We start from the raw sequence: 63,572 nt of genomic DNA on the forward strand, positions 1-63,572 counted from the left end.
TTCCAGCAATTCGAATTTTTCTGACTTCTTAAAATTTCGATTAATATAATGTTAAAATATTGTCAATGGAAGACGAATTTATTTTATTTCAAGATTATAAATAATTTAAATTTCAGAGTTTTTACTAATTACAGCCATATTCTGTTCAGTGATCATAAATAACTATTTTAAGGTGCTTAACTCCCTTCTGCATTTCATTATTATTTAATAAATTCAAAAGAAATCTGAATTTCTGATTATTTAAAAACAATTTAGTTTATTATGATATTATAAATTATGGATAAATATAATTTCATTATTTTTTGAATTTCATAGTTCATTTATTCAGCAAGTAATTCAATCATATTTATTATATTCCTAACCAATTTTAACTTACTGCTTTCTTTTGTTGCATTTTTTGAAGTTTTTCTTAATTCCATGTTTTGAATAAACAGTTCTTGTAGGAGCAGTTTTGATAGTCTGAAAGTTGTAATTTTCTTTTCTATTGAGTCATTAAAATAATGATGAAAAATTTTTAATTTAAATCTGGAAATTATTTGTATTACTAACGTTTTTGATATACATTACTCCACTTTCTAATGTACTTCGTAAAAGAATTCTCATTGGATGTATTTAATGAAATGTCTTTGTAATGGAATTTTTCTCTCACTTCTTGACGTGGTAGTTTTGTGTGCATTTGCATATTCTATAACTATGCACAGTTTTTTTTTTCAGAATTTGTTTACGAATTGACTATCAGTTTATTTAAATTTTAATTACAAGCGCGCGTTACCTGCTAATGAATTTCAGGTGGAAAACGCATTTTTAGATTCTATCTTGGTATAAACAAGTCATTGTATGTGTGTATTCGTTCGGCGTCTTCTCCTAAACGACTAATCCGATTGCAATCAAACGTTTCGTACTTAATCGGTAAAACAAGAGAAGGAATACTGAAAACTTTGCAAAATGCAAAATTGAATTAAATACTCAATTAAAAATTAAATTTCCTTTTTCCCTACATCAATTTCGGGACAATTATTCTTGCGAGAAATGCTTTAATTTCACCTTAAAATTCAGATTTTACCATTTCATTGATATCAATTGCATTGTTGCATAATATTTATTTTAGTTAATATTTTTAAATTTAAAAAAATAATAAGAAGATTAATAACTTTGAATTCTTTTGATACTTTTTTTAAAAAAAATTCTATTCTTTTTTTGCTAGGTTTCCGTTTATATTAACTGTATCCCTAATCTCCGAAAGGTGAATCGATACCAATTGATTCAAGCTGCGAATAATTCATTAATATTTTGCCTTTCTTCCACTGTTCTTCATGGAAATTAAGCCAAAGAAATTTACCTTATTATGAAATTAAAAATTTTAATTTTTCAACAATATACCAATTTTATTTTTCAGCTTTTTTTTTACTAATTCATTAGAAAATATAACGCAGGTAATTTTGAAATAAATTTGTAGGTCGATACTTCTTTACCGGATAACGTTAAGACTTTGAACGAAACTGCCACAATTTTTTTTTGAATACATAAGTCTTAAAACGTGTATGTGTATTCAACTTCTGCAGGTTACTGGGCCGCGGTAGACTGGTGGTAAGGTCTCAGCTTCGGAACCGGAAGGTTTCAGGTTCGACACCCTATTTCGCAGAACTGTCGTGTAAGCGGGTATGGTGCACGTTAAATCCATTGGGGCCTAACGTTCTTCCTCTGGAGTGATGTGGAAGTTTTGAGAAGGGGTGCCAACTCAGTTGTCGTCCTTGTCACCTGAGGGCGGTTCAAAATTACGAGGTCCGTCCCAAAATCGCCCTAGTGTTGCTTTAAAACAGGACGTTAATGTAACTAAACAAAAAATAATACTCTGTAGGTTACGATATTGATTGAATGTTCGGAATATGCTGGTCTTCAGGTGGGAAGTTGTTGTGATCTTATGTTGTCATCAAGCCTTTGGTGAGTAGTGTGGACTTAGTACGAATTGCGATTAAAGATATGACTAATTCCTTTGAGGTTTCTATACTTCCAAATTTCCTATGAAGTTAATTTGTACTATTTATAGGCCTTCGGGCCTGTGCTTACGCACAAAGATCGAACTTTTCCTCGGTTAGGTTTAGGTTATGTGATGGAAAGAACGATTGATAAAATGGCACCCGAAGTGGTAAGTGCTTCTCAAAACTTTCCTCTTTTGGAGTGTAGCCTAGGAGATGTTTCTAAATGTGCCAACTACCAAGAGTTATACGTTTTACAAAGTAAATGCAACAGGGTCCAATAGTACTTAGAAAATGAACTTGATACTCTCGATGTTATGCTCAGAATTCATCAAACTGATAAAATTGCTTTAAAAATTGCACTCCGAAAATCGAATTTTTATTAATACGATTAAATTCCCAAATCCAGTTCAAAAACTCAGATAATGATAGCATGATGAAATCCTAGCGGTTTCTCAAATAAAATAAAACAGATTTTAAAGAAAAACGTAATCGCAGGGAAACACCCCGCGGAAAAAGTAACTCAAAAGATCAAAAGTTACGGATTTGATTTAAAAGAACAATAAATTCCTGGCTCTAAATGACAAGGAAGAAATCTGTAACATCTTGCCTATCGACAACGAAGATAATGCTTGCGTGTCTGGAAAAGATTATGAGAACACAATTTTGGACGACGAACCAAAACTGAAACAATTTCGAAATAGCCAGCATCTCCAACTAGGGTTTATACAAAAACCAAATTTTTGAAAAACCGGTTTTCGAATTCGATATTTTGAAGAAAAAAAAAAAAAAAACCCGGTTATAGCCGGTTTTCGGATTTTTGTCAAAAAAAAAAAAGAAATTGAGTAGGGAAAAATAAAATATTTTTCCCTATTCTATTTTTTTTAATTTTATTTCAATTTATATAAAATAATAAAAAACGAAATTAATTTCCAAGTCAAAATATAAAAAACGAAATTGAAGTTTACATATAAATATTACGTACACAAAATAACGAAAACTCAAACAAAAATTTGAAATAATGTTTATATTATTTTCACTAATTTTAATTTATCCTAAGAAAATAAGATTTTAAAAAACATAAAATATCCACTGAACAGTGGCTGAGTTGCGTTCTTATTTTGGACACAATATTGCCTGAAATGAAAATACTCGTTCACTAGTTACTGAGTTTAGCATCAAATTACAAATCTAAATTTTTTGTTCTTTTATTCGTTTGTTCAAATAATGAAAATTCAGCTTTCAGTGTCTTTGGATTTGTAAGTTTTTCTTCAGGGTCTTCAAGAAACTAACAATTATATTATTTCCGACAATTATTTTATGAACTGCTTTCAAATGATTATGTAGATTGCTCGTAGATGATCCTTTGCAGGTCAACATTTTGTTACAATGATTTCAGATTGCCTTGTCTATCGCGAACTTTTTGAAACTATCCCAAACTTCCGACTTAATCATTTTTATCTAAAAATGAAATTAAAGTTATTGAATAAATATTTTTGACGTTTATTTTACAATTTTATTATTTTAACTATTAATATTAGTGTAATTTAAAATCTAATCTACACATTTTCTAGGAAGTTTAAAAAAAACACTTAATCTAATTCCGATGCTTGCTAAAGACATAATTTATGTTAAAACGTTGCGAAACAAAATATGGAATATTTTAACACCCTGTGTTTTATTTAAAATTCCATTAAACAGAAGCCAGAACTTCTTATTTTACACTATTTTTTGGTAGAAGAAATTTGTAAAATAAAATTGAAATTTTAAAATGTAAAATAGAAAATATAAACAAAAATTAAACACACTTAATACTTCCATTATTTTTACCAAATATAACAACTTTTTATTTTTGTTTCCAGTTTTCATCTTCACAATATTAAGCAAACCTGTCGTGACTCGAGACGGATCGGATTCCGAGACCACATTTCGACAATTCCATTTCATTAAGGGGTGAGATGTGGAACGATGAGCACATTTGACCTTGGATTTCTCGCATTAGATACTCTTTTAGTTCTATTTTCTTTCACGTGTATGTGAATGTTATTTCTGACAGCATTTTAACTGAATATTTCGTATTGATATGGCTAGTTCAAGTGGTATAAAAAAGCTTTCAGGAGTGGTACGAAGAAAATTTTATGATATCATTAAATACTATACTATCAAGAAGCAGAAAACGGGGAATTATTTATTCCTTTCACTCGTTCTTCGAAACGAGCAAGTCAAATTGCTGACGTTTCTATTAGCACCGAATTCATACCGATAGACAAAACATCCGATGAGAATCAAGAGATGAACTTTATCAAATTTTTGTTTCACTTAGAAAAAAAAATTGAAAAGAGATGTTCATGAAAAACAAAAATTGACGAATTTGATTCGCAATTGTGCATTGCACAAGCACTGGCCATCGCAACTTGCAACGTTGAAAAAATGTGTTTGCTGCCCGTTGCATAGAAAGAATGGCAAATCAAATAAGTTCAAAATCAATTTTTACATAATATGAATTCTTAAAAACCGGTTTTCTTAATTTAAAAATCGGTTTTCGAATGCCACAAATTTACTTTAAAAAACCGGTTTTGTAAAACCGAGTTTGAAAACCGTCAAACCCCATCTCCAACACAGATAAAGCAAAAATGTGGAATTTAAAAGCAAATACGTCCAAACAATAGTAATAGACGACCCTAATAATGTTCCAAAACTACTCGAAATATTGTGAAATTTAACTAACAATATCATGGGTCGCAATAAACTACGTATTGCTTAATAACTCTCTTAGTTTATTAAGCAATAAACTACGAGAGGTGCTCGTAGAGCTACTACGAGGGATGCTCACTAAATTACAAAAAATGTGCTTGACGGTCTAAAATTGCATACATATGAACTAAACGATAAAAAAAATTCACTATAATCATCAGAGGAATTCTTGCATATTATACTACTAATGAATTCATAGCATAGTTGAACAACGATGGCTTTAGCCCAATCCTCTGCCGCCTCTGCGTCATCGAAAAAAGAATACCAATCTACCACTTTTCTTAGGGTATTTTCGGGAAGGACACAAGTCTGAAGAAATTTATCATCTGCAGACGTCGATCGTATGCGTATTTCAGTATAGGCCCTCTGAAGAAAAAAAACTCCAGGACAATGTTATAAAATGTCAAGAATTTTTCCAACATAGTGCTCTCTGCCACCGTAATCTTAGATGTATGAAATGTGCAGGAAACCACAAACCCAAAGATTGTCCAAACCAAAGGACTCACCACCAAAGTGCGATGGTAATCACAACTACGAAGGTAATCATACAGCAAGCAACTCCGGGTACTCCCAAAATGCTATGAATAAGAAAGCTTTCCCGTCTGCTCCGGATAATCCATGGACTGACCCTGCTACTTTAGAAAAAATAAACTCCATATATTTCTCCTCGAGAAAAACTATCTAGAAGTTACAATCCAGCAGTATAATTCCTTCCACGTCCTGTTCAACTTACAGCTAATACTGCCCTCCAAATCAAGGGGCATGTTTTAAACAGCTGTCTTCCATGATGTCTGCAATAATGAACTCCTCCATCCGAATGGCAAATTTATCAATTGCAAAACGAGCAACATTCAATAGCTTGCGTAATAATCATCTTAACCTCAATAGCTGGAATGCTTGCGGCATCAACCACAAAACTAAACAATTAAAACATTTTTTGGAAAATTTGAGACCAGGTATTTTTGCTCTCACAGAAACTCACTTAAATCAGGGTGATAAGCTTTAAATCCCTAATTTCTGTCTATAGAACCGATAGACAGTAATTAGGATAGAACCGATAGACAGAATAGATTAATACCCACAGATCATTCTATAGATCATTATCCTACATCCATTACCGCCTCTACTTTTGAAAACACAAGCATCATGATACATCTTCCAAAAAGCAAGCCAATCACGATTTCAAGTATTTATAGACCTCAACATGGTAGTATTTCTATCCAAGAATCGGGCAAAATTTTTTATTCGATTAGTAAATATATTGCAATTGGAGACTTTAATGCAAAACATAGAACTTGGAATTCTGACAGACAGATTAGCAATGGAAAAATAATCTATAAGTGCATCTGTGATAATAGTCCAAACTTGTTAGCGCTACCTGAGTTAATGGTCTTCCCCAATAACGTCCCTAGCCCTAGCGGACTGGACTTCGGAATCCTCAAATTTCTCTTCTGGGGATGCCGATTCTATTAACGATTTTAACAGTAATCACAATCCGGTTTCCTTTGAAACTGATATTAATGCTAATATACCAGCAATAACAAAAATCCATGAAATACAATAATCGATTTCATTGCTAAAATTGACGAAAATATTGCAAAGTTCATCAACTCCATTTTATCAGAGATGAATCTAGGCTTCAAGTCTAAACTTCTAAATAGACATCTCGGGAAACTTCCTCCAACATCCTCGAAAAAATTACTCGGAAATAAGTATAGAAAAAGGTGGCATATTACTTCTGATCCTAGGTTCAAACACAGTCTCGGATTACAAATGAAATTAAGAGATTTCAACAATTTCGATCAAGATTCTTGATAAGAATAGTATTTCAGTCTAAACCCCGAGGACAGCTCTATCTACTAAGCAAACCGGATGTTCACAAAAACGTTTATTTAATTACCACTCATTCTATAATCTTATGGGTTTAAAGTATATTCCCTCGGATGAAGCTAATGCATTTAAACACTCTTCAGAAAATGACAATAAACAAATCCTTAGTCCCTTTTAAAGTTGAAAAATATCTAAGCAGTCCTCATCATCCAGGGAAAATTAAACTGACGACTCCTCAAGAAGTTATTGCAGTCATGACGAAAATAAGTCCCAAAATAACTATAGCGCTGAATTGCATTCCTCGGCGTTCTGTGGGGCGATGTTTGGCCAATGATTGGCCGACAATCTAGAGCTGCTTGGAATTTTACAAAAAGATTTTCAAACTCCAAAACTGTGATTTCATTAAGGTACTTCCAAGAAATTTTCTATTCAACTGAAAACTTATGAAAATTCTACAATCAAGGCCCCTGAGGGACTCACCTACTATAGGCGAGTACGGGTGTCCCAATCCCGAAGTACCCAGGGATATCCTTTTACCCAAGGGGTTTACCAACTTTGGTAAGTACGGGTGTCGCACCCCCGTGTTACCCTAGCGATCCATCTCTTATTTTTATTTTCTAATTTCCATTTTTATGAGTTGAATTGATATTTCCTTACAATATGAGTTGGTGTTTTGGTTTCGATTTTGGTTATAAACTAAACTCATGTGTTGGCCGTGCATGGCGATGCGTTAGGGGCAAAATGGAATCCTGGGGTCCCTTGCGTTCCCTTTGGCCCATGTTGCTCCGTAAGTCAGGCAGCAGGAATGAGCCCGTTCATGTCAGTTGGTTGTGAAGCGTTTTCTTTGGGAACGAGAAACCACTGCTTGAGGGTTAGGCCTGCAGTCTCTGTAGGTCTATATCCCGGTACTAACCCTAGGGTAAGTACCGAGGCTGGAGAAAATCAGAGCCGGCGACTACCTTCCCTTGTTGGGCTGCATGGTGGGTGGGGGCGTACCGGAATGAACATTACTTAAAAATTATGGGTTCCCGCAATATTAGTCCGGAAGGAGACATGCGTCCGTCAGCCTCTCCTGTAAAGGAGTATCATGAGAATGTTAATTTTTTCATAGTTAAAAGGAAAGACGGATATTCAGATGCCGTATCAGCAATTTTGATTCAGAAAGCAATAAAAGGGAATTTTGGCGAAATTAACTCGTTAAAAAAGTGTAAAAACGGCAATCTTCTGGTTGAAGTCTCATCCCAAGAACAGGCCATATCTATCGTGAACTTGAAAAACATTGGTAACTATGAGAGCAATTGTTGCTACACATTCTATACTTAACCAATCGAAAGGTGTAATCTCAGAATCAGAACTACAAAATGACAGAGGATGACATACTTGATGAATTGAAGAGTCAAAATGTTACCGAAGTAAAAAGAATCAAAATAAAGATGGGAAACTCAATCCAACAAAACATTTCATTCTTACCTTTCATCTACCAACAATACCTAAATCTGTAAAAATAGAAAAATCCGGCCCTATATTCCAAATCCTTTACGCTGCTTCAAATACCAAAGGTCTGGACATACAATTCAAGCATGTCGTGGTATTCAAATATGTGCGCGATGTTCCGAGACTGGCCATGAGAGTCAATCATGCTCAACTGTCCCTTCCTGTATAAACTGTAAAAATGACCATCCAGCGTATTTAAATCTTGCCCTCGTTGGAAACAGGAAAAAGAAATCAAAACAATCAAAACCAAACAAAACCTTTTTTATAGAAGCCCGAGCATTTGTAATGGATCGAACTCCTAGAATTGGTATCTTCTACACTACTGCAGTGAAAAGAGGGATGATTTCAGCATCCACTGAACCACCAGGAAACTCATTAACAAGACCATTCTCCCTAATCCATTAAATCTAAATTTGTAAATGGAAGTCCCAAAAGCACATATACAATAGGTAGTAATAACAAAGTCAATCAAGCCGTTTGAAATTAAGCCACAAACGAATAGCATCATCTTCTAACAGTTTAAACAAAATTACTTCATCACGCATACTAACTGCCAAAGCTGATAAAAAAGGTACCGGCAAAATAAACTTTAGAAAGAAACGAAAGTTATGAGGAAAACTAGAATACAATTTCAGAAGAAAAAGCTAAACGGTAAAATAAGACTCAATAAAAGAGCGCACAATATCAAAGCAAGAATTATTAAAACAAACGAAATACGATGGAGACCATGATGAAAGATATGATATTAAGATTCATCCATCTGAAGATGATGCAATGTCGATAGGCGGGGAAGAAAATTTAACTTAAAGCAAAAACACGGCAAATAATATTCTTTGTTGGAATTGCCAAAGTTTCCGTTCTCATTAAAGATTTAAAAAATAATTTAAACAAATACCAGCCCATTTGCCTTGGTTTACAAGAAACTTTTCTTACACCAGACCGGTCCACTAAAATCAAATATTATAATATAGTTAGAAGAGATTACACACAGGGTTCTAGAGCGGCGGGTGATATGGCTCTTTTAAATTCCCAAGCCCTCCCGTGTATAGAAATATTTTTTAAATACCCCTATCCAAGCAGTGGCAATTCAGCTTCATATAGTTTCCTTACAAACAATTTGTTCTATTTACTTGCCCCCGAACGATAACATAGCGCCAAATGAACTTAATAATTTAATAAATCAACTCCCTCAACCTTTTATCCTAATGGGAGAATTTAATGGACACAACCCGTTTTGGGGAAGTACAGATTTTAATTTAAAAAGGCAGCAGGTTGAAGCTTTGATGGAAGACCGTGATTTCTGTTTATTGAATTATAAAACTTGCACATATTTTCATATATCAAACCGCACATTCCATACTTTAAACCTAGTTCTATGCTCTCCACCTTTAGCAATTAAGTGGGTTTTTAATGTTTCGGGTGACCTCTATAATAGTGATCACTTTCACATTATTTTATCATATGAAGATAATGATATCGTTTATCCTGAAAAACCAAGAAAATACATTTTTGATAAAGCAAACTGGGCTCTCTTTTCACAAATCGCTATTATTACACAAGGTATGTTGAATATGGAAAATATTGACGATTTTATCCTAATCATTACGGAAAAAAATTTAGCAGCAGCTGATACGGCAATCTTAAAGTCATCTGGGAAGATACCAAAACTTTGGAAGCCATGGAGGAATGACGACCTCAAAATTGCAGAGAAGAAACAAGCCAAAGCCTGGAATAGGTTTCGACGTTATCCTACTACGGACAATTTTATCGTTTTTAAACAAGCTAAAGCATATGCTAGATTAATCGGACGTAGACGTCAGAGAAATACGTAGATGGCATTTGTTAATTCTATAAAGGGACGGAATAGCTACAAGCTATTATGGGACAAAGTCAGAAATATGTCTGGCCTTTTTAAAAATGAATTTCCTTTGATATTTTTAAATTCAAATGGACAACTTATTACAGACATTAAGGCAATAGCTAACACATTGGGTGAGGCATTTTCCAAAGTGTCTAGTGAAGCAGCTTACCCACAGCATTTTATATTTTACAAATTAAATGAAGAAAGAATTTATTTAGATTTTAATACAAACTAACAATGAATATAATTCTGACTTCAGTTTTATCTAACTAAAAAGAGCATTGCAAAAATCTCGAGCTGGTCCTGATAATATTCATTTTTGTATGATCAACAATCTTAATGAACAATCTTTACAAAATATCCTGCAACTATTTAATAGAATCTGGCACAAAAACTGTTTTCCTAATTCGTGAAGAAAATCAATAATAATTCGGATTGCTAAACCAGGGAAAGATACCAAAGATCCAAACAATTACCGGCCCATAGCTCTTACTTGTTGTTTGTGCAAAATTTTGGAGAGAAAGGTAAATGCTCGATTAATATATATTCTAGAAAGAAAGCATTGGTTATCTCCTTTTCAGCGGTTTCCGTCGAGGAAGGAGCACTTTGGACAACATTTTACAATTAGAAACATCAATCAGAGAGGTTTTTGTAGGCAAGAAACATTTAGTTTCGTTAATGTTGATATGGAAAATGCTTCCGATGGAACTTGGAGATATGGTATATTGCGGGACATATATAGAATCGGCCTAAATGGGAGTTTACCCTTTTTTATCGAAATTTTATCCTAATTTAAGAACGAGAAATTTTCAAGTTCGATCTGGCAATATTCTTTCGGCCAGTTTCCATCAAGACGAAGGTGTTCCTCAGAGAAGCGTCCTGAGTGTAATTATATTTATCATAAAAATCAATATTGCCGCATTGAAAAGAGGCAGTGGACTCTCCATGGCCGAATGGTCATGGCACTGGTCTCTTAATCAAGAGATCGTAAGGTGGAATCCCGCTAGAGACAATGCGATTACCAGTCTGTGTAAATATTTAATTCCTTGATTTTATTTTCCTTTATTTCATGTTCCAGAAGATTCTGGACATTTCTTTAGTTTACCAGACAAGTGTTCTGGACTTTTCTTACAGTCTCCAGAAAAGTATTCTGGAACTTTCCCTGCTAGTATAAAAGCAGAAGATCTGTCAGTCACTGTGTTCTGAGTTCAGAGTTGAGTTAATAAATTGGTTTGTCTCTACGTCTTGTATGTGTGTCATTGAGTTCCATACTAAAGTACCTCCGTGACAATATTATAAAAAATCTTCCGGCAGGCGTTAATGGCTCATTGTATGTTGACGACTTCCAGATACATTGTTCAAGTGAAGACATGGGTTTCATAAGGGAAAAGCTACAAGAAGCGATTAATAACATTTGTGAATGGGGAAAAATTAATGGCTTCCCTATCTCTTCTCAAAAATCTGCTGCAATTCATTTTTGTAGAAGACGAGGATTGCACCCAGATCCGAAACTTAATTAAATAACCAACTAATTCCCATTGTTTCTGAAATAAAGATTTAGGTATAGTTCTTGATTCAAAACCTATATTTAAACCACACATTGATTATCTGAGAAGGAAATGTACGCTTTCCATGAATATAATGTAAATACTCTCGAACTTATCGTACGGGGCAGAAAGCGGCTGCTTACTCAAGATCTATAGAGCATTAATACGTTCAAAACTTGATTATGTTAGTGCTATTTATGCATCTCCCTCGAAATCTACGTTACGACCACTTGATACTATACATAATCAGTCTTCGATTGTCAATAGGTACATTTAGAATTTCCCCAGTTGTGAGTTTGTATGTTGTTTGCAACAAGCCTCCTTTAGAACATTGACGGAACAAGTTAGCACTTTATTTGTTTTTAAAAATAAAAAGTGATGATTTTCATCCATTACATTATAAAGTCATAAATCCTATATATAGTTCATTATTCGCATTGAGATCATCATTCATTCCCACTTTTGGTTTCAGGATCGGGTAAATTCTCAGAGATCTAGGAATAGAAGACTTCCCAGTCCTTAATATATCGGACGAAATTCTTCCTTGGAAAAATACAATTATAAATTTTATTGATGGGTTTGAAAAATGACGTAAGCCGACAACATTAAATTTGGTTTATCAGTCCTTGTTAAACGCTCACAGACAACTATTTTCTAATTAAGAAGCTGTTTTTACAGATGGATTCATAGGTGGTAACAATGTGGGTGCAGCTGTAATGCTAAGGCATGAGATGTTCCAGAAAGATTGCACAGATTTTGCTCCGTTTTTACATCTGAAATTTACGCTATATACAGGGCTTTGATAAAAATATTAGAAAAGGATTATAAAAGAAATATTTTATACACAGACTCCAAAAGCGCAATCGAAGCTCTCAAAAATGTTTCTCCTTCAAGTCATCCAATAGTGGTGAAATGTGTAGAATATTATCTTAATCTATCAGAGAAATGTATACAGATAATATTTTATTGGATTCCTGGGCACTCAGGAATTCAGGGAAATGAAAGAGTAAATAATTGAAAATTTTGTTCCTTTAAATGATGCTTAGCAAGCTATAAAAAATTAGCTTGAGAAAAAATGGCAAAATGTTTGGGACCAGCAAGATAAAAATAAGCTATACGAAGTTCAGCCCTTCGTAAGATCTACAAAAAATAATAATTTAAGCCGAAGACAATCAATTTATTAAATCGTTTTAAAATCGGACACACCAGACTAACACACAAACATCTTCTCAATTCAGAACCAGCTCTTATATGCTCCACCTGTCATTGTCTTTTAACCATTGATCATATTTTGGTGCAATGCCCTAGTTTTAGTACATTTAGATGAAACCATTTTGGTAAAAATAATATTGAAGTAAAAGACTTGCTGGGAGATTATTCAAACCCAAATTGGTTTTTACACGACATTGGAATAGATTTGGAATTGATAAGCTCCTTTGAGTTTGTTCTTAATTTTTTTTGTGTGTGTGTGTGTGTGTCTTGGAACAGTGTATATCAAGATTAGACATGCGTTTGGCGCAGAATGGCCAAATATGGCTTTTGCGCCACTAAAATAAACCAAATCCACAATGAAGGAAGAAATTATGCCCACTGCAATGGAAAATATGCCTTTCCTTAATCTACTGCTAACTGGATTTGCCACTTAAACCTCCATAGCTTCTTCCAAAATTTAAATTGCATCTAAAGAATTGCTTCACTTTTCACCTTAACACTTTCAACGCTACCGACGAGATACCTCGTCGTTCAGATATTTCCAATTACAGGTTTCTGTGGGCTAAAATTTCTCTTATGCTAGTTTAGATAGGTTGAGCTTTCTAATACTCAAGAACTTCTTTACTTTTTTTTTTTTTTTCTTTTTGGCATAAGAAATGTCCATCAGCAGGAAGAATTGATATTTGTCTTCTCATGGAGTCTTTATCTAATTCATCCTTAGCGATGAATGAATTAAGCGCTTTTAAGGAATATTTTTTCTACTCAGCTGACGCACCAATGGTACATCACTTCTGTTTTTTCCTCTGCTACAAATTACCTCAAACTGAGCAGAAGTGGCTATGCATTAAGGCTCTTCATGCATTTAATTCAAGCAAGCAATCTCCTTTGTTATGATTTGATTATCAATAGTATATTCAGTCGGAGTCTCCAAGTTGAAAAATACCGTCATCACCATATCAAACACGACTAACCTCTTTGGTCCGCCTCTTATTCAAATATTAAGGAGTTTGATGAGCGATCTCAGTTCCACAGTCACTAATTTTTAAAAACTGCTACATGTTGAAAATAATATTTCTGATGGGTATTTTCCATATCATTTATTTCAACCAGGAATTGCCTGCCTATTTTTCTATTTATATATACATTGAATAAACTTCTGCCCCCAACTAAATAAGAACAATAGAAAGCCTGACATCGGAAAATTAATATGAACTGAAATGCCATAAAACAGTTTTAATAATCGTTTTAAATTGTAATATTACAAGTAATCATTCATAGATATATTTAAGAAGTTACTATATTGAATACAATTGAGAATTTTGAAGACACATATACTAAATACAATTTCGTTAATTCTATTTAATAATGGAATAATTCTTTCTTATATTAAATATCAATCGTGTAGCATAATTCCTTCTTATATCAAATATCTATCGTGTATATCAAAAATAATGAAATTATTTTTGATACAATTATTTTAGAAACACAGAATACAGTATCATCCTTAGCATTCATGTGAATATTTAAGACAAATCATTTCTTTTTTTAAGCAATATTTTCCGAAATATAATACTCGGAATTTTATGCATTTTTTACAAAAATTGATGACTAATTTTCAAATGTCGCTGGATGAAAACTTTAACATTAAAAAAAAATGCATAAAAGAAATGTTTTTCAAAAAAGGCAAAAGAAAATTATGGCAAACAATTTCTCCTTTTAAAGATAATATAAAAATAAATATTATTAACTATAAACAATATTTTTAACTAAAAAAAAGTCAGACTGATTTAAAAATTTACGATCTTTGAAAAGAACAAATTAATCGATAAACGAATCTACAGTGTGGATGATACCGCATACCAACGCTGTATAAAGCTAAGAAAGTATTCGAGCAAAAAGAAAGAAGAAAAATTCTGCGCCTTAAGAGTGTAAATAACTACAAAGTGGTTTTTTGGCTTTCAATGCTGCTGGAATCAAAGCTTTGAAAATTACAAAGATGGGACTCATGAAGATGACTAAAAGTTAAAAAGCTATGTAAACTTTGATTCTCTCATCTTAAATTCATTTAATAACGCTGGCTATATTAATAATTTATTCCTTCAGTAAAATATGCGAATATTAAATTAAATTGGATTAATGTTTATATTTCTTTATAATTTCTAAAGAACAATGTTTTTATCTTAATTTACAAAATTTCACTCCAAAGTCACATCTAAGATATATATTTAATCCGTGAAATTTGCCTCCATAGAGAATAATATGAAATTTTCAGAAAATAATTTAAAAATGATAAACTAGTTGTACCCCCCCCCCCCCCAAAAAAAAATGTACGTTATGCGACATGTAATGATTATACTTATTGGGGATTGAAAAATGGTCAGTGAAAATTCATTTTAACAGGATTTTTATCCGCAAAGTAATGAGACTGCCTGCTGTGCAGCGCTGCAATCGTCAGTAGAGCGCTTCTTGAAGGAAGGATTTGAGATGCGAGTTGCAAGCCAAGGAGGAGAATCGCTGGTTTCTTTCCGAAATTTGGAAACGATTGTTGCGGCGTCGCAATGGTTTTGTTTGTACAGGAACTAAACAAAAGTCAGAAATATTCTAAAATATCCGAATCTTAGTTTTATATAATGTGGCGTTTGGTGGTACGTATTCTTGTAGAAGGCTAAAATCGTTCTTTGATTCATATTGTGAAGAAATATGCTTTTTGGAAATGAGTGGCTTTGCATGCCACCACGTTCGTATAACTGTGACTTTTATTATGTACATTTAGAATCATTATGTACATACACTCACGAGTGTATGGTCGGCGGGTGTTCTGAATAAATATTATTTAATTTACTGGTTGCAGACTGAATTATTTCCAATAACGCCCGGCATCTGGTAGATGCAACTTGAAGAATTTAGATTGGCTTTTGCTATGTTCAAATATTTTACTTTTGGAATTATTATTTTGATTAGATTTATTTTCTGCACATTCTCTTTTTTTATATTTTTCTTTACATTTGTGTACTCTTTCTTTATAGATTTTTAGAATGGATGAGAATGTCGAAAGCTTCGCAATTCCAGAAAAGTCAATAGATAAATTGAGATTCTGTGTTCCAGAAGCCATTATGAAACATTTGGATTGATATTATTCAAGATTGCTTCGGACGACAGTGGGTTTGATTATTATGTGTTTTGAAATTTTCATGAAGTTAAGTCTGATAGAAAAAATAATGCCTTACGCATTGCTTTGTATCACGGATCCTGCAACCAGAAATTCGTTGTTTATATCGACCACTTTTAAAGACTGATAAAGAATCAATCATGAAACGAATAATAAAAAAAATAATAATAACGCTTTTCACGAAGATTCACGAGCAATATAAAAATTACTTTGAAATTTGATCAATCTCCTTACATGATTATGCAAAGCTCTTCAGCTATCAATTCATAAAGATAAAAATTGAATATTGGAAATTAATTACCTTTATAATTACTAAAGGAAAGCTAATAAAAACTTGAAAGTGTTTTAAATTTGTAAGTTTATTTTAACGGAATAAAACCAATTCATATTAACCCCTGCAGATGGAGCTGCTGTTATTAAATGTAAAGAGGGTTGCTGTTAGCGCCATCTAAGCACTTACATTTAGTCACTCAAGATCTTCCGAATCGTCCCCGAAAGAACGAAAAATGGGATATCTTATGAATTCTTATCACTTTCGTAAGCTCTTTCGAAAAGAAGGTGAGAAATTTTTTAATTTCTTATTTGCAGTATGCAAAATTATTACTTTTTATTCACCTTCCATAAAATACTTAAAGTTTATTTAATCTTTTCTATAGAAAAATATGGATTTAATACCAGTTAAAAAAATAGATGAAAAATTTTCATTTCGATTTTGGCTAAAATAACGATATTAAAATGTGCTACAATTTTGTTATTAAATTTCTTTGCTAAAAAAATAATTAAATATTTTCATCTTCCATAAAATGCTAATTGACTAAATATTTATATGTAATAGAAAAAGTGAAGTAATGTGAATTAAAGTTATTAGTTGTGCTTATAGGTAAACTAACTGCAGTAGAACATTTAAAATAGTGTTGTTCAATATCTTTATTTACATACAATGTAAAACATTAGCATTTATAACAAATTTTAACATAATATATATATATTCGGATCTTTCCTGATTTCTTACATTTAAAAAATTTTTTCACAGTGAAAAAACTGGACACAGATCAAGTGGAAATGCCACCAAAGACGAGTAAAAAGGATTCCACCAGGTATTCTTTTGTATTCCCGTTTGTACTGTTATTTTAAATTGATATTTTTCATGTGCAGTAAAGCACCATATATAATTTTCTTCAAGAGATTGATGCAAAATAACATATAAATTAAGACATGGCTGCAATCAAAATTTTAATATTTTTTTGTTTATTATAAAATTAATATTAATAATGTAATTAATTCATCTGAAAGTAATAACTTCAAAGTTTTTTTAGATAGTACTAGCATGTTACTACATAGAAATGAGAGAAATTATTAAACATTAACATATTTATTGTGTAACTTGTTTACAAATTACACATTTCTTTTTTATATGAATTTATGCACATATAGCTACACATTTAATTACAAAAATCTTTACTTGTCTCGAATATGTTGACTGTAAGCAAGTATTCAATACAGTATAATGAATTGAATCAGGTTCATGAGATATTTTGACAAGCTAACAAGCTTGAAGTTTCTCAAAGGAGTCTATCATGTCTTTACAGGGAGGTATTAAAATTTCTTATTCACTTTTCATCATCACTAAAATTAACTCCAAAAAAGTTGTCTTCAATTAATTCTTTGATTGTGAAAAATTCCAAAGTCACGAATTATTTTTTTAATGAAATCCTAGAAATGGTAGAAATAATGGCCGAGACAGAAAAATTTACCAATTTTAGAAAACAAGAAAACTAAAGGCAATCAAACTTTTGCATCCTAATAACAAAGTACTTTTTCCTTCCACTGATTGCAAATGCATCTGCACTGTGAGGAAGCATCATAAATAAGACATGTATAACTGTTTTTACTTTATGTAATTTTAGCATCAACATCCTGTCAAAAATCAAAAAGGCCATAAACCAAAAGGATGCAAATTAGCTCTTTACCCTCACTTGTATTTTTTTTCCCTTTTCTTTTATTGACTTTTTGTTGAGATCCATGTTGTCTGCTTGCCCTGGTGCATGTGAGTGCAATAATTGACACACACACACAAAAAAAAAAACAATAAACTATATGAACGAAATTTCACATTCAAGTTTATCATCAGAATTATACATCTACTCAAGAGCAAATCAAATAGTGATGAATGATCTCACAATTTTGAAGGAGGTACGGGCTCATAGGTTTTTGGAACTTTATTTTCGTGGTATTTTCAGTATTTAATTTTCAGTTTTCATTTATTTTACAGCGATCATGGTCTGATGTTTAATCAAATATAAAAATAAAGTGTTAGTTAAATTTTACTATATTGTTCTAAAAACACTCCCAACTAGTTATCTTTTGAAAGTTTTTTAAGTCTAAAAAAATTAAATATGGTATTTTGATTCTATAATTAAATAGTATTTGAATTATGTTAAAAAGATCTTGTTATTTTGTTCCATCAACAATCTTGGACAAATTGCTTTAAATTTTTATTTGCTTTATATACAAGATAATGAAACTAATTGTTTTGGAAATAATCTGCATTAAAATATTTTGTTATTTTAGTTTGTCAAAATATTTTTCAATTTAAAATGTTAATAAGGGTGTTAAAATAAAGATATACAAACACATGTTTTGGATGTTGGTAAGGGAAAAGTGTCTAAGAGTCATGCTTAATCTGCCCCTGTATCTGCTTGAAATTTTGTATTAAACTTGTCCACTGGTTGAAAGTCTGTTGATCTGGAACACGATAATTCAAACAAAAGCCAGATAAATGAAATTTAATATTTAATCTTCGTATCAAAACTGTAAATCCGTATCAAATTTTGTACTTAATTAATTAACAGAAAGAATGCACACCTTATTCTCTTCACTATATGATAAAGTTCAACATCAAACACACTATACTGTAAAAGTATACAAGTGAGGAAAAGAACTAAAGTATTCCTGTTAGTTTAATTTTATAACATTCTAAATATTGATGGTTGATAAAAAGAACATTTGAAAGTCTGTGGATTGAAATTCAATATAAAATATCAAAATTTAAAAGTTTCAGTTTTAAGTTTTAGGAGAAATAAAAAGAGTAAACAAAAAAATGCTGTTAATCAAAATAATTAATCCAACATTTCATGCCAAAATAGTGCTAATTAAAGAAACTTAATATATATACTCATACCAAAAATATTAACCAATGCAATAACAATATTGCAGTTAATGCAATATCTTTTTAAAATTGCTACCCGACAGATGGCAGTGGAAAAATTTCATGTACTGTTTAGATAAATTTTATCATGCAAACTTTTAAAATGGCCATCTATCGATCCAGATTAATTCAGCGATCCCGATTATTCTATGGAGAACAACATTGAGATTTCACTGGCAGAGTATTAAGTACATTATGAATATATATACCATCTGTTGAGGTGCTTGTCATTATCTGGTCAAAAATGGGAAGCAGTAGCAGCATGGGTCTGAAAATAGTGGTGGCCACGAGACAATAGTGAACCATTTACATTTAAAATGTTATCATTTAATTTTTATAATGAAAAGATAGAATTTTCAAAAATGCATGAATTGAAGCCAAAAGATGAAAATAAAATTTCTGCAACATTAAATGTTATTTAGTACATCAGTATTTTTCATATACATTTATTTGTATTCTGAATTGGGATTTGATCATCTGCTATTATATAATGTATTTTTATTTTCTATAAATGATTATAAGATACACTCAATAATAGCTAATCTGAAGTGAAAACTAGCTTTTCTCAAGCTATTTTTTCATAAAGATTTGGTTACTAATGTAGAATAATAATAAAAGTTTAACTGTAACTTGAAATTACTCCTATCTATTCCTAATCTAATATATATATATATATATATATATAATCGGAAGCAAAAAAAACTAAAAGCATAATATTTATGATTGAAAATGTAATAAGTTTTTGATAGTTGTATAGCATAATACTATTTTGAGAATTTTTATTTAAAACTCTGTATGAATTTTAAAAATACTTTTAAAAAAGATTGCTTAGACATATATTAACAATTAAAAAATACAGAAGTATGAAGCACACACTTCACTACATGAAGAATTCAAACAAAAACTAAGCTTAGAATGCTATATTATAATATAATGTATAAACCAAAAACAAAATCTAAATTGAATAGTTGTTGAATTTTGGTATATGGTCTTTAGTGTAAATTTATAGATTTGTATCAAGTTTTGAGCAAAATCCAATAATAGGATGTCTGTTTGTCTGAATATAATTAAACTCAAAAACTACAAAATAGAGAAAGTTAGATGAATAAAATTTTGTAAAAATATTTTACCTCTATTAGATAATTATATGCCTATCAAATTTAGAACCAAATTCATCCATCTCTTGGTCTGTATTTCTACAAGCATGTACATGCAATACTCTATATCGAATGACTTAAATATATGGAATTCGGTATGTGATTTTGTGACAACACTTGTAATTCTGTATTAATTTTTTTTAATCAATTGAAAAATATATATATATCTAAAGCAAAAATTCAACCTTCTCGTACTATTAATTGCATTCTAGGGATTAATCATTAAAAAAATTTCCAAGGATCCCACAACAGATTAAGTAGAAATATTAGATTGATGAAAAAGATCTATATTTCTTAACTATTGTTCAACAATGTCGTGCATCAGATTTATGTCCTTTGCCTAAGGTTGACAATGTTATGCACAGATGGGGAAAGAGATAACATCTTCATTAGAGAGTATTCAAAAAAAAAAATTAAAAAAAATGTCAGGTGATCATTCCTACTGGTTTATTTTGACACTCACAACTGACCCAAGTCTCATAAGAAAATAGAAAATTAAAAATTCTGAGTTGGTAAACAAAAGCACACATAGTTTTTGATATTAAAGAGAAAGTATCACAAACATAACTAGGACTATTAGCTAAATCAAATGTTAATAAATATGAAATGGTACTTAATAAATTATCAGGATACTTAAAAGATTATTAGTTGTTAACTGTCATTAACGATCTAATATAATCACTGAATTTATAATTTCTCATACATATGGGAAAAAATTATTCTAAATTTCTATTAATTCCTGACTAATACAATATTAGAAATCTTTAAAATATTAGAATAGGGGACAGAAATTTTTAATACTTGGTCACATTTCAGTACCAGTCTCATTAAAAATGATCTGTTAACTCATTCTCTAAGATTTCAGAAAGTAATCCTATGGAATTGAGACTCGCAAGGTTTTGAATTCAAACCTTTAATATGTGACTTGCACATCCAATACAAATTTAGACCTTATTGCAATACTTTCTAAAAGTCATGTAGAAGGTAACAGGTGCATAGATTAATTTTATCTTTAAAAAATAAACACTTAATAAGTACCTTTCAAGCACCTACAGAGAAAGAAAATAAAAGAAATAATTTTAATCTAGAATTTTTTTATTATAGAACTATGAGTTCAATGAAAAAAATTAAGTTGAATATTAACTCTATCAGTATCCAATTTTATGCAAATATAAACATAAAATACCACCAATAATTACTGAATATTTTTTTATCAACATGAAACTAATTAAGATGTTTTTTATGTAAGTTTTGTTTAAAAAATCTTATTAAAAGACTTCCACTACATATCTTAAATTAATTACTCTACAATTAGTCCCACAAGAAAAAAAAAAGGTTTTACTTCTATTTCATTAACATTCTAATTGCTCAAAAAAGGTAAAGAACATAAATAAACATATCTAGAATATAAAAATCATGCTAATTTTATTACACATGTAAAGAAAAGGCTGTTTCTTTTTATAGGTATTTTCAAACACTTCAATTTGTTCAATTTTCTCACTAATAACTTTCCAAACTCATTAAATTTTGTTAATAGTAAAAAGTGTCTGGCTTGTCAAACATTAGCTTTATATTCAATTTCAGAAATTTCCTTTTCAAAGAGAAATTTCTTTTTTCTTAAAGAGATCTACAAAGCAGAGTCTAACTTTTTTCATATCATTGACAACTTTTCTTGAGCCATCTGTTACCCACAAAATAGGCAGTATTTTGAATGGATCAATGTTGTTAGCATTCTCAATTCTTTAGTAATGTTTACTGAGTGGATTCTGCCAGACTGTTTTATGTAATCATAGACTACATGTTGTGAAACATGTATTTTTCAGTCAACTTTCCCACTTCAATATTTTATTTAATGCTGAATCCTCTTTTAATAGATGCTTGTTCGAGAAGGAATGAAATAATTTTTAAAACTCTCCACAGTTTAAATTTAGGTTCTTTAAATAAAAGATAAAAAGAAAAAACCTCATCCAATTTCATTTTCCTGACAGGCAAATTTTTGAAATCGAGTAAAGATGATTTGACATGGAAATTCATAAACTTCATGAGAATAGCATCTCCATTACATCATTTTATCCTTTTTAATGAGAGTATACCTGAGAACATGTTTCTTTTCTCTCTCTTATTTCTTCTCTGCTAAAACAACATTTCTTATTGATGCAACATTTATTGAAGATCCAATCATTATTCATTTCGAAATTTTTAAAACAAGTTATTGACAGTCATGCTTGAAAAACATATCATTGGATATTGCTCCTGCAGAATGTAAGTCTTTCAATGATTTGTTCTTTCTTATGCACATACCCACTTTATCAACTGCAGAACAAGATATATTGTTAGAAAAATCATACTCTCATTAGCAATTTACTGAAAAAAAAATTTCAATTCAGAAATTTTCTTTCAAAACTTTAAAAAATGCAATCATTGTTTTATTATCTTGTGTATATCAGATGCAGAGAAAGGCAAAAGCAGGTCATTACTCTGATACTTTTGAAGAAATGTCTTAATATACTTCACTATGCATGTGAAACCAACTAAAAATGTATCTCCAATACTTCATTGCATCCTCTCTAATAAAGGCTCTATCACTCCTCTCTTGTGTAAGGTCATAAATTTTCTGAGCACACAAATTTTTACTTTTGGAATCCCAGGATAGGAATGGATTTTGCTCAAAAATTGGTAGGAATCTGCAAATTTAATTTCAAGATATTCCAGCTCAAAGCATTTTTCAGTTATGTTCACAGACAGATATAATTCCAAAATCATGTTATTCAGAAGTTTGAATTACAGAGGTTTGGCAAGGTTGCAATTATTTCTCTTTCAATAGTTTGTATATGAAAAAGTAAAATGGGATTTTTATTGGTATTAGTTAATTTATTTTTAGATTTTTTGATAAGAGTAACATATATTTAAAAGTAATATTGAAGCATCATAAATATTTTATTTTACTTTTATTTTTGAAAGCCTTGAATCATTCTGTGTATTCTCTTATGGAAGTACACAATAAATGAAATACACATTTTCAGACTTACTGTTTTAAACTTTTGCAAAAAAATTAATTCAAGTAAAAATATTTAAATAAATTACTAATAGAGAGTAACTAGATGAAACTTGAAATAAAATGAACAAGTAATCATGTGTGGAAAAACAATGGTGAAATGAAGTTACTGTCAAAAACCAATACTCGTGATTTACATGAATACATAAAACTATTTCTGAAATGAAAGGATTTCCCCCCTATCTAAAGAAGCAAGAGCTAAAAGAAGAGTTACACACATGTAAAGTTTAGATTTCCCCCTATTTGAAAGAAGTGAAAAAAGAGTCCAGTAAATGGAAATGTTTTATTTTCCCATTTCTATTAGTATTTCCTTTAACTGAAATGAAACCCTTCCTACTTACTTTCAGATTCATTAAATATTGAATGATCTGACATCGCATAGAAAATACAGCCTATAATTGAGCAAATCAAGAATGGATTTTTTTTTTACATCACAAGGAAAATATAAGCAAATAAAAAAAATTAAGCAATTTTAAGGACTATAAAATATAAGCAGTTTTTAAAGACTTTTAATGATGTTACACACCGTAGATAAACTTGTGTGAAAATTTTTATTTTATTCCTGTTCACCAAAGTTTATTCTGCCATAATATTAATAGAAGGAAGAGATGAGAAAATTTTGAAGCACTTATATGTTATAACTGTAATTTTTGCTATGAGATCAGCTATTAATAGTTATATAATATAAATATCATACTACTAAAGTGTAAATGTAGAATTGAAATATATATTTAATATCAGCACTTGACAGAATGCCAACATGTATGAAAACAAATGCATTTATTAAATTTTTTAACATTTTAAATGTAAATATACTTTTGTATAAAATATATACAATATCCTTTTAATATCAGCAACTATTTGCAGAAAACAATTTTTAAACCTTGCATTCTTGAAAAATTACAGACTTAATCCAAAGAATTTTCATGTCAATTTTTTTTTTCTCTCCAGATAATAACTTTTACAGAATGGTATAAAATTCAACAAAACATTAGGAGTAGCAACTCAAAAATAAATAGAGAAATTAATTTGAAAAAAATTAAAAATGAAAAAGTAATGAACTGTCCAAAATTCTTCAATATCCTTTAGAGCATTTGTGAGCAAATTCTGATGAAAATCTTTTCAGTATCTTGGATTTCAATGAGATACAAGCTATTTATAAACTTCACTTTTATTTATACATAAGTTAAATACAATATTTTGCTTTAAAATTTACTATGAGTTATTAAAGTCAAAGAAATATGAATGAACAAAAAGAGACTCATGTAAGTACTGAGTTTATTGTTGAAAATCACATTTTTTATGAACAGTTGTTCTTTTGAAAACTTTTAAAGTCTATTAAATTGCAAAAATAACAGTTCAATATCTAGCTATGCTTTGTTACATAGGGGCATTGAACTAATATAGTTAAACATGTTTAATTAAAATAGCCATATTCTTATTTTTACAAAAGGGGGCATTAAGACACAGAAAGGCATAAAATTTGAAAAATGTCTAATGTTTCTAATATCTTAAATATTGTTTACAAATTTTATGATTTACAATTTAATATTATTTTTGTAGTAATACTGAAGAATAATTATGAAAAGTAATTTTGTAAAATCATCATTATTGTACTTTATTTAATCTTTCATTCATATTCTGTTCAAAACTTAACATGAAATAAAAGAAAAATTTTGATTAAGTCATTCTAGATAAAATCCTGTGAACAGATACTGAAAATTCGTAAAACACATTACAAATCATACATGTTTATTATTCTTACTGAAAATTCTAGTGATGATTTATAAAGATTGATATTCATATAAAGGCCTTTAAAAACTTATTTTTAAAATTGATTCTTAAAATCAAATATAAAAGTGTTATGTAGAAGGAAAAAAAATTGCATATTATACGTGTAAAATTAAGCATAAAAATACTATTCTTGAAAATAATACATATGGCCATGACTTCTTTATTTATGAATTAAAATGCAGTTTTCAAAGATTTTGAGGAATTGGGAAGAACCTTTTCTCTCCAATAAAAATGAAGAAGGCTGTTGAACTACAAGCTAGAAATTCCCTCAAGAGCTTGAGGAAATTTTCTTTTTAAACACAATAATGTAAGGTCATACAAAATTCAGAAGACATCATATTCTGATTAAAGAGGATATGTGCTATTGAATATGACTGGCAATGATAACAAACCGAAATTACCTAAAAACCCTTTCCTTAAACCGTGCCAGAATCCAAAATCTTAGCTCTGTCATAAGAATGATATTTTTTACCATAAAATATGACAAGTAACTTCATTTTCAGCATGCAGCAGTAATGTTTATATAGTTAATATAATATATAATGTTTATATAGTAATGTTATAGGTTGCTTCTTTCAGCATTAGTTGGATGCATCCAAAACTAAACCCATAATATTTCAACTGTGTTAGTTGTTACTTGTATCTAATAAGATTCTACTTATGCTTATTTTGTAATCTTAATATTAGCTGCATCACTGTATTAGGCATATGAGTGTAGTATTTCACTGACAAATTATAGCTTAAAATCATGATTCCTCACTTTACCCATAATTTTATTTATAAATACAAATGAATTTTTTTTAATTGATAAAGACTACAAAAAGATGAGAATGGGTTAAAAGACTTCCTGTTCAGTTGTATATTTAAACATCAATTTCTTAAATACAATTACTGAGTAAAAATCAGATTATTACATATTTGTTATGGTCTTGATTTTTCTTTTTTTACCATGATTTTAAGAGATGCAAGGTTAATATCTAATAGCATGGATCTATTCATTAGATTGTTGCTCTTCAAAGATATTCATGACTTGAAATAGTTATGATGAACATCAATATATGAAATTAGGCATGTTTGTCATAGCTGCATATGAACTTGGTTAGTGTACCAATATTAAATATTATATCATTATAATAACATATTTTTTTTTTTCAAAATTACTTAAAAGTAATCATATCTATAATTACATGTGCAGTCACTCGCCTTAATACATAATATTTTAGTTTATTAAATTATGTTTTAGAATTTAAACCTAATATTTAGCCTAAACATAATATTTCACTTAAATTTGTCTGTTAGCACTATATTTATTACTGATGATGCATTTTTAACACTGAAATTTAAATATAATATATTCAAAACCAAATTATAGAATATTTAACATTAATCTTTTATAATGATAACATAGTTGATTTTTTAATAAATACTGAATAAAAGCTTTTTTCAAAATATTCACTAATTATAACATGTTCTGTTAACAGTATTATCAATGGCAACAGCAAATATTTTATAATGATTGCTTGAATATAGAACAACAAGTAAAAGGGCAATTTTTCACTCATAACAGCAATGACTGATATAAAACACATATATCCATTAAAAAACTATAATGCTTGGTTTTTAAATGACTTTTAAAAAATAACATGCCATAAAAATCAATTTATAAAAGTGAAACATAAACAATAAATGCCATTTTTTTTTGAAAATGTAAAATTATAAAAGTCAAATTTTCAATTTTTTTTTAAATAATTTTTTACAGTATTCTATCATTCATTCAAATGGATATTTTCAATTTAAAGAAATTTCTAGATGACCAATTAGAGCTATATATGTAATAATATGATAATGTGCATTTTATAGGAAAATGGCAAAAAGCAGCAAGGGCAAGACTGCAAAACCAAAAGGAAAATTACATTTAGAAGCAACAACTTCAAGTAAGTTCACGTTTTTTTTAACAGAAAAATTTCTGATTTTCACCTAAATAGCAACAATTTGTTTAGAAGTAATAAATCTAATGTAACCAATCCTATTTTAAAAATATTTTTTTTCATTCATAATCAAGAGTAAATTAACCAATATACTGGAAATGGTATAGGAAACTGTCATTTAAAATAATGTGATTAAGGAATTATTAAACATAAAAAAAACATTCAGAACATTAATCAATAAATATTTAAAAATTTCTAGAATTACACTTTATATCAGAATACCTGTTTCTATTAACCTGTGAAACTTAAAACCAATAAAACAAGAACTTGTTATAATTTGTTTTATTACATGCAATATTTCTTCAGTATGGGAATTATTTAAAGGGGTACTGTGGTAAAGTATAACCATACTATTTTATCTAAATATAAGTTTGTTTATTTAGATAAAATAGTTTGCATATATATATATATATATATATATATATATATATATATATATATATATATATATATATATATATATATATATATATATATATATATATGCATATGCCATACTTGTTTGTCTTAAAAATAAGTTTAAGTTGAATACAATAATTCTTTTTAACTTTTCAATAATAAAACCTTTCAATCCCAACGAATTTTCTATAGCAGAAAAGGCTAGATATGGTGTGTAGATAACAAAAATAAAATGGTGAAATGAAGGGGCAATTTGATGTTCTCCATAATCATTAAAATACATTTAATTTGTTTACTGAATAATCAAAACACTATTCAAATTCTGATTTCTTTTTTAAACTTTTTAGAAAAAAAAATATTTCAATATTGAGATGTTACTTGAATAATGAAAAGTTCTCAAGCCTGATTATAGTTAATTTTTTAACAAATGTAACTTACGATTTAACTTAAAATCTAGAGGGTGGTATAGCTGAAACTTTGTGGTTCCATTATTCATACTACATTTTGAAAATATTTTTGCTAACCTATTCCACTTTAAAAATTAGAAATTTTTCTTTCATTTCAGATTTTTTAAAATAATACATACATATTCTATAACCCTTCTTTTTTATAATATTTTTATATAAGATTAAAAAGGAAATTAAACCCATAAACTTAAAAGAATAAAACCTCTCTAAAACGAAACCAAAACCTTTTAAACAGTTAAAATAACAGTTACCATTCAAAATTTAGTTTTACATTCTAGCAGGGCCAATGAACTATAATCTTTAAAATATCAGCTTGTGTATTTTTAGATTTAAATCGTGCTTCTATTATTTTAACAATTTTTCTGAATTTTAAGAATTTTCTTTTGTAGAAAATCGGGAATACCCATATATCATTTTTTTAAAGCTTATTTCAGGAAAGCAAGAGATATATTTACTTTAATCCTGGAAGAAGCTATAAAAGATTTAAATTTATATTTAAAAGCTTTTAACATGAAAAAAAGGTCAAATTTTGCCTTTTTTTTAGGTTACAAATTAGGTTTCATTGCTAAAGTATATCTATTTTTTTTATGATGTTTAAGGGAAATACATCATAAAATGAATAGAACGACGTTAAGCCCTCAAGTATGAATCATATATTTATAAAAAGTTATTTCCATTTTTTTGCATTTAGGTATATGCTTAGTGTTTTTACTTTTTAAATAAAGTTTCTTTTATCATTTTCAGAATTTTCGAAACCAAGGATTACAAAGAAGGTAAGCTAGAAACATGCGCAGTTCAGAAATATTTCTTTTATATTTTAAATGTTTTTTTGAAATAATAAGTTGCAAAAATTTAACAATTAAATAATTGATTTTATTGTAAGGTAAATTACGAAATTTATTTCAGACGACAGTGCATAGTTTTTTTTTTGTAATAATCGACTTTTAAGCTAATAAAGAACTTAAAATGTTCTCAAATTATTGATGTTTGATATGCTAATAGAATTAAAGAAGTATGTTAATATCATAAAGAAAACATTGCTTATTATCTAAAATTTTATCCAAGAGCCAAAATATCAAGAGAAGTTCTATCAAAGTCTCAATGTGCTTAAGATCTGAAAATTTCATCGCAAATCTTGTTGTACGTGTTAAATAGGAAGTTGGAAAGCATAATTTTAAAAGAGTTTTCATTTTCTTTTTAGAATTGTTGTTCGGTATATCTAACAGAGTACCTTTACGTATTTAGAGAAATATTTGAAATTGGATAGATGCTGACAGTCACAATTTTGACGACTCTCGAATATATTTAATTTAAAAATCATATGCAGCAAATAAAAATATATTTCTATTTACTATGAAGTACGACGATTAGCTTCATCTTGAAATTTATGTATTTGCAGCTTCTAAACTAATATTGGATATAAATTTAATGAAAGAATATGTAAATTTATTTCAAAAATGCAATAAACGTAAAGTATGTTATTTTCTGGTATTAAGATATGAATAGTGTCTATATATATAAAACAGGAAAATTAAGAAACCAGTAATTTAGCCAAAACTGCTGAACCGATTTCGATAATTTTGGTTTCATATAAAAGATCCTGAACCGAGATATGCTATCAAAGGTTGCTTGTACTCTTTCTCCTTCAATTTTCGAAACAAATCGAAAAATTAAAACTGCGTTATGTATTCTCTTTGTAGAAATCATACGATAGAGCTCAGCAACCGAAACCACCGAACCGTTTAAATAAAATTTATTTCATATGAAAGCGTATGGCCCCTAGATATAAAAAATTGGTTAAATCGGTCCGTTATATATTTTATTTAGTGATTCACAGACGAACTCTGTCAAGTTTTCCTCTTCGGAGAAAGGACAGAGAAATAACGTTTTGAAATATCTCTCGGAATCGGAAATTGGTTTGAGAAGAGTACTATTGATTTGATATGAAAGTCATTTGATTTTCCTGTAGATATTGATGACATTAATTTCATGTGAAATAAAATTTGGTAAAATCAGTAGAGTATTGGGTCAGGATTGTTCTTTGGTTTTGCCGATTATTTTGGATACGGGTGAACTGCTGATCGCCGAAGCAGCTAGTATATTTTTCTGTATGAAAATTTGTTGTACTGATCTTAATAGAAAATAAAACAACAACTGGATTAGATAAAGAACTATTTGCACTTTCTTGCATTCGAAAGTTAATCCTAGTTATATGTATTTAAACAACAGATGAAAAATCTAAATAACGAAATGAATCTGTTATGAAAGCTGCCAGTTACAGTTATCCTCTATAACTACTTAAATATGATAACTATTTTTCTGTTTGTTGTTATTATTTTCCTCTTCTCTTCCCTTTGAATTTTTCCGATTTCAGAAATCCAAATTTATGTTCATTACGTTTTTAGATGGAAGAAAAAAAGTTAATCAAAAACCCTAACACATATTCCTAATTTATTAAATTTTTTAAAAATTTGATGAGAAAGATAGTATAAAGCTAATAAATCACTTAGCACACAACAATATGTAAAACAAATATATCGTTAATTTAGCGCTTATTTCATATTGGTCTCTTTTGTGTATTTAGAAATATAAGGTCAGATCAATGAAAATGGAACAGTGGTTAAAATTTGATGCGTAAATGTGACGATAATAGTTTGTAACAGTAGAGTGGGAGATGTGAATGACAACTCTTATTTGAAATGAACTTCCTTACGTCATCGAAAGGAGCTACATTATATGCAGTGATGGTCGGGCAAAAATGCAGTTTGCTATTTCCTCCGCATCACATTTATGGTTAAAGAGCAATCATTGACATATCGGTCTGCTTGCCTGATGACAGACAGATCCCTTACATTTTAGGCAAAAATATTGATATACAAAATAATGACAATTTAATGCTGCAGAAATTTTATTTTCATCTTTGGCTGGGATTCATGCATTTTATGCAATTCTGTCTGTTCGTTTTAAAAATTTAGTTACCACTGTAAGTATAATTGGGCCACTATAGTCTCTTGGCAATCAATATTTTCAGATTCAGTTTGCCAATAGGATCAAAGCGATGGACGCCATGTTGGATTTCGAAAATTGCATTGATGAATGAAGAAATGCACAAAGAACATTTACTGCCATCGACTCGAGTGAAGGACTGGCACAAGCGATTTTGTATCTTCTAAAGTGTCTTTTTCCCTTGGTAATGCATGATCACTCGCATACTAAACAAGTTGACGAAGGTTTAGTTGACAGAGATAAAAACCCACGATATAGCCCTGATCTTTCATCGTGTGATTTTGAAATGTTGCTGAGTTGAAAAAAAATGTTGGCACTTTTTTTTGTTGTTGTGTTCTTCACTCAGACAGAAAAGTCATGCACTCTATTCGAAACTAGTTTCAGTTTCAATTATATGCAAGGTATTGGCCACTTGGTGAATCAGAGGGAAAAGTGCTTGTAATTTTTCTGATTATTTTTTTAAATGAACTATGCCATTTCATTCTTTGGTTCCTGCTTTGTTTTCCTTGATCCGCCCATAAAATTTCAGTTGTTTTCTGTCATTCATTACATAGCTGCCTTTTCAACTATGCTAGAACTGCTTATACTCCCGCCGGATAGAAAAACATGTAGTTGATTCCGTTTTCGGATCTAAAGCAGGTTACTTAACCCATTTGTCGAGATTTGTGTGCTTTTCCTTTTCACCAAATGGGATAACGTGCAAGAATTAAGGAACCTGTGCAAATTGAGATTTGAATTCACAAATTAGGGTTCATAGCCAAATAACAAGACCACTAGACAAAAGTGTACACACTTGTCCAAAAGTTGTTATCTGGTTTATGATGTTATCACCACAAACCATAAAAAGCTGTAATAATTTCCGTTTCTCTAAATAGGTCTTGACATAGTTTAGCAACTTACTTAAAATATTCTTTAGAATCTTAAAAAAAATGGATTTTGAACCCAATTATCTTTTGTTTATCGCTAATGCATGGTTAATTTCCTTATTTTATTCTTCTTTTGACTTGAACGTTCAGTATATGTGAAACATTTTGACGTTCAAAGAACGACAAAGTTTGACGTTCAAAGAACGACAAAGTTTGACGTTCATTTGCACTCCAAGAAAAAACTCTTAGAGTATGTAGTTAATCTTCATGACAAAAAACGATATAAACAAATAGCAGATAAAATAGATTTCCTTTCTTCTCGAAACAAAAGACTGTTAAATCTTTCTTTTTATTATTTCTATTTTTAGACGATTATTGCAATATCTGGGCCAGACTTTTAACCAAAATGCTCTATTTCATTATTTATGAGCTGCTACTATGAAACTTATACGATTTTTTTCCCATTAATTAAGCATATAAAAGTATTGAAAAAAGTTTCTTACGAAGTTTTCATTCTATAATAATTATCCATTGTACGCTTTTTATATTTTAATGTTTGCATTTTGAGAAAATTTATAGAATGAAAAGTTCGTTTTTTGCTAGAATATAGACAAATGTTTGTTAAAGTAAAATTTTAGCTCTTTTATTTTTTAAATTTTATCTAACTTATTTTATGTTTGTGTGTGTTTTTTGGGTCAAATAATAATTGCAATTTTATTTCCGTAGGGAGCCCCATCTGAAGCAAAGCATTCACTTTCACGGTACTGTGTGACACATTTTATGATATCATTTTATTTATTTGCTGATTTAAATTAAATTGACTAGTACTCTTCTTATATTTATTTAGAGATAAAATCGTCTTATTTGTATGCTTTAAAAATATTTGTATGCTCATATTTGTATGATTTGAAAATATTTCCGTTTTTATTACTGATCTGCTTATGTTTTATTGTATGCTGAAATTTAAAATATTCAAATAACTGAATTATACAATGCTTAATGTCGTTTTTCTCGTGTCAGATTAAAAAGAATAATCCTTTTTTACATTTCTCACATCCAGGTTTTATGAAGTTAGATATTTAATACTAGAAAAGCAAAAATAAATAAATTAAATAAGACAAGCTCTAGAATTCATTAAAGAAAGAATTCTTTAAAATTATTGCCTAACTTTATAAATTACTTTTGAAGAATAATACTTCATATGAAGGATGTTTAGGCTGCATGTTTATTGAATTAAGAATCACAATTCATAATTATCTAAAATATTTTTAATATTGTAACGATATCAAATAACTCAGGACCTATTTAAAAACTCTCTGGTGCCCAAAGAAGTAAATGATGCTAATCTTTTATAAAGAACGCTAGCATAACGATCAAAGCATTTTTCCCAGAAATGTTTTGTATATTATATATTATTGAACTAGCACTATATATTTTCGATTATTTCAGTTTTATCTAAAAATAATTTCTCATTGAATTTCAGAGTAATTTTTTTTATAAAAGTTTTGTACATTTTAAGCACTTTTACTATAATTTGTTGTTTGCCGTTTCTTGACATTTTGATTTAAAACATTGAAATTTAAATATCGCCCTGAAATTAATAATATCATATTCAATATCATTTCCTTTAACGTAACAGAATGCTAGATTTTCAGCAATTCTAAATCCAAGCTTCTTTTAAAAGTTTTCTCTTTTCTGATTTTAATTATGTCCTACAGGGTTAAAATCAGAAACAAAATTTGAATAATGATTCGTTAAATACAAAATAAAAAGGAAAAAAGTAATTTAAAGTGTAGACCAAAAAAGAGACGCATTTTTTTAAAAATACAATCCGTATCTTAATGAAAACCATCTTTTTTATGAATATTCACAAGATTTTTAAATTTATGAATATCAGTTTTTTATTTTCTTGCATATTTAATTCAACTTCTCTTTTAGATGTTTTATTTCATCATACATTTCTTAAAACATCTCATTTTTCCATCTAAAATTAAAGTTAAAATGTATTTTTATAAAATGTATATTTATAAAGACCAGGTAAAGGGACGATACAAATTTTTTCAGGAAAGTGACCAGGCCTTCAGCTCAGGCAATAAAGGAACTTAATTTGCGTAGAAGTAGACGAATTGCGAATAGAACTAAGACCGGTAAGAGATTTTTTTTTTTTTTTTTTGCTTGCTTGTAATTCTATCTTTATTAAAGCAACAACGTTTTATTTGATATAAAGCAATACATACCGTCTTTAGCCTCGTTTTAAATGCCTTTTTCATTCCGTGATATTTTGGAAATATTAGCTGAATGCACATCCTCAGATCACGCAATTAACAAACTTGATGCCGATACAATTAAATAATATTAATTATTTATAGTGATGATAAACCAAAATTTCTTTATTATCAGTTAATACTAATAATATATAAAAGCTATTAAATAACTCAATTAAAATCCTAGAATCGTATTTTACTCCATAAATATAGAAATTGTGTTACCACGAGTAATTTTTTAATAATAATCTACTAAACAGTATTTCACAATAAATGGATTCATTCCACGTAATACTTACTAAATTTGAGAATTTTTCAAATGGGTATAGAGTTAAGGAATCACTGTGTTATATACTTTTGACGTTACACTTCTTTTTGGATTTTCAGAAATATAGTATTCATTTTTTCATCCTCAAAAACATCAAAGGTAACCTTGTATATGTTGTAAGGGCAGTGATGTCTCGTGCATTGTAATCATGGTGGTAAGATAATTTGTTTACTACTTTGTGAAATGCACTTCTATATCATCTAGCTTTTTCTCTTTCAACAATCTGGAATAATTTAAGAATTATTAAAAATATTACAATGAATTATAAGCGATCGAAGAATTTTAAAAAATCATATTTTGTAAGGTTAAAATTGATATAAATCAAATTTTTTTTTCACATTTGTTATCTAGAAAAATGCCGTGAATTATTCTTTACCGTGAATTTTTTTTTTCATCCTGTTGTTTATTTTTAAATTAAGGACTATCGGAAATATTTTGCATAATGGAAAAACGTTCAAAACTCTGTTTCAAACATCTTTGAAACTGCACTTTTCTACAAACCCTTCTTCCCTTCAAACCGTGTGCAATAAAATACGCAATGCTACAAGGCATTCCTTATAGAAGAAAAAGAGAAGTTCTCTGCCTATCATTTTTTCTGCGTTTTTTTCCCCCTTGATAATCGAAAGCCCTCAAAGTAAAAATGTGTTTAAATGATAATGGACTTAAATATTACGTGGAAGATTAAATAAATTTGTGATTGTATTTATATCTGAAAAAGTTGTGAATGCTGCAGTCCATGTATAGAAAATGCAATTGTGGGTGGAAAACACAAAAGAGTTAAGTCATAGAATGATGGGGAAGGTGGTGTCCATTCAGCCCGATACAATAAAACAAAAACTATTTTTTAAATTAAAACTGTTTTAATTTTGTTAATTTTAAAACTGAAGTAATTCATTCCATAATTTTTCAAAATATTCTGTATACAAGTTATAGTAAATTTATTAACAAATGTAACTTACGAATTTAACCTAATAAATAAATGCATTATATGTGAAAACTTAAATTTTGAGGCATCGTAATTCGTATTATATCTGGGAAATATTTTGCTGACTTAGTCTAACTTAAAATTTATATAGCTTTAATGGTTCGTTGATGTAAAATATTTCGAGTGAGTTATCAGTTTATAAAATAGTGATAGAATTTTCTATAAGTAATTAATATTCCCATGATTGCTAAAAAAGTATGTAAGATACAGCACCCAAGAAACATAAGAAAAAATTAAGGTATCCGATTAGGTTGAAAAAAGGATTTTTCCAGAAAATTTGAAATTTTTTTTTATGATCTGAAAATAAAGTCCAAACTTCCAATCCAACTTCGTTACATTCTAAAACAGACTTTGTTTTTAATATATGTGAGATAGAACTGTAGGTACAGTAGTTTCCATAATACGAAACAAATAAAAATGAAATCCTAAACGGTGTTATTTTTAACAGAAAATGAGCGGTTTATTTTATTTTTACCGTAAATTTCTCAAAAATAATATTTGATATGTTTATATTATATCCCTACCTACTCGATCGTGTTTATTTATTTTTGACATTTCAGTTTAAAAAGGGTGAAAACTACATTTGTTTCCAGCGCATTCGGATGAACGAATTTACAAGTACAGTATCTAAGCGCATTTTCTGAGGAGTGAATATTTCACTGTGATTGATTCACAGAAAACATATCTCAAAATCAATTCAATAAAATTTCGTGAAATTTGGTATGCATGTATCCAATACCTTTGAGGGTGTGATAGACCACGGATTTTAAGATAGCTTAATTTACAAACACTTTAAGTTCAAAACATAAACAAATTTTGACAAAGAATCACTAACGGTAACTTCAAATGCTCATAAATTTTTTATTTAATAAAATATTTTTTATGTTGTGGTTGGTCTGTTACATTTTATGTAGTTTGAGCTATATGTAGGTGAGATAAAAATTAAATTTTTTAATTAGTGCGCTGTCTTCCTAACATTTAAAATTTTTCTAAATTTTCATTAAACAAACAATATTTTTCAAAAACTAAAGGTAATGAGTATATCTTTTTCTTCTGATAGGGACCTTCGAAATCTGTATTAGCTATCTGGTACAGTAAAAAATATGTATGCATCATTTTTTAAAAATTCGTCTCCGAATCTAGTCGGATATCTTAACGTAAGAAGTTAAAATTGCTAAAATATTTCTACTGACAGTTTGAAATAAGAGGTAACCTTCAAGCACGAGTTGGGGTTACTATAGTATGGTAGTAAGGTTTGTTCTTCGGGAGCGGAGTTTTTAAAGCTCGACACCTGACTTTATTGAAAAGCTGCCGCCTTAGCGAGTCTGGTACGCAATAAATCCACCGGAGCTAAATGTCCTTCCCTTGGTTTACCGCGGAAAGTTAGAGAGGAATGTGCCAATTCAGGTATAATCCTCGTCATATGACTGAGGTTCAAAATTATGACATCTGTGTCAAAATAACCCAAGTGTTTTTTGTTTGTTTTAAACATAATGTTAATGTAAGTAAACTAAATCAAACTCGAGTTTTATATTCTCAACAACTAGGCTATGGTTATTTTTTTTTTCTCTTCGTCTTCCATCATATTTTACTTAGAAAACAGTTCATATTAAAGTGAGTATATAGGTCAATGCACGATAATTTTAGAAGATTCTAATTTTTCTTCTTCTTTTTTCACCATTTATAGAATCAGCCACCAGGGAACTGCCAAAAAAAGAGATGCGAAAACCCACTCGTAAGAGAGTAGAGTCAGTAAGTTAGATTCATGTGCATTGTTGGAATTTTTTTCTGTTTTTGAATTGATGTTTTTTCAACAGTACTGAACAGATATTTTTCTTTAAATGATTACTATAAAACTAAAAATAAGAATTTAGGTTATAGGATTGGAGCGTAGATCTCTTATTGTTTCGAAAAAGAAAACATTATTCTACTTTTAATAAGTAACATTTAAGCAATAAATAAATTAAACATTCCAAAACATAATGAAGGGTTCCTAGCTTTATTGCAGTCTGTTAGCGTCTACAGAACGCATTATTTTATATGTAAATTCTTGTGACGAAAAAACTTTCATACTAAATATATTATCCTGATTTGTTTGTAAAAATTTTAGAGAGAGAAATTTTGAACTAGTTTTCATTCTCTTCATACAGTGTGGCTAGGGATTATCAGAGTCAAAAATGCACAATTACGCCAAGCCAATGGAGTGGTGACAATCGAAAAATTTGTCATTAATGCAAAGAATCCGTCAGAATTGGCATGACGTGAACTTGAGTATTAAATATAAAACTCGTTCAAATTCCTTTTCAGTCCAGTTGGGCCGAGAGGAAATACAGCACAAGTGGTTCGGGCAACTGCTTGGGCTGTATTTGTGGAGAGTTGCAATATACCAAGGGGCTAGGATAAGCTATTCAACTAGGGGATCAAAGTGAGTGATCGTGAAACAGATAAACGGTAAAATGAAAAGTAATGGTGGATTGTCATTATTCCATGTCGACATTAGAATATAAAAAGCTATAGGTAAAAAATTAATCAATTTTAATTGCTCACATAAGAAAATAATGATTAAAACCTGAAGACATAGAAATGGAATTCAAGTTCATTTTTAAAACATGTTTACTAAAACCGCGGTAATGGTAATACGATGCTCCATTTAGACATATACGCATATATAATTTCAGTTGACTTTCACTGAATTATAAACTCAACTTACTCTGATGTATTAAACTATAGTTTTCCCGAGAAACAGTTAAACTCAAGAGAACGAAATGATAGAGCCGCCCTTTAACTGTATTAAATTTGTAGGAACTGCTACTGTACACCAACGTTTACATCCAGCAAAATCAAAACTTTATGAAATATGATTATTTTATCTTGTAATTTATAATATTTCTATGTTTCTCTCTACATGTGATATTGTCACGATTGTTAACATGTAACAAGATACGTAAAACGTTGTATTGCATTTCAGCGAATTGTTTTCTTGCGATATCGCACAGTTGTAGTTAATTGATATAATTCAGCTATTTTAATAGAATTAATTATGCGCGATAATTGTTATTATAAAAAGTTTCCAATTTAATCATAGGCCAATAGCTAATTTCAGAAGCATTTGGAAATGGCATATAGTTCTAGTAAGCAAAATACCTTAAATTATATGAATATTTATATTTTGTATTGTTTCATTCAATAAACGTATTACTTACAAAAATAGGAAATCTTAATTTTAGACATACCCTCGTCTTTTTTTCATATTTAGAAAAAATCTTTAACACTTTAAATAAATAAATAAATCCTATTTGTTTATGATCAGAAATGAGAAAACAATGAAGCTTTGGTCTCAGAAAAATCAACGGCCACTTCGTGGACTGGATGGTCTACTTTGCAGATTCAACGAAATGGTCTACAATCGTGATATTGAAGGCTTCATAAGTCATTTTATTCTAGTCGCAGAAGTGTGGAACTTTTTGTTTTGGTTTAAAATGTTAGCGTGTCAAAAAATATTAACAAAAATATGACTATAGTCAAAGTCATGAGGAGTGAAATCTGCTATCAAGTGGATTTGAACATTTCATAGTTATGAATCTTTTGTGTGTGTAGATGTTGAAATATAAGGGCTTTTACGATATTTTTGGAAAATAAAACTGATAATAAATAATAATTAAAATATCTCAAAAGGATCAAACTAAATGAACTCGCAATGTTAACATTTCCAGCTGTTTTTTAATTGTATTTTCAGTGCTACTTTATTATTTTTTTTTTACAATTAGCTGTTTTAATGATAATTTGAGAAGTGTTATTTTTCTTGACTAATAGCAATATATATCATTGAAAGCGTTTTGAAAAATGTAGCGTTGATTGATTTAATATTCTATAAATAGCAAATGTGCTCTAGACAACTGTTGCTCTAGAATAAAGATTTCCGACTAGTAGCCGGTGTAGAACTGAATGTGTTTGTGATCCATGATACAACAGATGACAGTTTACGCGTTGATTCTTGTTACGGATACTAGTTATGTTAAAACTTACAAACAGTATGTAGTTTTATTAACTAAATTCTACCGCACAAAATGAAGGAAAAATATAAGAGAATCCTAGAATAATTCTTGAGGTTTGTAAATAAAGAAATAAATTCTACAAAAATTTTGATTTTTACATAGAAAAATATTTCTTGGCTGAACTTATGAACATTGTTGGTTTCTTCTATGTAGTAGCGGGTACTTATTGAAGTAGTTCAACTGTAAGGCAGCACATCCCAAGATAGGAATGAGTGGTCCAATATAAAAGTTTCACCTATATGTTGCCAATATATTTTAATATTTTTATATACTTATTTAGCTTTTTAACATTTTTACACAATTAAGATAATTTATTTAATTTATGTTCTCTCAAAAATATTATTAATGTTTTTTTTTTTTTTTTTTTTTTTTTTTTTTTTGTAAGGAGAAACCTCAAAAACGTCTCGGTCTGCTGCCGCGTCTACCATCAGATTACAGGTATTTGATATTGGTCATATATTTAATTATATTTCATATCACTAGCTTAATCATTTAAAAGCTTTACTTGAAATTACCCATTTTGTCTTTATACTGTATAGAGATAAAAATTATTTTCTCTGCAATGTATAAACATTTGGATAAATTTGTATACTTTAAAAATATTTCCATAATTATTTTCTTTTGAATAATTTGATGATATGTTAATCGCTTCTGAAATTTAACATGTCTGAATAACCACTGTTAGAATGTTTAATGCCATTTCCCTTCCATGCAAATCTAAAGATTAACTTTTTAAGGCTACCACATATTAAATAACTTTTTGCTACTTTTTGAAGTTTTATTAAGCTTTCATGCTTTTGAAATTATAAATTGTTGTATTTCTGTGTTAATATTACTTTGGTTAAAATATAGTAACAAAAATCTGAAACGTTAGAAATAAATTCACTTTTTATAAATTTCTTCCGAAACTTTAGCATTTCAAAATAAAGATTTTGCAAAATGCATAACTGTCTCTAAACTAAAAGCTCAATTTATGATTTTCTGCAATCATAGTAGAATTACGAATGTCTTCAATAGGTGTAATTTGTGAGGTGTGCGATGCAAGTAATTCAGAGAAAAAACCCAAATTTGAATTATAGAAGAATATTTTTATACTCTTTATGCTTCTTGTTGCTAACGAATTTATTTTATTTTTCAAGCCTTACCAAATTCTGAAAACAGATGCATCATGATTATGTAAATATCAGTATTGAATGCATAACTTTGAACAACAAAAAAAAAGTTTTTTCTTTTTTAATTCACTCCATTATTTTTCCTGCAATTCAAACAATCAGAGCAGTGCTTTTTTGAGTGATTTCTTCTGCCGATTTGGTTTTAGATATTTTTTTTTTTTTTTTTTTTTTTGCTGGATTTTTTAAAAAATTTTTTTGATGCCATATGTAACTCCAACTTCAAAATGTCAACTTACTTCCTACTACAAGAAATTCAATTTTTTAACGTGGTTTTATTAACTCGTTTTCGCCTCTGTCTGTCTGTATGAATGCAAATTTTGCAATCGATTTTGAACTAATGTCCTGATGAATTAAGAGAATTGAATTTTTAAATTCAGTTCAGATCCTTGTGACAATGCGATATTAAATCGCTTTCTTGTCAGTTTGCTCTGTGCAAATTTTACAATGATTAAAAACTTCCATTACCGACAGATGGCGTCTCACCAAATCTTTAATTCATCCGAAAGTTATCTTAAAATTGATTGCAATTTCGCAGACACTTGACTAAAAAGCAAAAACTAATTATGTAAATAAAAGAAAATTAATAGATCACGTTTATAAAACGGATTAAAACGTATAAAATAATTTCTTCTAGCTCTATAATGATTGTCCTGAAAATTTCTGACTGTGAATTTAAAATAATTACGACTTTATGCTTTAAACTACAGTCTGTAAGGGGTTAGCAGAAATTATATTATATTTTTAGTCCGTTTAAAAAACATGATATTTTGATTTTTTTTATTTAAATAAATATTTGGATAGATAATGAAAATAAATTGATTTTTTTGTCGATCAAAATTAATTATTCAATCTTACTGATTAGCATAATTAAGATGCATCTCTTTTTTATAATTATGTAAAGAGTAAAAAAAAAAGTTCCTAGTAAAAAATTTGGGTCTAGAGATTTCGCGTGAATGCAATGGAGCCCTAAGCCATAGGCCATAGAATTTAGAAACGTACAGAGTGTATAAAAATTCTGAATTTTTCAGACTGGAATGAGATTGGAACGAGTCTCGCATCTGCGTGTTTTCAGCGAATCTTCAAGAAATCGTAGTGTAAGATAATGATAAATCCTCCACCCTCTAAAAATAAAGACAGGCTTTTAAAAAAGAAAAACATTCCTTTCACGGCAACATCCCTATATTTATTTTTTCAAAAGATCCATTATCAATTTTATTATACTTTGTTGGTGGTTTTTCTTTTTAAAGATCTTCTCTCCAATAAAACGAAAATAAAGTAAATTACTAGCAATTTTATTTACATTACTAAATTTTTTAAAATTATATATTCATTATGATATATAGTTTTTAGCGACCTCCCTCCCCTCAGTTTTCCTTTTAGATTTTTGCACTGAATTTACAATTATAGAGCTACATATAGCATTTCAGAATTAAATATTCTTCTTGACTAATTATTAATGTAATTTTACCTATTTTTACGAACAGAATTATTCAGTTTTTAACAACATCAAATACAATATGTTATTTTTTCAATCGTATTTATTTAAAAAAATATTTGCAACTAGTGCATAAAATCTATAAAACCTGATAATTTAGAATTGCACTTTTATATATATATATAGATTTTCATCAGATGAGTCAGTAAGTAATAGAGTAATTGAAAACCCGTTTCGAAAGATTCCTTCCACTTCGGCACAGGAAATCTTGGTTCCAGAAGCTCCAAATTCGGGTACAGTTCCAGAAAATTCCCCACCTGGTGAGAGTTACAAGTTTTTATCATCCTTATTTGATTCATTGTATGTGTGTGTGTAATGATATCTCTGAATCTAAATTAAATCCTAATTAATATACTAATTTTTTTATCTTAATTTAAACCATATCAACTTAATTCTAAAATGTTCTTTTATTTCCTGATCCAATTCCACCATTTTTATTTAATTAATGCTACACGAGCTCTATAAAAATGCTTAAATCAGAGGTTCCCACACTCTAAGTCAAGGGATAAAAATCTGACAACGTATATAAATTTTTTAAAAGATACCTACGTGCCCTTTACCTAAATCGAAACGTTCAAAAAAATTCCTATCAGAATCTCATAGTATATAATCACAGGGGGAAAATATTTCGCTGTCTCACTTTTTTCGCACTTGTGTAGTGCTGTGGATTGACGTACCTCGTGCCTTCATGCTTGTACATACAGTATGCCTTCCGGGATGAAATAAACAGAAAGTTTAAAAATTCAAAGTGTCTTCTCTCTCTTCGGCTATGAAACTGCCCAAATATATAATCATTCGGTAATGCTTAAGGACTGTCAGTGCAATATTATTTATATTTCTGTTTTGAAAAAAAATTAATATTATTTGTCTAGTCACCTTAAAACGAAAAAAACTTATTTGTAAGTTGGTGCTATTTTTAAAATAACAATAGCTGAAATTACATTTAAAACGGATTTTTTAATTGTTAGACAATATTAGAGCTTTGAAAAAGTGCCCAGAAAACTGTATCAATACTACACATCGATTTCTAGAAAATAAAAAAAACAAAGTATGACGTCATATCCGGTGCAAGAAAAGAACAGTTTATTTGATACATCAACAGCACTATTTGCAAACTACTTAAGCACATGCTCAAAGTGCATCGAGGCAGGCTTGGTTGCGCCGTGGAACGGATGCCAGCGCACGTCGCAGCAGCACGGTGACCACCAAAGTGCCAGTAACACGCAGACGCGCATTTAAGTTTGCTTAGGTTGTCACTACGTATGGATACACCAATGTCTTAAGATAACCCCATAGAAAAAGAAGCAACCTAATAAGGTCGGACGATCGTGGCGGTCACAGCTGGACTCCCACATCCGTTGCAGCGGGCAAGATATTCCATATCCAACCAATTACTTACAGGAGCACAGAAATGCGCCGGAGCCCCATCACATTTGAACCAAAGGCCTTGTATTGCCGCTAAGGATATGTCATAAAAAATATCGGGTAACATATCACGGAGAAAATTCAAGAAGAATGTCCCGAGAACCGTTCAGGCAACCAAACAGGCTGTCCCCAAGTATGCCGGCCCACACATTTGTAAACCAGCGTTCCTGTTATTTCTGCGGGGCTGATTGAATGAGGATTGAAATGGGATCATTTATGGTTGTTGCGATGTTTGAATACCCCATCTAGAGTGAAGCATGACTTCTCAGTCCACAAGATATGAGCAATGAAACCATTATATATGTTGTGTTGCTGAAACAGCCATTCACAAAAGTCCATGCGTTTCTGAAAGTCATCTGGTTTTAGACATTGCACGGTTGTGTACCGAAATTGGTGTAACCTCTTTGACCGTAACAGCCTGTGAACAGTACTTCTAGCAGAATTCAGCTCACTAGCTAGAGTGCTTATTTCGGACGTGTCTTTTATCCATCGCAGTATTGCATCCTCCTGTGATACCGTCAAGGTGGGTTCATACGAGGCCAACTATTGCGGGCAATAGAAGATCATGCTTATTTCAGGAATATCACGTGACCCCAATGGGACAATGGGGAATAATTGTGTCTTCGGGACAACCGTTTGCCATTGTCCCAACAACGTTGTCTGAACTGTTCACACGAGGACTATATAGGGACAGCAACAGAGGGACAATGATTGCTCACAATAGTTCACCTCATGTGAACTCTGCTTCAGGGCACTATGCGGTCTTCCAACATCATGACGGCCGATTGTCGAGCAGACGCTTAGTGTATTTCTCAGTCTGTCGACCAGCCTGCGGATGACATAGACATAGGGAGGAAAACGTGTCGGATATCGACGGGCATACTTCCTAGCAGTTCGTAAGTCATTTCCATTACATTGGCCATAGATCAAATGCATGTCGCTGCAGTCACGGACGGAATACATGATCACTATGCGAAGAATACATGAATTTTATTGGTATTTAGGATTTGAAATGTATTTTATCTGTTGTTTTTTGTCCCTAGCGGTTATCCAAAATAATAACATAGCATTTTTTGTAAATCTAAACATTTAAGAATCAAAATATAACAACCTTTGATAAGTTTTAACCTATGAAATAATCTTGAGAAAAAATAAAAAGGATGTCTGGACAGTTCAAAAGAATGAAATTTTTTATGTTCTAATCTATGATTCTTTGTTTTAAAATATTTTCCTCATTTATCATAAATTAGAAAATATGAAAATAAATTTCAAGTTGTATTATAAACGGACCTTGTTATTTCGTCTATTTCGATTTAACGGTTTTAATACATTCGAAATACACCGTTCTTCATCAAATTACCAATTGTTTTATTTCTTGCAAATCGATTTGCAAATTGTTAATTGCTTTTCCCATTTTCAGTGTCACCTGCTGAGTTAGTGGAAGCAAATGATCCTGAAGCAAGAAGGATTGTTGACGGGAATGCTGATGTCAAGCTTGTTTAATGTTCAACTAATGTTTTCTTCTCGTTTGTAAACTTTAAGCTATGAAATTCTGACATAATTTTTTTCAATATCTTTTTAAAAGTACTTTTCATAAATACTCAAAATTTTAGATTTTATAAGTAAATTTTAAAAATTTTCTGTTTGGCAAAATATTTTTGATTAATAAATGATATTAGAATGAAATATAGTCTGGATTTATTTTTCTCTCTAGAGAAAGACAGCTGAAAAATTATTAAGAATAAATACGTAGTTGATAAAATAAAATGAAACTTTAATGTTGATACCATTACTAGAAATTTTAACGAAGAATCGAAATAAGTCTAAGTCTTGCAAAACATTCAAAAATTTTCAAAGCCCAAAGCAGAAAGATAATAATGAGTTCCTTGAAGTGATTAGGAGGTGAGGAAGTTTCAACACCTTTCATCTCAGCCCGAGTCAAATGAGATCAATTTGTGTTGAAATTCCTACTGATTATGGATATACAATATACGGTTCTGCTAGACTTTCATTGTGTATCTCCTAATTTTAGCTTATTTGCCGTTATCACTAAATAATAAATTATATAGTATCGAACCAATTTTGTCTGTATGGGTTTCTGCCAAGATTTGACAAAAGTCCGTGTTAGTCACACTCGCCTGACCCATAATTGTTTAATGTTTAGAAAAACTAGCGCAATATGCAGTTACAGTTTAAAAGCTTTTCTACCAGTACTTTTTTTGAGCTATTGCTTTTATTGGATGAAAGGTCTCATTTTCACATTTTCCTCAGACATTCGTGTTTTTAAGGAAATTCAAACTTAAGATTTTTAAGTCTTGCATTTCTAGACTGTATTCGTTGTTTTAGATGAAATTCCGTTTGCTATATTTTTATTAATACTTTTTTCTGAAGTTTTAATAAGATTTCGACGCAAACTTTTCTACGAAAGGACTTTGTGCCAAGTTGTGTCTAATAAACCAAACCAATCTGTTTGCTAATAAGGTTCAATCTCTGAGATGTTGGAAAAGTAAAACCCTTTTATTATATATTCCATCCTTCCATACTACAGACCATCATTCCATACTATTCCTCATCACTGTGAGAGAACCCCCTCTCATGCTGTTGAATTTCCAATTTGAAATTTACTTTCTCCAAGAGTATAATAACAGAACAAATATTCTAAATGGATTTTTAATCCTTTGCACTCGGATGGTGCCTCTCAATCACAATTCAAGACGGTGCATCAATTTGACGTTTTATTTATTTATTTTTCAATTTTGATTATTCAAAATACCTAAAGAATGGTAAAAAGATGTAAATTCCTTTTTCGGGGAAATTCAACTTGAAACAATTATATATATTTAAATATCGGAACAATAAACAAGCTCTTGTATTAGGTTAATAATTTTGCATCGAATTACTTCTCCGAATGCAAAGGGTAAATACGCGATATAATATTAAGGCATAGGTGTTTGGGATTCTGAGAATCTCAGGATATCACTAAGTTTGGCTGAGAATCAAACTCACTAACTGGTATATAGTGTCGTAATCCAATTCTACCAAATACCATCCATAAAATGCCGAGAATCGTATGTAACTGTCGTTTGAATAAAAGCAAAACAATGAGATGAGAAAAATGTTATAGGAATAAAATTTCAAAGTGCATTATCAGCTTTTGTGGTAATGCCTAACATAATCAAAATACCACATTTTGGAATAAGAACACAACTTTGGCGTGAACTCGAACCCAAATCGTTCGTCTTTTCATAATATTCCTTCTTCTGGTATTATGTTTCCAGGCCAATATTTATGTGAACTAAAAAAAAAAAAAAAAAAATTACAGCATCATGTATTATTAGTAACAGCGCATCCTCCTCTCTTTCTCCTTCATTCTTTATAGTCTCATAGATTAATTTTTAGGCCTATCGTTAAACCCTGTCAAATATTTCTCATTTATGATATTTTCTTCTGATGAAATGAACCAGTCAAAATCTTTCAATATATTCACTTAGAGTGCTATTATGTTCGAATCCAAATAACTAATATTTAATAATTTTTTTAATTGCAATTATGCTTTGCAGCATGTTTCGAGGAGAAACGATAAATCTGTTAAGATTGTACTTACCAACTAATTAAAGAATACGATTAATTGCTTTTTATTTTATAGATTTTTGTGGTAGATTTGTTTTATAATTATTATAAATTATTCTTTATTCACATCTTCTTTTACTCTATTTTTATGCGGAAGAGTAAACAGTTTGGATATCATGTGAAACATCTGTAGACCTCGACTCTCTGATTCAGAGAAAGATTAAGTTTCTAAGTTTCATTGGTCTTTTGCATTTGATTTATTTATTCATAATTTACAATAACGCTCAAATAACGTTCGCAACATCTTATCCAGCATTCATTCTCCAAATGTTCCTGCTGCACCAAGGTGAGGGAATCTGATACGTGATGGTAAATTTCACGTTTACCAAACTCACATACACGGTGGATCTCAAATATAAACATATCCCGAATCCATGCTCCTTTAATTTCGAAATCCAAACTTTACTGCTATGCTACCGCGGTTCTGGTCTTTTAAAAAATTTGGGTAAAGAATAGTGGCAACATGTTTCTGAAATGAGAGATTTTCAATAGATTGCATTTGCGGCGTCTTCATCTGATAGCACAGATAAATGAAAGAGAGTGAAAATTGTTTCCTTTAGTTTTGCTCAATTTAACTGGAAATGCTACGGAAAAAAAACTGCCTTTGAACATGATTAGAATGTAGTAAACGGTTCGAATGTTACTACGTTATTCTATTTCTCATGGCCTGAAGAAACACGTGGTTATGCTGCGTTACGTTATAGTACACTAACAATGGATGAAATTATTCAATGAAATGTTGTAACAATTTTCAGTAACCTTATTATGACAACAGAAATGAAGTTGTATCTGTTGTAAGGAATTTATTGCTCGACTTCCACAGAAGTGATTTTGATGGTGTGCATAATACATCCATGTAATTTGGATGAAATCTCTTGAAGTGGAAAGAAACTATATGGATGGAGTGTAAATACTTTTTAGCACTAATGTGTATTCAACTTCATGCATTTCGTCCATCTGTTTTCCAGTTTCGATAATGAATTACATGAAACTTTCTAAGCCTTAGGAAATTCTGCCATTGTGTAATGACAGTGCAGTTTCAACAAGTGTTGAATATTAGAATGGTAAGCAGTTTTCGTTGTACATGTCTGCTTAGCTTCGTTAGTAAACATTTTTTAATGGTTCGAAGATTTTTTTTTTTTTTTCATTTGCAGATTTTACCTGCATCAAAATTTCTTTTAAAAGAATTCTATTGAATCCTTTCCAACTAGAAGCTTTTCAAGTTCAAAAATATTTTATTCCTACAATAGATTGGAGTGATATTTCTATTTATCGAAAATGCTTTTCAAGATTTTTGAGAAAATGCTTTTTAAATTTTCTGTTTGATAATTCTCCAAGTTTATTAGGAATAAGATTATGAAGTGAAAATTTATTATATAATTAGCAATGCAACATTTGATTATTTTCTACAGTTTGTTTTTCAGATGATGAATGCTAGTTATTAAATCTAGGTCAACGTTACATTTTTGCGCCAAAATGGCTGCGTATTTAAATTGAAAATATTAAAAATTATGAAATTCATTAGAAGTATTTAATAAACTAAATTAACTTTTTCGGGTGACTCGCAATAACTTTCAGCAGCCTCGTTCTCAAGGGGAAAAAAAATACCCGAACCGAAGCTAATCCGTTGTACTTAAATGGTATCGGATTCGTCCATCGAACTACATTAAAACCTTAATCGTTTAACTTGCAAATGAAGACAAACTACTGTGATATTTCTAACTAATAATTTGGATACCCTTTCTATTGGTATATGGATGGAAAGTCCAAATTAAAATTTCCTATCTAATCAGGAAGTTCAAACTTCTCAGTTTGAGGTTAAATAATTCCTGTATAGTTGCATTATATTCAAAAAATTTTGGAATTTCATGAACAATATGAGACCTATGTTCATTTTCTAGACTTTATATCGTATCAATACATGCAGAGTTCTTGAAAAAACTTAAATTCTCCCAACGAAAACACATACTTTAAATAAAATTTGGTTGCAAAGAAACAGAGTATTAAACCTGAAAATCAAATTTTTTGAAGTACAGTAATTATATAATGAATTGCATGAAATTTGTTTAAAAAATTTCGTTGCCTGATCATGCATTGGATCTGTATGAAAACAAATCTTAAAGATGCATATTTATGTTGCATGTATTCCAGTTACACAAAACTTACGTTGATTCTTCAGAATAACGCATTTTGAACCTTTTTCATTTGCTATATGTTCATAGCTAAAATGTTCAGAGCTTCTAGTACAAATACTTGTAGCTGAAGAATAGAAATTTCAAGTTACTATAATGAAAATCGCTGAAATATTTTAAAGTGATTCTTGAATTGCATATTTCTCTTAGTACTTCTGTTCAGTTTCTTAGTATTGTATCAGAACTGAAGAAACTGAACTGAAATGCTATCGGAGTTCGTTCTTCAACTCGAACAGCATCGACTGATTCAAAAGATGGGCAAATTTACCATCGGTTAACAAGATGAACACAAATTTTCATGCATAACAAATTTTTGTAGTAAACTAGAAATTTTGGTCATTCTCTAAGATTTGCACCAGAAGAAAAAAAAATCGTCTTTTCGAGTCTTTAATGAAAGGAATGTGGAACGTCAAAGAAAATTTTCAAGTAAATCTCAAAGCCTTCTAGTTCAGTTCCTTTTTAGTTTTTTGAATATTTATCAAATTTGTAATTACAAAGATGTGGTATTTCAATATCAATATCAATGTTTTTTGAAATTTCAGTAAGATAATAAACAGAAGTTCCAAGAACGAATTACTTAGGATGCATTTCTAAGCTAACTTTTAAAATGAAGTTTTATTGTCAATGGAACATTATTTTAATAATTAAAAATAAGTTAGTTTCCCAATCTTGCTATAAATTATCAAATAACTAATTTCATTCTAAAAATTAAATTCCTAAAAGTAGGTAATTTTGCTAAGATTTTTTAATGTTTTTACTGTTGCTTCTATATTGAAGGCTGCTGGGATTTTTAGATGCCTATGATTGTGGTAACGACACACTTAGGGTTTTAGAATTTTTATTCCCATCACTATATGGAGGCTACTTGAAAATAGTCAACACAGTTTTGAACCTTTTGTTTTAAATTTACAACACTCAAATAGCAATGACTTTGGGCATCCCCTAATAATCCTAGTTTCAAAGGGGGACGCAAATGAAATAAAATTCTGCTAGTCCAATATACCATCTATTAAATTGGCATTCTTAATTTTTGGACTATGCAAAATCGTAAAAATCCAAAAGCACTTTAATAATTTTTTTGCTGCAATTATCAAATCAAGTTCTATTTTGATAAAATAAATTGGTAGATGATTAAGAAACATTCATACTTTCTTTGGCAATTATTTTTTTTACTGAGCTGTGGAAAAGAACAAGTTACGTGAATTGTTACCAACTCTTAACAATAAAATGAATATCTGATATATTTATGATTTAGGAAGAATTGTATGATAATTGAAATTTAATGTGAAGAATCGATTAATAGGAATTTTCGGTGATGGAAGTAAGATGATGAAAATTATCAAGTGGTAAATTGTATTTATAATGATTATAAAACCCGATAAATGAAAATGTTATAGCTATTCAGGATCTCCATTACTTGCTCCCAAATTAACTATACTGTGTAATTTTAAACATTTTCTATTGAATCATTTGGTTAAGCGTTAATTACTAAATGTACAAAACGCTGTTGTTAACGCTTTTTTTGGATTAAGGAGGGTTTTTTTTCAGCTGCAATATATGCTGAGAAATTTTGCAAGAAAGGACTCAAGTTCTAATGCCGTCATGTGCAAAAGAATAAAAACATTTGTTAGATATCGTCTCGGAATATAGTTTGAATGCAAGTTGACTGAAAAATAGAATAATAAATATTTCCGATTGGGCTCATTCCTCAATGTTTCATGGCGTTTCCTTAACAATGCTCAAATGTACTGGGTAAGACTATAATTTTGTAATGCCCTCCGTTCAAATCTCTTTCTATGCTGTATTCGGATGTGATTTATCAGATTGTTACAGTTTATGATTTTGATGCAATCGGAAATTCTCGGAGCGCAAAATTCAGGTTTGGTGGATGTTTAGGGAGAGAATGAATTGAATGATTTAATTCAGACAAAAGAATGGCCATGGTATTAGAATCGAATTCCCCTTTCAACTGAGTATTAAATATCATTACATGTAACGAAATCGCTCTAGGAAATTCTGGAAAATGAATTATATTCAAAACCAGCCGATTGATAATTTCGATGAATGTGGTTTATTTCTTGAAATAAACCACACTACTAAGCCAATAATGCATATATCCGTTTCCTTCGGAGCTTTCCATCTAGATTATTTTCATTTTGAACTATTAAACGCTTCTCATATTCATTCAGCATAAGCAATTCTTTTATTTTGGTTCTACGTTTGTCAGTTTTAAATCATTAATTCATGTTTCACTTAATATTTGCATGTAATCTGTATTAGCTATAATTCCTTAATTCATGCAAATTAAGAGTCCATTGTATCGTTCCACAAAAAATGGCTTATTGGCGTCTTGAATGAGTTAGAACTGCCCATTTTGAATAAAATACACGATATCGCTTGTTATGTGAATAGAAAGAATAGAATACCAAAATCGCTGGAGTGTGAGTTTATGAAGAATATAAACATACAGAAGTTAACTGAAAGAAATTCTGGACATTTTTTCTAATTACTTTTTTATTCTTTTCAGCTTCAATTTAAATACGAATTAATGAACTTATATTCAATAAAGTTCCGAAAGCTCTTATTTTATTGTTTACCATATTATTGCAAGAAAGTCCTTCGAAGATGTTGCTTCGACGTCCGTCATATTAAAAATTCAGTTTTTTGTAGTGGAGTACCTTCTAAGATTGAGGACAAACTTGCATCGAAATCCGAAATTTACAATTTTACTAAAGTTATTTCCCCACTGGTAAAGTGGAATGTGTTGAACTTTTCTTTTGCACTAACTGCATGCTGCTAAAACGTCCAAAATCATAAATATTTTATCACACTGACTACAGAACCATTGTAGATTATTTGGCTTTTTTCTGTGACATAGCTGCTTCCGGAGTTAATTTGAAAATCCTTCTAGCTACTGCAAAATTTCATCCTTAGGTTGGTTGATATTAATTTTTTTTCAAACCATAATGAAATCTCACATGGAGAGGATTTAAACTTGCTTTGGATCAAAGTCCTGATCAGGTGACATTCACAAAATAACCCTTATGTAGATTCAAAACTGAAAGTTCAATATATCCAACCTAAACGGACGTAGTCAACAATTCCAACTTTCTAGCAGCATGACCTGATGTTGTTAATTTTCAGCGTTCGGTCGTATAGGAATCGAATTCCAAGGAGAAATTCTCGAAATCAATGCTTTGGAGCTTTGGGACTTTTATTTTTTGGAGAGGACAAGTGGAGTTTTATTTGATTTCTTAAAGTTACATAGACGGCATTTCCACCAATAGCTGAATGACTATCAATATCGAAAATGCAACTCTTTAGTCAGCTTTGCATTCAGTTCGAAGTATTAATTGAGTCATTTAAAATTATTTGACGACAAATCGTTTTGATATATTTTTTTCAGAAAAGACAAAGTGAAATTTTTCAGTATAACTTTTTTCTTTGTTCTTGTGAAAATTATCGTAGACCACCTTATGTTTAGACGAATCTGGGAAGCATACAGTTTAATGTTTTGTCTATCAGCCTTGCACTAGCAACTACTTCTTGCATTCGGATGCTTTGTTTTCGTAGTTCCTCTGTACAAAAGTAATTCTTGACTGCCTATGCCAAATTGCTTAAACTGAAATTTCATTTATACAAATCATTGAAATTCTTTTGTATATTTAAATTAGCAAGAAAATAACAGATACATATCGATTACTAGGGGATTAATCACATGCGGAATTGTTTCCGATATCGATTGATTGCACGTGTAAAGGCATAAAGCATATTCTTCTAATGTGCATACTACACAATCATGTAGAAAGGTCTGGAGTAATTGCGAGTGTTTCATGAACGAGGAAGGAAATCTATGGATCATCGTGTACTTTCAGCATGCAGAGAATTGTAGTTTTGATGTGTTTATTGAAGTGTGTGGAATCAGCATTATAGTTCATTGTGATGAATCAAGCAAATCTATGGTGGATGTGAATTTGTTCTGTGTGTGAATAAAATTTTGAAGCAATGCAGTAAGAATAAATTTATTTTGTGAGGCTTGTGTAAATTCTAACCTGTGATGCGATATCTTTGAGTCAAGCTTTCACTACTTGTTCTATAAAGCGAGGAAAATCGACTAATTATTCGCAGTCTGTCCCAAACTCTCTGCAGAGAATTTGAAGAGAAGGGATTCGAATATCATCCTAAAGTTTCTTGCATGTAGCTTCTAAATGAGAAGAATCTAATTAACTTACCAAACTAAAATATTAATCAATGATTTCATTCTGGAACATATATTGATTTGCTTAGTTTTGGACATTTCAAACATATTTTTGTAGTAATCAAAAAATTATGCTAATAAAATCCCGCTTTCTTGTATTTGTGTAAATGCACAATTTTTTAAGCGTTTAATTCCTTGTTTAAAGAAACGTTTACTTGTTGCCTGGATTCGTTTGATAAAAATGTAGTTTACAGCTAACGCTCGTTTTCAATTAAGTTCACATGGAAGTGTTGTTGCAGGATAGGTGCCAGTCTATCATATTTGGAACAGATCTGAAGGACGAAAAAAGAGATTGGATTAAATTTCATTATTTCGCTAAATACAACGGCATGAATGCTAACTGGTGAAGCAATCGCTTGTGCAAAGAATCAACTTTTAAAACGGATATTTTGTGACGATGAATTGAAATTAAATTCTCCATTTTTTCAAAAAAAATTACCTTTTGTGATTTCGTAATCTTATTTAAAATTTCAAAATTATAGTTAAGAATTCAGTATTCAGTTCCCTGAAGATACATTTTGTAAAATAAGTTCACTGTAAGAATATGCCTACAGTGTTAGATGATGCAGTTTGGAATCTAATACCTCATCTTTGACTCCTTGTTTGATTTCATACCGATTCAAAGTATACATATAAGCATTTTTGAGCTTAATCAGACATTTTCATTTCTAATTTCCAGCAATTCGAATTTTTCTGACTTCTTAAAATTTTGATTAATATAATTTTAAAATACTGTCAATGGAAGACGAATTTATTTTATTTCAAGATTATAAATAAGTTAAATTTCAGAGTTTTTACTAATTACAGCCGTATTCTGTTCAGTGATCATAAATAACTATTTTAAGGTGCTTAACTCCCTTCCACATTTCATTATTATTTAATAAATTCAAAAGAAATCTGAATTTCTGATTATTTAAAAACAATTTAGTTTATTATGATATAATAAATTATGGATAAATATAATTTCATTATTTTTTGAATTTCGTAGTTCATTTATTCAGCAAGTAATTCAATCATATTTATTATATTCCTTACCAATTTTAACTCACTGCTTTCTTTTGTTGCATTTTTAGAAGTTTTCTTAATTCCATTTTTTGAATAAACAGTTCTTGTAGCAGCAGTTTTGATAGTCTGAAAGTTGTAATTATCTTTTCTATTGAGTCATTAAAATAATGATGAAAAAATTTTGATTTAAATCTTTAAATTATTTGTATAACTAACGTTTTAGATATACATTACTCCACTTTCTAATGTACTTCGTAAAAGAATTCTCAATGGATTTATTTAATGAAATGCCTTTGTAGTGGAATTTTTCTCTCACTTCTTGACGTGGTAGGTTTGTGTGTATTTGCATATTCTATAACTATGCACAGTTTTTTTTTTTTCAGAATTTGTTTACGAATTGGCAATCACTTTATTTAAATTTTAATTACAAGCGCGTGTTGCTACCTGCAATGAATTTAAGGTGGAAAACACATTTTAAGATTCTATCTTGGTATAAACAAGTCATTATATGTGTGTATTCGTTCGGCGTCTTCTCCTAAACGACTAATCCGATTGCAATCAAACTTTTCGTACTTAATCGGTAAAACAAGAGAAAGAATACTGAAAAGTTTGCAAAATGCAAAATTGAATTAAATATTCAATTAAAAATTAAATTTCCTTTTTCCCCACAGCAACTTCGGGACAATTAATCTTACGACAAATGCTTTAATTTCACCTTAAAATTCAGATGTTACAATTCCATTGATATCAATTGCATTGTTGCATAATATTTATTTTAGTTAATATTTTTAAATTTAAAAAAATAATAAGAAGATTAATAACTTTGAATTCTTTTGCTACTTTTTTAAAAAAAATTCTATTCTTTTTTTGCTAGGTTTCCGTTTATATTAACTGTATCCCTAATCTCCGAAAGGTGGATCGATACCAATTGCTTCAAGCTGCGAATAATTCATTAATATTTTGCCTTTCTTCCACAGATTTTCGTGGAAATTAAGCCAAAGAAATTTACATTATTATGAAATTAAAAATTTTAATTTTTCAACAATATACCAATTTCATTTTTGAGATTTTTTTTTTTTTTTTACTAATTCATTAGAAAATAAAACGCAGGTAATTTTGAAATAAATTTGTAGGTCGATACTCCTTTACCGGACAACGTTAAGACTTTGAACGAAACTGCCACAATTTTTTTTTGAATACATAAGTCTTAAAACGTGTATGTGTATTCAACTTCTGGAAGTTACTGGGCCGCGGTAGACTGTTGGTAAGGTCTCGGCTTCGGAATCGGAAGGTTTCAGGTTCGACACCCTATTCCACAGTACTGTGGTGTAAGCAGGTATGGTGCACGTTAAATCCATTGGGGTCTAACGTTCTTCCTCTGGTGTGATGTGGAAGTTTTGAGAAGGGGTGCCAACTCAGGTGTTGTCCTTGTCACCTGAACGCGGTTCAAAATTACGAGGTCCGTCCCAAAATAGCCCTAGTGTTGCTTTAAAACAGGACGTTAATGTAACTAAACAAAAAAAAAAATACTCTGTAGGTTTCGATATTGATTGAATGTTCGGAATATGCTGGTCTTCAGGTGGGAAGTTGTTGTGAACTTATGTTGTCATCAAGAATTTGGTGAGTAGTGTGGACTTAGTACGAATTGCGATTAAAGATATGACTAATTCCTTTGAGGTTTCTATACTTCCAAATTTCCTATGAAGTTAATTTGTACTACTTATATGCCTTCGGGCCTAGATTTTAAAGAAAAACGTAATCGCAGGGAAACAACAAGCGGAAAAAGTAACTCAAAAGATCAAAAGTTACGGATTTGATTTAAAAGAACAATAAATTTCTAGCTCTAAATGATAAGGAAGAAATTTATAACATTTTGCCTATCGACAACGAAGATCATGCTTGAGTGTCTGGAAAAGATTATGAGAACACAATTTTGGAAGACGAACCACAACTGAAACAATTTCGAAATAGCCAGTCAGCCTCTCCAACTAGGGTGTATACATAAACCGACTTTTTGAAAAACTGGTTTTAGAATTCGATATTTCGAAAAAAACCCGGTTTTAGCCGGTTTTCTAATTTTTGTCAAAAAAAAATTGAGTAGTGAAAAATAAAATATTTTTCTCTATTCAATGTTTTTTATTTTAATTTATATAAAATAATAAAAAACGAAATTAATTTCAAAGTCAAAATATAAAAAACAAAATTATAGTTTACATATACATATTACAGAAAATAACGAAAACTCAAACAAAAATTTCAAATAATGTTTATATTATTTTCACTAATTTTAATTTCTCCTAAGAAAATAAGATTTTAAAAAACATAAAATATCCACTGAACAGTGACTGAGTTTCGTTCTTATTTTGGACACAATATTGCCTGAAATGAAAATACTCGTTCACTAGTTACTGAGTTTAGCATTAAATTACAAATCTAAATTTTTTGTTCTTTTATTCGTTTGTTCAAAAAATGAAAATTCAGCTTTCAGTGTCTTTGGATTTGTAAGTTTTTCTTCAGTCTTCAAGAAACTAACAATTATATTATTTCCGACAATTATTTTATGAACTGCTTTCAAATGATTATGTAGATTGCTCGTAGATGATCCTTTGCAGGTCAACATTTTGTTACAATGATTTCAGATTGCCTTGTCTATCGCGAACTTTTTGAAACTATCCCAAACTTCCGACTTAATCATTTTTATCTAAAAATGAAATTAAAGTTATTGAATAAATATTTTTGACGTTTATTTTACAATTTTATTATTTTAACTATTAATATTAATGCAATTTAAAATCTAATCTACACATTTTCTAGGAAGTTTGAAAAAAAACAACACTTAATCTAATTCCGATGCTTGCTGAAGGCATAATTTGTTAAAACTTTGCGAAAGAAAATATGGAATATTTTAACTCCCTGTGATTTATTTAAAATTCCATTAAACAGAAGCCAGAACTTCTTATTTTACACTATTTTTTGGTAGAAGAAATTTGTATAATAAAATTGAAATTTTAAAATGTAAAATAGAAAATATAAACGAAAATTAAACACACTTAATACTTCCGTTATTTTTACCAAATATAACGACTTTTTATTTTTGTCTCCAGTTTTCACCTTCACAATATTAAGCAAACCTGTCGTGACTCGAGACGGATCGGATTCCGAGACCACATTTCGACAATTCCATTTCATTAAAGAGTGAGAGGTGGAACGATGAGCACATTTGACCTTGGATTTCTCGCATTAGATACTCTTTTAGTTCTATTTTCTTTCACGTGTATGTGAATGTTATGTTATTTCTGACAGCATTTTATTTTAACTGAATATTTCGTATTGATATGGCTAGTTCAAGTGGTATAAAAAAGCTTTCAGGAGTGGTACGAAGAAAATTTTGATATCATCAAATACTATGATCAAAAAGCAGAAAACGGGGAATTATTTATTCCTTTCACACGTTCTTCGAAACGAGCCAGTCAAATTGCTGACGTTTCTATTTGCACCGAATCCATATCGATAGACAATACATCCGATGAGAATCAAGAGATAACTTTATCTTTGTTTCACCTAGAAAAAAAAAAGTTAAAAGTGATGTTCATGAAAAACATAAATTGACGAATTCGAGGCGCAATTGTGCAATGCACAAGCACTGGCCAACGCAACTTGCAACGTTGAAAAAATGTGTTTGCTGCCCGTTGCATAGAATAATAGCAAATCAAATAAGTTCAAAATCAATTTTTACATAATATGAATTCTTAAAAACTGGTTTTCGAATGTCACAAATTTACTTTAAAAAACCGGTTTTGTCAAACCCTATCTCCAACATAGAGAAAGCAAAAATGAGGAATTTAAAAGCAAATACGTCCCACCAATAGTAATAGACGACCCTAATAATGTTCCAAAACTACTCGAAATATTGTGCAATTTAACTAAAAATATGATGGGTCGCATGATATTAAGCAAAAAGTACGAGCGATGCTCGTAGAGCTACTACGAGAGATGCTCACAGAATTAGAAAAAAGGTGCTTGACGGTCTAAAATTGCATACATATGAACTAAACGATCAAAAAAATTCACTGTAATCATCAGAGGAATTCCTGCATATTATAATACTAATGGATTCATAGCATAGTTGAACAACGAAGGCTTTAGCCCAATCCTCTGGCTCCTCTGAGTCATCGCCAAACGAATACCAATATACCACTTTTCTTAGTGACCTTACCGAAAACCCCCAAGTCAAAAGAATTTATCATCTGCAGACGTCGATCGTATTCGTATTTCACTCGACGCCCTCTGAAGAAAACAAACTCCAGGACAATGTTTTAAAATGTCAAGAATTTTTCCACCATAGAGCTCTCTGCCACCGCAATCCTAGATGTATGAAATGTACAGGAAACCACAAACCCAAAGATTGTCCAAACCAAAGGACTCGCCACCAAAGTGCGATGGTAATCACCACTACGAAGGTAATCATACAGCAAGCAACTCCGGGTGCTCTCAAAATCCTATGAATAAGAAAGCTTTCCCGTCTGCTCCGGATAATCCATGGACTGACCCTGCTACTTTGGAAAAAATAAACTCCATATATTTCTCCTCGAGAAAAACTATCTAGAAGTTCAATCCAGCAGTACAATTCCTTCCACGTCCTGTTCAACTTACAGCTAATACTGCCCTCCAAATCAAGGGGCATGTTTTAAACAGCTGTCTTCCATGATGTCTGCAATAATGAACTCCTCCATCCGAATGGCAAATTTATCAATTGCAAAACGAGCAACATTCAATAGCTTGCGTAATAATCATCTTAACCTCAATAGCTGGAATGCTTGCGGCATCAACCACAAAACTAAACAATTAAAACATTTTTTGGAAAATTTGAGACCAGGTATTTTTGCTCTCACAGAAACTCACTTAAATCAGGGTGATAAGCTTTAAATCCCTAATTTCTGTCTATAGAACCGATAGACAGTAATTAGGATAGAACCGATAGACAGAATAGATTAATACCCACAGATCATTCTATAGATCATTATCCTACATCCATTACCGCCTCTACTTTTGAAAATACAAGCATCATGATACATCTTCCAAAAAGCAAGCCAATCACCATTTCAAGATTTATAGACCTCAACATGGTAGTATTTCTATCCAAAAATCGGGCAAAATTTTTTATTCGATTAGTAAATATATTGCAATTGGAGACTTTAATGCAAAACATAGAACTTGGAATTCTGACAGACAGAATAGCAATGGAAAAATAATCTATAAGTGCATCTGCGATAATAGTCCAAACTTGTTAGCGCTACCTGAGTTAATGGTCTTCCCCAATAACGTCCTTAGCCCTAGTGGACTGGACTTCGGAATCCTCAAATTTCTCTTCTGGAGATGCCGATTCTATTAACGATTTTGACAGTAATCACAATCCGGTTTCCTTTGAAACTGATATTAATGCTAATATATCAGCAATAACAAAAATCCAGGAAATACAATAATCGATTTCATTGCTAAAATTGACGAAAATATTGCAAAGTTCATCAACTCTATTTTATTAGAGATGAATCTAGGCTTCAAGTCTAAACTTCTAAATGGACCTCTCAGGAAACTTCCTCCAACATCCTCGAAAAAATTACTCGGAAATAAGTATAGAAAAAGGTGGCACATTACTTCTGATCCTAGGTTCAAACACAGTCTCAGATTACCAATGAAATTGAAGAGATATCAACAATTTCGATCAAGATTCTTGATAAGAATAGTATTTGAGTTTAAACCCCGAGGACAGCTCTATCTACTAAGCAAACCGGATGTTCACAAAAACGTTTATTTAATTACCACTCATTCTAGAATCTTATGGGTTTAAAGTATATTCCCTCGGATGAAGCTAATGCATTTAAACACTCTTCAGAAAATGACAATAAACAAATCCTTAGTCCCTTTTAAAGTTGAAAAATATCTAAGCAGTCCTCATCATCCAGGGAAAATTAAACTGACGACTCCTCAAGAAGTTATTGCAGTCATGACGAAAATAAGTCCCAAAATAACTATAGCGCTGAATTGCATTCCTCGGCGTTCTGTGGGGCGATGTTTGGCCAATGATTGGCCGACAATCTAGAGCTGCTTGGAATTTTACAAAAAGATTTTCAAACTCCAAAACTGTGATTTCATTAAGGTACTTCCAAGAAATATTCTATTCAACTGAAAACTTATGAAAATTCTACAATCAAGGCCCCTGAGGGACTCACCTACTATAGGCGAGTACGGGTGTCCCAATCCCGAAGTACCCAGGGATATCCTTTTACCCAAGGGGTTTACCATCTTTGGTAAGTACGGGTGTCGCACCCCCGTGTTACCCTAGCGATCCATCTCTTATTTTTATTTTCTAATTTCCATTTTTATGAGTTGAATTGATATTTCCTTACAATATGAGTTGGTGTTTTGGTTTCGATTTTGGTTATAAACTAAACTCATGTGTTGGCCGTGCATGGCGATGCGTTAGGGGCAAAATGGAATCCTGGGGTCCCATGCGTTCCCTTTGGCCCATGCTGCTCCGTAAGTCAGGCGGCAGGAATGAGCCCGCTCATGTCAGTTGGTTGTGAAGCGTTTTCTTTGGGAACGAGAAACCACTGCTTGAGGGTTAGGCCTGCAGTCTCTGTAGGTCTATATCCCGGTACTAACCCTAGGGTAAGTACCGAGGCTGGAGAAAATCAGAGCCGGCGACTACCTTCCCTTGTTGGGCTGCATGGTGGGTGGGGGCGTACCGGAATGAACATTACTTAAAAATTATGGGTTCCCGAAATATTAGTCCGGAACGAGACATGCGTCCGTCAGCCTCTCCTGTAAAGGAGTATCATGAGAATGTTAATTTTTTCATAGTTAAAAGGAAAGACGGATATTCAGATGCCGTATCAGCAATTTTGATTCAGAAAGCAATAAAAGGGAATGTTGGCGAAATTAAATCGTTAAAAAAGTGTAAAAACGGCAATCTTCTGGTTGAAGTCTCATCCCAAGAACAGGCCATATCTATCGTGAACTTGAAAAACATTGGTAACTATGAGAGCAATTGTTGCTACACATTCTATACTTAACCAATCGAAAGGTGTAATCTCAGAATCAGAACTACAAAATGACAGAGGATGACATACTTGATGAATTGAAGAGTCAAAATGTTACTGAAGTAAAAAGGATCAAAATAAAGATGGGAAACACATTCCAACAAAACATTTCATTCTTACCTTTCATCTACCAACAATACCTAAATCTGTAAAAATAGAAAAATCCGGCCCTATATTCCAAATCCTTTACGCTGCTTCAAATACCAAAGGTCTGGACATACAATTCAGGCATGTCGTGGTACTCAAATATGTGCGCGATGTTCCGAGACTGGCCATGAGAGTCAATCATGCTCAACTGTCCCTTCCTGTATAAACTGTAAAAATGACCATCCAGCGTATTTAAATCTTGCCCTCGTTGGAAACAGGAAAAAGAAATCAAAACAATCAAAACCAAACAAAACCTTTTTTATAGAAGCCCGAGCATTTGTAATGGATCGAACTCCTAGAATTGGTATCTTCTACTCTACTGCAGTGAAAAGAGGGATGATTTCAGCATCCACTGAACCACCAGGAAACTCATTAACAAGACCATTCTCCCTAATCCATTGAATCTAAATTTGTAAATGGAAGTCCCAAAAGCACATATACAATAGGTAGTAATAACAAAGTCAATCAAGCCGTTTGAAATTAAGCCACAAACGAATAGCATCATCTTCTAACAGTTTAAACAAAATTACTTCATCACGCATACTAACTGCCAATGCTGATAAAAAAAGGTACCGGCAAAATAAACTTTAGAAAGAAACGAAAGTTATGAGGAAAACTAGAATACAATTTCAGAAGAAAAACCTAGACGATAAAATAAGACTCAATAAAAGAGCGCACAATATCAAAGCAAGAATTATTAAAACAAACGAAATACGATGGAGACCATGATGAAAGATATGATATTAAGATTCATCCATCTGAAGATGATGCAATGTCGATAGGCGGGGAAGAAAATTTAACTTAAAGCAAAAACACGGCAAAAAATATTCTTTGTTGGAATTGCCAAAGTTTCCGTTCTCATTAAAGATTTAAAAAATAATTTAAACAAATACCAGCCCGTTTGCCTTGGTTTACAAGAAACTTTTCTTACACCAGACCGGTCCACTAAAATCAAATATTATAATATAGTTAGAAGAGATTACACACAGGGTTCTAGAGCGGCGGGTGATATGGCTCTTTTAAATTCCCAAGCACTCCCGTGTATAGAAATATTTTTTAACCCCTTAACTGTTTCATTTTCTTTACTATCTAATAAGATGACACCTTCTATTTTGGGAATATTTTCTTATTTTGATTCAAATAGAAATCCATTGCATACTTGACTTATCTATGTATTTGAAGTAATTTTAATATTGAATTATAATCATCATGAATGGCTTATTTTTTTGCTTGCAACTATCAAAATTCGATAAATCGATGCACGTATGGCACTCGGGCAAAACAGTTAAGTGGTTAAATACCCCTATCCAAGCAGTGGCAATTCAGCTTCATATAGTTTCCTTACAAACAATTTGTTCTATTTACTTGCCCCCGAACGATAACATAGCGCCAAATGAACTTAATAATTTAATAAATCAACTCCCTCAACCTTTTATCCTAATGGGAGAATTTAATGGACACAACCCGTTTTGGGGAAGTACAGATTTTAATTTAAAAGGGCAGCAGGTTGAAGCTTTGATGGAAGACCATGATTTCTGTTTATTGAATTATAAAACTTGCACATATTTTCATATATCAAACCGCACATTCCATACTTTAAACCTAGTTCTATGCTCTCCACCTTTAGCAATTAAGTGGGTTTTTAATGTTTCGGGTGACCTCTATAATAGTGATCACTTTCACATTATTTTATCATATGAAGATAATGATATCGTTTATCCTGAAAAACCAAG

General features: G+C 30.5%; 1 protein-coding gene across 1 annotated transcript; it reads left to right on the top strand.

The window, feature by feature from the left end:
- Positions 1-16,342: 16,342 nt before the first annotated feature.
- Positions 16,343-45,142, top strand: LOC129959018 (uncharacterized). Its single transcript, XM_056071788.1, has 10 exons — positions 16,343-16,401; positions 16,877-16,940; positions 26,918-26,991; positions 28,656-28,684; positions 32,510-32,544; positions 33,848-33,930; positions 37,048-37,112; positions 39,801-39,853; positions 42,209-42,342; positions 44,928-45,142. The coding sequence occupies exons 1-10, from the start codon at positions 16,350-16,352 to the stop codon at positions 45,008-45,010; spliced, it is 672 nt and encodes a 223-aa protein (XP_055927763.1). The 5' UTR covers positions 16,343-16,349; the 3' UTR covers positions 45,011-45,142.
- The last annotated feature ends 18,430 nt before the right edge of the window (positions 45,143-63,572 follow it).

Source organism: Argiope bruennichi, chromosome X1 (assembly GCF_947563725.1).
Source record: "Argiope bruennichi chromosome X1, qqArgBrue1.1, whole genome shotgun sequence".
Classification (NCBI taxonomy): Eukaryota; Metazoa; Arthropoda; class Arachnida; order Araneae; family Araneidae; genus Argiope; species Argiope bruennichi.

Excerpts from the sequence above, each read along its gene's own strand:
- LOC129959018 (XM_056071788.1), top strand. The coding sequence starts at position 16,350 with ATGGGATATCTTATGAATTCTTATCACTTTCGTAAGCTCTTTCGAAAA. Across the intron at positions 26,992-28,655 it reads TTTAGAAGCAACAACTTCAA|AATTTTCGAAACCAAGGATT; the intron begins GTAAGTTCACGT and ends TATCATTTTCAG. Across the intron at positions 42,343-44,927 it reads TCCAGAAAATTCCCCACCTG|TGTCACCTGCTGAGTTAGTG; the intron begins GTGAGAGTTACA and ends TCCCATTTTCAG.